The sequence below is a fragment of the Leuciscus leuciscus genome (assembly GCF_965113295.1).
Source record: "Leuciscus leuciscus genome assembly, chromosome: 7".
In the NCBI taxonomy this organism is placed as follows: domain Eukaryota; kingdom Metazoa; phylum Chordata; class Actinopteri; order Cypriniformes; family Leuciscidae; genus Leuciscus; species Leuciscus leuciscus.
The window spans coordinates 20,661,306-20,733,394 of NC_138731.1; the positions used below are offsets into that span (position 1 = coordinate 20,661,306).

General features: G+C 38.2%; 1 protein-coding gene across 1 annotated transcript; it reads left to right on the top strand.

Moving 5' to 3' along the window:
- The first annotated feature begins 21,558 nt into the window (after nt 1-21,558).
- Nucleotides 21,559-53,076, top strand: fn1a (fibronectin 1a). The gene is made up of 46 exons (XM_082176460.1): nt 21,559-21,884; nt 22,088-22,213; nt 22,367-22,504; nt 22,605-22,736; nt 23,242-23,379; nt 23,650-23,808; nt 23,954-24,151; nt 24,262-24,444; nt 25,019-25,195; nt 27,036-27,191; nt 27,285-27,413; nt 27,620-27,763; nt 30,146-30,267; nt 30,402-30,570; nt 30,738-30,923; nt 31,040-31,168; nt 31,829-31,918; nt 32,018-32,218; nt 33,603-33,881; nt 35,030-35,293; nt 35,391-35,485; nt 35,652-35,820; nt 35,914-36,000; nt 36,387-36,578; nt 37,053-37,325; nt 38,691-38,882; nt 38,990-39,079; nt 40,099-40,365; nt 40,462-40,578; nt 41,232-41,396; nt 41,500-41,655; nt 41,781-41,894; nt 42,659-42,928; nt 43,916-44,103; nt 44,501-44,588; nt 44,669-44,848; nt 44,950-45,039; nt 45,284-45,472; nt 45,621-45,710; nt 48,866-49,320; nt 50,188-50,326; nt 50,412-50,579; nt 51,469-51,594; nt 51,686-51,792; nt 51,867-51,983; nt 52,255-53,076. The coding sequence occupies exons 1-46, from the start codon at nt 21,755-21,757 to the stop codon at nt 52,321-52,323; spliced, it is 7,443 nt and encodes a 2,480-aa protein (XP_082032586.1). The 5' UTR covers nt 21,559-21,754; the 3' UTR covers nt 52,324-53,076.
- The last annotated feature ends 19,013 nt before the right edge of the window (nt 53,077-72,089 follow it).

Sequence of the window (72,089 nt, forward strand, 5' to 3'; positions counted from 1 at the left end):
AGCCAAGTATTTTTTCAAAAGAATAGCTTAACTGTACCTCAAAATATGATTAGCTTGTAGCTTGACAAGCAACTTACAAAGTAGCTTCCATAGCACTACCATGCTGGGAACTGTAGCCTAGTCTTGCCTCTAGCATTATAAACATCACTGTCCAGTATATTAAGGTAAATATTGTCTCAAAAAGGCTAAAGAAAGAGGTACACATCAAAATATTCAAATTTCGGTCATATAATGGCACAGAACACAGGTCCATCCTATTTCACAAAGATTCACTCACTTTGTTTGGCCTCGTCACTGTTACTACGTTATTTTTCTAAGAAAGTTCATTTTACTGTCCATTTAATCTCATTGCTGTTTTGGAGAAACAATTATAATTTAAAATAGATCTTATTTGGTATTTTTCTTCCCCTCCACATGTTCACATTCCACAATCATAACCCACACTGTCCAGACTTTCATAGACCATTGATTCTCTCCAAACTGTTGTATCCATCTTAACTCTCACTTTATCCATTACTTAAAACGCCCGCTACACACATTACCATATAAATTCTGACCACCGTCTAGCTGAAATAGTCTTTGACTCAGGTCACAATGACATCAGGGGGAAAACACATAACTATGATCATCCTTGTAACCATAGCTACAGCCAGACCCTTCACTGACAGTCTCTGGTCGTATGAGAGACATGCTGGTCTAATGGGACCGGTGAGATAGGGAGCCTGCAGAGCTCTATGGTTATAACTCAACCACATTTGAGGAGTTTTCTCAGACTTTAGCCACAGCTAAGTTAAGTTTGATCTATAAATACCAATGGAAGTGAGACAAACATGTTGGCCCAAGATTGCCCACCAGGCAGCAGTGAGTGTGTGTGTACTGTATGTCAATGTATGTTATAAAACACACCCATGTTGCTAAGGCTTCAGTAGTTGATACAAGGGTAGTGTGTAGTCAAAAAGGGATGTGAAAAAAATGTAAAGCTAAAAGAAGATTCCTAACATTCAAAATGTGACGATGTCTGCATTTTTATTTTAAAGATTTGCTTCTGATCTGAATTTTCCTTAATGTAATTGTTCACCCTAAAACAGTTCTGTCATCGTTTACTCACGCCATTCCAAACCCATGACTTTCTTTCTTCGGAGGAACACAAAAGACTATTCTGGTCACTCTTTTCCATGCAATTATAATGAATAAAGATTGGAGCTTTCAAACTTCAAAATAACCAAAATGTAAGTTGTTTTTCTCTGAAAATCTTGTCATCCACCCAAGCTCTTCTTGAGCAATGTAATTATGTCAGGATACTTCAGTCTTTTAAGTCTTTTCATTTAATCAGTTTGTACAGTTCATAAATTTACTTCAACTCAATGATCCGTTCACAGTGGTTAACAGAAGATTATTAGTGAATAACATCATAAATTCCGGTCAAAGCTATTGTGCAAATTTTGAACACTTTAATGAAACTTTCAAGGTGCTTTGCATTTATTTTTGAAACATTTCAGGAAAAAAGTGATCCAGAAATAGTTGACCATCACAATCTTCAGTATTTTTCCTTTTGATTTCAATACATAATTTCGAAGTAAATGTGAGTAAATGATCGAATTCTGGGGTGAACAATTCCTTTAATTGTTTAAACACTCTTTAATTTCTCGCATTGCACGCGTGCGTGACATGCGACTTATGAGGTGTCTGGGATGGACATAGGCCTACATGAAGTATTAATAAATAGCTCATATAAATAATAGGCTATCAATGAAAAATGTGAAGCCAGAGAAACGAATAGGCCACTTTTACTCTACATCTGACTCAACAGGCGTTGAGCCAAAACTTTCCTCATACAGGAAGTATTACCCAGGCCCAAGCGTCTGTCTTTTGACTTTTTCTGGTACATTCTGCAAAGAATTTCCCAAAGTCTGCAGAATGTCCATGACTAAAGTCGGTAATCCCTGTATAGAGGGTTTTTCCCTCACACACACACACAGCTGCCAGATCAGGGCGAACGCCTCTTTATCTCTGATTCTGTCTCTGCCGTATCTTTCTCTCTCACTGTCCAAACTCCTAACTTTGTCTTCAAGTTGAACCCCGTCCTCTGTTTTTGCTGCGTCTCTAATTCTCCCTTTCCCTTTAGTTTCCCCGTCTCTTTTCATTTGCCCCCTTCATCTTAGTTTATGTCTCTGTTTTTCTTTTCTTCACCCCACCCCCTTACCCCTCTGTAGACATGCAGGCAGGGCCTCTACTTGCATTTCATTCATCACAGCCTGTATGTAATCGATTAAAGAGACGAGGTCGCCCTCCTCTGTGCCAGCAATCAGGCCTTCACGCTTTATATTTCATTATTTATTAAGCAAACCCACTGCTTCCCTTTCTGTGTCTATTACGCTCTCCGAAAATATTTATGTGTATGACATCAGCCTCGTCTTTTCACTCTCCAGCACGCATTCTGTGAGACGCTGTGAGGCAGAATACAGAATGTCCTGTGTAGACACAAAGCTCATAAGAGGAATAGCAGGGGTGTCTTGTGCTATGGTGTGGGAAATTATAGAAACTGCATAAACAATAACGGCAGTCAGTGACAGCTGTGTCTAAGTACATGTGTAAGTCGTTTAGTATGGCTAGGAGGTCTGCGTGATTTTACTTCACACCAGTGTACAGATCTCCTCACCATATGTATGCTGATAACTGCCATTTTCGGCCTGTTTGATGACCCTCCATGGCTCTTTGGTCTGCTCCAGAATTCAGCAGTGGACCATATAGCACTTAGGTCTGATAAGTTTGCTGTAAATGCTGTCAACAGATGGGATGTGCAACAAATTGAAGACATGGTTCTCTGTGATGGGAAGGTGTAAAAATAGTTTGTTCTACAAGGAAACCTTTTACGGAGAAATACCTCATGTTACACTCAGAGCAACAAGTCACCTTTATTTATATAGCGCTTTATACAATACAGATTGTTTCAAAGCAGCTTAACAGTGATAACAGGAAAATTATTCATTTTCAAGTTAATTTTGGCAGTACAGCAGCTCTAAAAAAAAATCATTGTTCAGCTGAAGTCAGCTCAGTGTTGATTCAGTTCCATTGTAAAGATCAGCAACTATTAAATTATAGTTAATTTAATCTAAAAAGCAGTTCTGCAGAAAAACAGTGATGTCATCATACAGCTCAGTTCAGTTCAACAGCGTCAGTACAGTCAGATCAATAATATTGTTGAATATTAAGTATCCCCAACAAAGCAAGCCAGAGGCAAGGAACCTGAACTCCATCAGTGACATAATGGAGAAAAAAAGCATTGCATTATATACATCATGAAAATAACCCGAGATGGCTTGAAGAACACAGATAAACACATTTCATCAAAAAGATCTTAATTTGTGTTCTGAAGATGAACGAAAGTCTTGGGTTTGGAACAACATGAGGGTGAGTAATTGATGAAAGAGTTTTCATTTTTGGGTGGACTATCCATTTAATGGATGTTTTTTTCAAGAATTTCATTCTTTAAATGGGACTTTTCTTCTTCTTCATCAGTTCAGGCGATAAAGATAGAAAAAACATGTTCATCATAGAAGATTCAAATCATTGTATGAATTACATTTAAAACATTTCGATTAAATTAACATACAAGACAAAATATGCCATTGACCCAGGAGACACAAAGTATAGTTCAGCATGATGAAAAAAAAAAAAAATGAAAAAGAAAGAAAAAAGAAACTAAAAAGATTTGGGGGGTGGGGGTATGTTGTATCTTATTTCCCAATAGTTTTTCACTTCCCATTCTAATTGCAATAAATAAAGGTACTTTCCAAAAATGTTATTTTGATGAAGTTGAAGGTCACCAACTCCAAAGGGACAAACCCATGACCTGCTCGCTGAAAGGCCAGCGCTTTCCATGGTGGAGGTCCTTAGCAAAGGAAAAGTGCATGGAGACTGAGGGGGTGTTGAAGATGGACATCAGGCACTGTTAGTTTCCTGTATGTACACCATGGACTGAGTCACGCAGAGCTTGTTATCACATTTTGCAGCTTACTCTCTTGCTACCTCTGAAAGAAAACTAATAGCATCAGCTAATGTTACCCATATCAGTCTTGCAAATTGCCAGTAAATTTTCAAGTGGGCTTCCTACTGTATATGATTCATCTGTTTTTTAGCTGGTCACTAAGTCTCACACAAGTGCTTAAGTTTTGCCAAATGTGGAAAAGCCACAGAGGTTACCACATATGTCTGGTGGACTTCCTGTCCTAATCTCCCATGGAAAATCTTGTTGTTTCAGACCAAATGTTCACTGCGTCAGACATGATTTTTCTTTATTTATGTGCTTATTTTGGATGTAATGTAACTCCCAGACATTGCTTATTGCCCCAATAATATACAAAATATAGTACCACGGCCCATATCAAAAAAGTATTGGAGGGCCCTCAAACAGTCTCTCAGCGGGACAAAGAAAGTAAATTACATATTGTTCATCAGCAATTCATATGCTTCAATCAATGATACTGAATAGCTTTTATTATCCATTTTGAATCCCAAGTACAAACCACCAAATTCAAAACTCTCCATATTTGTTTTTAGAGGAGAAGAGCCATGCTATCCAGTATAAATCACAGTCTCCCTCATCTCTATAGTCCATTGCACACAAATCGCATACATTACTCCAGAAGTTTCCCTGGGGTCACATGATGAAGTTCTATTGGATGTCACATCAATAACTAGCTCTAACAATGGCTCTATTGACTGGTGTGGATTCCATGTGGGACTCTAAATGCTAAAGCGCTAACAGGTTGGCTTTAAAGGAGTGTCCAGATGCTAATTTATCACACAAGTGTGTTGACCTTTATTCTTTGCTCAGCTTCGCATTGGGGGTGGAAACAACATGGCTTTGTCAGGCAAGTCAAGGTCAGAGGACATACTGAGAAAAGAAAGAACCTGAGAGAAAGAGAGAGAGAGAGATTCCTGCTTCTTAGTAGGTCACTTTGTGCCTTAACAAGTAGCGACTCATCCCTTGTTGAATGGACTTTAAACATCTGTAATTACAGCGTTCTCTGGGAAGGATATAAAGTGTTGTGTGTTTCCGCTCTTTATGTCCCCTGAGAACCATCTCATAGCTCATCTTACACAATAAAATCTCTCTTTCAGCCTGTAGATCTGTTCTTTCTTGTTTGTTTTTTTAATTCTTCACCCTTTGCACTACTTTCTGCATTTGTAATCCAGTCGCTCATTTTAGCAGTTTACAGTAAAGACCTTTTGATTAATCTCAATTTTCCCAAAAAGAGGTTTAGCATTCACCTAAATCAGACATGGGGAACTCCACAGCCTGAGGAGAGCATGCTCAATTGACTTCCTTCACACAGAGATCAAACATTTAGTAATGCAAAGGTATGGTTAAAAATAGAAAAGATTAATCAATTTGACCCTCTTCATTAAGGGCAGAGAGCAGGAAATGTTGTCCTGGGCCCTCCGACTAGGGTGAACCCACTAAATGCGTCATTACATTGCCTAGTGTATTGGGGGAGGGGAAGGGGGGTAGGTGCCCACCCTCATAATTTGTCCCGGGGACTATGTATTACGGCCCTGCATTGGACTGATGTGAGAAAGTGCTTTTTTACTTTAATAAGATTAATGAGGCCCATTTTCCTCTGCATGGGAAATGCACAAAGCAAACAAATACAATCCAAATTAAGCGAAATTTCCCATTCACTAAAGCAAGTTATTAACACTGAATAGCTTTCTTTTAAAGAGTATAAGCCACTAAACTGTGGTAGTTCACGATTTTACACGACAAAAAATACTTTACTCACACTTATGTAGTTCCAAACTTGAATGATTTTCTTGCTTCTGTGGATCACCCAAAAAAAGATATTTTGAAAATGAAAATTTTTTGCTCACACAATGAAAGTCAATGGGGTCCAAAAGAACACTGGTGCTCATTGACTTTCATTGTATTGACAAAATCAGTTCTTCAAAATGTTTTCTTTTATGTTCCACAGATAAAAGAGAGTCATATAGATTTAGAATGACACGAGGGTGCGGAAATTATGACAGAATTGTGATTTTTGGGTGAACTATCCCTTTAAAGCATTTTAGGGGGTCTCGAACTATCCCTTTAAAGCATTTTAGGGGGTCTCTCAATCAGTCCTGCATTAAAGGGATATTTCACCCAAAATTTTTTATTCTGTCATAATTTTCTCACCTTCAAGTAGTTCTGAACCTGTTTTGCTGAACACAAAGAAAAATATTTCGAAGAATGTTGGTAACTAAACAAGAATGGAGAACCATTTACTTCCATAGTATGGAGGAAAAATACTATGGAAGTTTATGGGGCCCATCAACTTTCTGGTTACCAACATTCTTCAAAATATCTTCTTTTGTGTTCAGCAGAACAGAGAAACTCATACAGGTTTGGAACAACTTGAGGGTGAGTAAATGATGACAGAATTTTCATTTTTGGGTGAACCATCTCTTTAAGATTAGCTTTCTATACAAATGTAAAGTCAAATTTGCACTAAAAAATGACTAAGTTTGTTTATGCTTCACCGGAAATGCCCCTGCAGCAGGAACTTGATAAGGTGGAGTCCCTGTTGAGCTTGCCTTGCATTTTCATCCCCTGAGGAGCAGCAATTGCAAAGCGCTTATCTAGATGCGCCCGAACTGGCCCTTGAAGTTTGCGGTAATGCTGATGTGCCAGAAAAGGTTTTTTATTCCTCAGGGGAGCCGAGCGGGACTCATATAACCCACCCCGGCTTTATCTGCAGCGGTCTATCAGGTTTGCATGTCAGAACGTGACAGACAGTGTCAGAATGCTCCCTCCCCTTCCTTTGGTGTTTATAACAAACTAAAAGAACAAATATTCACAGCGGATGCTCTCCTCTCTGCTGGGATCCACTTGGGGCTGTGAGTAAATAGACTCAGTGGGTTGTTTCCCGGGAATAAAAAAGGAAAAATCAGCAAATGGGTGAAAATGTAAGCAGATGACAAAAAAAAAGAGTCATTTTAGAAAACACGTATGTCCTCACTCATTTCACATTATTTAGGGTGAAGTTATAAACAAATAAGTCAAGCTATGCATGATATCTAATGATATTTTTTATAAATTAGCATGGGTCTGTTAAATCTTTTTTAAATGTGAAAAAGTATAATTGTTTTAAATTATGAGAGTTAGAGTATCAGCAGACTCTTGAGCCACGGCACAACATTCAGGTAAAATGGGCCAGTATAAAAAGAGAACAACATGGGTCATTTCTGCTGAAATCATTTTATTTTTAACAGTAAATTGACACTATTGTCTTTAGTGTGTCATAGCAACACCATGAATGTACTTAATTAAATAGAAAGTTGAACAAATATTTCATTAAAAAATGCAATTATAAATGAACTGATCGTGTTATATAGGTGTGTGCTTCTGTGCATTAGTGTCTTTTGTGTGCATGTATGTGTGTATGCTTGTCAAATATTTGTCAAACATTTAAAGATTAGAACATCTTTGACAAAAAAAAAAACACTTTAACATTTCCTGTAGCACCCCCCATTCTTTCATTTCTCCACTGGTTGTACTGACATCTTCCTTTCTTTCCTTTTCTCTTCTTGTCTCTATTTCCTTTCTTTGATTGTCCTTCTGCCATACTGTCTGCAATGCCATATATTTTTTAAAGATGTCCAGGCATATAAACCTTTTTATAAAAATGTATTTATTAAAAAATGTTCACCCTCAATTTCTGTGTAACTTCTGTGTAAACGTGTGTGTGTGTGTGTGTGTGTGTGTGTGTGTGTGTGTGTGTGTGTGTGTGTGTGTGTGTGTGTGTGTGGATGCAGCCCATTTTAGCTGGAAATCGAAATGTATTTTTTAAGTTTTTGAAAGAGCATGTCAAAACATTGTTCATAAACCTTTGCTTTGTTGGGAAGCTTACTTTTAATTGCTTAAGTACCCTTATTAGTGATGAATTAAATTTCAGGCTCACTAACCTTTCAATTTCTGACAAGCTTCATGTAACACTCTGCCCTGCACCCATTAAAAAACTCAGACCAATCAAAACTATTGTTACATGTCAACAAGTGTTGAAGAAACAATGCAAGATCAGTTATTGTGATTGGCTGTAAAAATGTAAAGAGATTTGACGCTACAACCTTATTTAGCCTATTTTACCTGATAGCCCATTTTAGCTGACTTCACCCCGGAATATCGCGATGCTGAGCATTTCTGACCAATTTCTGTACTTTATCCCAGCTAGTAAAAACATGTTCTAATAATGTTTTACTAACGTTACCGTTAAGTTATGCAAACATCATTTCAGAATGTTCTCCGAATGTTCAAAACATATATATTTTTTTATGTTTTAAAAACATTTTCCTGGTTTTAAGAATGTTAAAGGAACATTCCATTTTAGCATTTTAGCATACTACTGAAAAACAGTAGCCTAACATTTAAAAAATGTTTGACAAACATCCAGCTAGTATAAATAATGTTTTTATGTCGGTGTTTTAAGAACATTATTAAAGACCAGATAACTTTAAACGAATGTTGTATTAATGTTAATGGAAAAATGTTTGTTCATAACTTTGAGAGAACCTTGCCAGAATGTTAGCCACAGTTCTGAGAATGTTCTCTGCTAGTTGCGTTCCCTACCTCAACTAAATGATGGTGAAGCCTTCAGGTAATGTTTCATGAAAATAATGTTTAATTCTTTGATAATACCTGAAACATAATTTGAAAGTAAAATAATAATAAAAAACATCTATTAAAAGCAATGCTTACAGTTAGCATCATAGCTAGCACTTCATTAGCCCATACACTCAAACATAAGCAAATGCACAGCAATGGAGCAATGGTGCTCTGTGGTCATTCAGATGTGTGTTCTTTGGCTTTTACCAGGGGTTTCTAGTTACAAATCCCAGATTTGTTTTTAAACCTTCTATCTAAGCTTCTTTATTTGCATTGTTATTTAGTCCAGTTTTAAACCCTCACAAGAGAGTGTTGAAGTTCCTGACCATAGAATTGTTTATCTAAACTGCATATTTGCTTGTATGATTTTGAAAAGAGACACCACAAAAGCTGAAAGCATTTACTGAGAATTTGCAGGACAGTTAGTCTTAATCACTCTAAGTAAGTCTAAGCCTGCTAATGAACTCTTATCACAAGAACAGCACCCCTGGAGCAAGTGTGTGCACAAGGGACACTGCTAATAGGTCATCTGTGTTCTTTTAGTGCCTGATTTACTAAAGGAATTAGAAAAAATCATGTAATGCAAACACACCCACAACATCTGTTGTTTCAATTCATTTTACATAACTGATTTCACTGTAACCACGACAGCAATAAATAATGATACATGTTAAAATTGTGTAAGTAAATTTCACTTCCCTTTTTTTTTTTTTTTTACAGTTGGATAAAAATGCCACTATAGACAGGCCAGTCTTCATCATTTTGGAAGATTATAATGGTTTTATGTCATTTAGACGACACTTCAGATTCTCACTGTCATAAGTTCACTACCTATGAACTTATGTAAACAAGTCACTACCAATAAACAAGCTACAGTTAGCCTATAAAGCCCTAAACGGCTTAGCTCCAGTCTATTTAACGGATCTTTTATCACCCTATAATCCATCGCGCTCTTTAAGATCACTAAATTCAAGGCTTTTGGTCATACCTAGGATATCCAGAACCACCAAAGGAGGGAGAGCATTCTCACATTTGGCTCCAAAACTCTGGAATAGTCTTCCTGATACTGTTCGTTGCTCAGACTCGCTCTCCCAGTTTAAAACTAGATTAAAGTCGCATCTCTTCAGCCAGGCATTCATATAATCCTACAGTTCAAACTACAATCCGGCCTCTAGCTCATAAATGCCAGAGGAGAACTGGCCCCCGACTGAGCCTGGGTTCTCCCATGGTTTTTTTTTCTCCATTAGGTCACCTGATGGAGTTTTAGGACACCATTAGGTCACTTGATGAAGTTTTTCGGTTCCTTGCCACTGTTGCCTTTGGCTTGCTCAGTTGGGGATATTTTGGGGATATTTAATTTAATTTTATCAATCAATAAATTCCTCTTGAAACAAACTTTGTTGTATTATTTTAATTTAATACTGTGAAGCTGCTTTGATACAATCTGTATTGTGAAAAGCGCTATACAAATAAACTTGACTTGACTTGACTTGACTTTGGAAGTAACGTGTCTCGCAAGCATAGTTCACCCAAATATTCATTTTTGTGCCATTTTGTTCCAAACCTGTATGACATACACTCTCCTGTGCAACATAATAGAGGATAATTTGATAACCTCCCATACAATGGAAGTATTAAAAGAACCATTATATTATAGTATTAATTATTTTAAAGAACCATTTATGCCAAAAAGGAGAACTGTCTACTGATTTTTTTTCTCTAGTGATAAAGTATTACGTGCTGCTTAACTCATTAAATTGAATTGAAATAAAAAAATGAATTAAAACTAAATTAATAAAATTATCCCATGGGAACTCCTTAAAGCGGTAGTATAATGCCCTTTTCACAAGATGTAAAATAAGTATTTTATGTCCCCAGAGTGTGTAGGTGAAGCTTTAGCTCAAAATACCCCGTATTTTTATATAGCATGTTAAAGTTGTCATTTTTTTAGGGTGAGCAAAAACGCACAGTTTTTGTGTCTGTCCCTTTAAAGGCAAATGAGCTGCTGCTCCCAGCACAGAGGGCGGAGCTTCAACAGCTTGTGTAATTTTTCCTCACACAGACATGCACTGAAAATGTCAAAAACCTTTAGCCTTTTATGTTCAAACCGAAGTCAGAAAGATGGAGAGACTCAAGAAGTGACAACATGTAGACAACATTTCTGAATGGTTAGTTGGTGAATTTATGTAGCTTATGTGTATAGTTATCTTCTAGTCATTAATTAGCATATTCTGTCTGGATAATCTATAAATCGTGTTCAGGGGGCGGGGTTTATGTAAATTTTAGGGTTAGTGATGTCACTAACCCGGGAGGAATGCCGTGTAGTCCCTACCAGTTGTTTGTTGTAGTCCTTAAAAAGTAATTTCTTTAAAAGAAAATATCTCCCTTTGCTTTGAACTTTGAGCGTTGTAACTTTGCAGATGTTATTTGCTCAATCAGCAACATTACACACTAACTAAAGTTAGAAAAGTGAAATCATATTCAACCACCCCTTTAGGGCCAATTCACACCACACCGACAGGCGGCAACAGACACTTCGCCGGGTTTTGTCGGATCAGTGTGTAACTCTGTTGGCATTTGCCAGAGCTTGTTTTCAACAATTGAACATGATGAATCGGAATTAGAATGTCTGAGAAAGTGACATGTTGTATTCTGGTGACTGTCAGCGTTGGTCTGTGTCTGTCGGTGAAGCATGAATTGGCCTTAAAAGTTTCTATAAATCAAGCACCTGCCAGAACCCTTGAAGGTTCTATAGAACTTTTCTTTTCAAGAATGTGGAATGAAATGAGTGTGAATAAACAACTTTTAATTTTTGGGTGAATTATCCCTTTAAGACTATGATGGTGATTGTTACTGGTTGCCACTGAAGGATTGCAGCCTAAAAACAGACCTTATTCCACTACACCACACTACCACAGTACCACCCCTGAATTTAATACTGAATAATGCTTTGCAGAAAGCACCCACACATCAGTACACTGTCTGTTTTCAACATCTCTCAGTGTTAAACACACACACATCAAACAGATGGTGATAAAACATAACGGAGCCTTTCATCTGCAGGCATCTTACGAAACATGTAATAAATTAAACAGGAAGAAGGTTTAAGTAAGGCCTTACAGACAGGTGGGTGAGGCTGCTTTGTAGACATGGTGGGCCCGTTAGCCCAGGACCCTTAGGCCTTCCCCTGTGTACACCTAACATCCGCCTTGGGTGATCCGAATGTCATGTGAGACAGATCGCCGTTTACACCCATGATGACTGGATATCTGATGTGGTGTTTAAAACACAAAAAAACAGTAAACTTTATATTATAAATATATATAACTTATATATATATATATATATATATATATATATAAGTTAATCACATATAACAGCATTTTACACAAAATTGGTCCATGGAATTTGTAATCAAATGTGTTTAGGGGTGTCTATGCACAGAATTCAATGACATGTAATTTATACGAATAACAGTCATTTTGACCTCAGTTTGTGCAAACAAATGGGAAACAGTCTTCAATAAGGCGAAACCCTAAAACTGTCCTTTGGTGCAACAGATCATTTATACTATAAAATACTTATTTAAATACTTATTTGATAGACCTGTGAAAAAATGGGTGGTACACATTTATTATAAAGTCTGACATGTAAAATATTTTCTCTGTATGATTTATTGGCATGCCATAGACCTTATGACATACCCACTACCACATGGCACCAGTGTAACAGGACCCAAAATGGCCTAGAACCTTAAACCTAAAACATATTCATACTCTCACAGTGGGATGTGGATAGTTTTAGTTTGGTTCTATCCATCAGTTGTTGATTGGATGGAGGCAGATCCAAATGCAAGCTTGCTGATGATTTTAAGAAAAGTGCGGGGTTTGAGCAGACAAAATGATTGGAGAACAGCAGCATATGTCATTCGTTTCAACGGACAATCAAGTTTTTCACATTTTTATTAAAAATACAAGGTAATTTACTTAATGCATAAATTAATCATTCACAATATTAAATGCATTTAGAACATTGAGAGGGTGAATTTTCATTTCATGCTTACTTTAGAAGTCAACGTTTACTATCCTGGGAAACCACTGATAATATGTTTATATTAGGATAACTTGACAATGATTAATCAGTCTGAGCATAACAAAAAGTTAAATTTAAATTCTGAAAGACATTATCACACATATTCTGGGATTTGCCCAGGGAAGGAGAAGAGTTTTCCATCAATAACATTACTGATATTGATTCATAGCCTTTTTCTTTTCTTTTTCCCCCCAGAAAAACAGAAGGATTGATATTGGTTTTATGTAACAATTCTGTAAAAAAGAAGACAATTTATTTTATGTTCCAAGAAATTTAAATTTAACTAGTTCAAATTCAAAAGCCGAAACGTTTGCTCCCTGAAAAATATCACAATGCACTGCAAAAATCCCATTTCTGTAGCGCGAAACATAAAATGCATAAGTCAACTCAATAAATATAATGACATCCAATAGAAGATTTTAAAAGACAAACTGTTTTTTTATTATGTCAGCATTAACACACATTGCTAGACAGGTAGTGAACACATCTAGTTAACATTTATAATTAATATTTGGCTTAAATGTTGTAAGGATATATAACAGAACAATGTGTTTACACAACATAACAAATAATATAAAAAAAGATATAGTCCTATGTCCTGACTGTTGTTGATTAATACCAGCGTTCAACAACGTTGTACAGTAAATTGACATTTATGTAGACAGTCACAGAAAATTGAGTAATCACTTCCCCAATCCAAACCCAATGGTCCTTACCAGTGCCTGGATGTACACAATATAGCTATAGGGATCTGATTGAGACACACCCTTAGACAAGTGAAGTGATACAACAACAAAAATCCCAATACTGGTATAAACATGAACACTTTTGGAGTGCCGTTCGAACCAACTGCTTAATAATGTCTTTTTGGCATCATGTGATGTCCTTATATCCCAGTCTGGGATTTATGATTTATCTCACACCACAACAGTTGACAACATGATGTCATTCCCTAATTGTACAATGACACAGAGAGATTCATTGACAAGATAAACCATGTTTTTGTCATTTTGAATTAAATTCCTCCTGGGAGCTTCATCCAACTTTCCAACCCTAGTGGGTGGTGTACGAATCCTTTTGAAGATGGAAATGTAATGATTCAGAGTGCTATAGCAATAAAGAACTCCACAAATTTTCCTCTTGATGCCTGTCACTCTACACTATTGGCTTTCCAGTGCAAGGAAATTCTCTCATTAGCGCTGCAGATCCGCAGCACCATCTGGAATGACGTGCAGGTGTTTATCCATGTCTCAGGATTTCCACTCAAATTGCCCACAGACGCTGTTCTATGACATAACATTGGTTGAATTATGGCACTGAGTAATAGTTCCACTCATGCACATCCTTCATTTCAATGGTTTGTGTAGTTTATGGGGTTTAGTCTGCCTGAGTCTGTACTGAATTATTGTTACCGGTTTCAAAATCTCATTGTTTTTCTTTTACAATATTTGCCAGTTTTCCTGAAATGCATCTTTCTCACTATCCTTTAAAATAAACCCCCAGGAATATCTAGCAGTACTCTTCTGGGAAACGTCTGAGAAACAAAAACATATTAAGGAACTCTCCATACCACATGCCAGGAACTAACAAGATTAGATTTTCCTTAAAGGTCCAAAAACTCATAAATCTCAAGCAAACAAGTACTTACGCACCTATTAGGGCTTTAAACACAGCTTTAATATATAGTTGCCATTGATCAGTTTGCACCAGTGACTCACAAAACGCAGAGCGCAAGCTGTCTTTGTCAGCATGAGTTAAATTATAAATATAACAGTTTGAAAGAGTCGTTATGTATTGTTGTATGTAATATCAACTTCTATGTTCAATGTGCCTTACTCAAATACTTCTCCTAAAATGTTTTTCTCTAAACCATGTGTCAGTTTACATTTAGCACATTACTATATAAGGTTAAGATGTTCTTGTATATGTGATAGGTATTAAAGTTAATCCAGGATAAAAAATGAAAAAAGTCTTAGTCAGTGTTATTGTGTGATTTATGCCTTAGATAGACAAACATTACTTTCTCGGTCTAGAGTAATGCACACTAAGAACTGCCTCCCATGCTTTTATCTGCAGATGATGTAGGCTCATTAAACAGGATAGGAGAGAACACAGCCAAATTCTGTTTCCCTCCCTCTCAAACTTCAATTTTTGCTGTGCTTGCAGCTCTGGTGGAAGGGTGGACTAAAGTGTAGCTGAAAGCAGGTGTAGGTGTAGTGCTGGGTAAAAGTGACCTGTCTATATCAGATCATCTGCCAGGACAAAAATAACCAGCCATTGTTTTGTGAAAGAGGGCTGTCTGGGATGAGATTGGGATCAGTGGTGAAGGCGCCTCTCATCGGGGATAAAGGGTCACCTTATCATCTCAGCAGGGGCTCTTTTGGATTCACCCTGGCCTCATTTGAGCAGTTTTCCCCTCCGCCCATTCCTCTTTCCACAAAACATTTCCATTGTTGCAAAACACTGAATTTGTGGTTTGTTCACTCCACCCCATGTGTTGGGCAACTTTTCTTTTGTAAGAAATGAATAATATATCATAAGCCTCTCTTTATTAATCCCCATGTTCAAAGTCAACATTTCTGATGCTTTTGGTCTTTTCCTAATCATATGAACTCTGATTATCAACAACATTTCACGCTGTTACTGCTCTAATATACTTCTGTTTAGGTCTTAATGTTCCCAGAAAAAAAATATACTATTACAAATCATTTTAGTACTAATAATATGTAATTATTATTCATATTTTGTACTAATTTGTATTCATTTGTATTAATCAATCTGCGTACAGCATTGCAATCCTCATTTATTTTTTAAGTTTGAATTTTATTGCTATCTTAAGTGCTACAGTTGTAATCGAAATTATTCAGTCCCCATTGCAAATCAGGTTTATTGCCAAAATTGACAGACTTTCAGCTGTTTGCAATGAACAAATCAAACAAAAGTAATTGAAATAGCTCAACACAACAAATGTTTCAAGTGGTTTCCCCAAATTCAAATGAAAATGCAAATTTTAATGACTTCTGCAGTCTCTAAATTATTCAACCCCTTCATGGCAAGCATCTTTGGTACTTAGTAGAACCCCCTTTTGCTGTTATGACCTTATGCAAACAAGATGCAAATCCCATCAGAGATTTTCTACGGGGTTCAAGTCAGGTGACTGTGATGGCCACTGTATCTTCCAGAACTTCTTCTGCAACCAAGCCTTGGTGGAATTTGAGGTATGCTTGGGTTCATTGTCCTGTTGTAAGGTCCAATGACGACCAAGCTTCAGTTTCCTCACTGACGGCATGACGTTTTCTCCTAGGATTTCCTGATACTTCAATTAATCCATCTTGCCTTCCACATGCTGCAGGTTTCCAGTGCCAGAGGATGCAAAGCAACCGCAGAGCATCACCTTGCCACCATCATGCTGAACTGTAGGCAGAGTGTTCTTTTCAGCATGCTTTATTCTTCTTCCTCCAGACATACTGCTGATCCATAGGGGCGAAAAGTTCCAGTTTTGTTTCATCGTTCCACAGAACAGAATCCTAAAGCCTCTGTGGCTTATTTATATGATTTTGAGCAAAATGGAGCCAAATTTTCTTGTGCTTTTGGGTCAGTAGTGGTATAGGCTACATCTTAGAGTTCTGGCATGCGTTTAGTATGCACCTTACTGTGCAAGCTGAGACTTCAGTGCCTGTTGCCACCAAGTCTTGTTGCAGGTCTTTTGCAGTCACTCGAGGGTTTTTCTGAACCTGCCTTCTCAGAAATCTGGTTGAAGCCATTGATAGCTTCCTTTTCTGCCCTTTCCAGGTAGTGCAACCACTGTTCCTTTAACTTTGAACTTGCAAACTATGCTTCCAACTGTGTCTCTAGGAACATTCAGTGCCTTCGCTATCTTTTTGTATCCTGTTCCTTATTTGTGAAGGGTGATGATATCTTCTCTTAACTTTTTAGACCATTCTTTTGACTTTGCCATATTTCTAACATGCAGTCAAACGTGACACTCAACAAACCTAGCCAGTTCAGATATTTCAAGTGTTCTAGCTCAAGCACACATGGCCTGGTGCAACTAATGAAGCCCTTGATTAATTGCATGAGGTGTGCTTGAGACAACACCTGTTTTGCAGATTTGTGCTGTTGTGAGGGATTCTGTTCAGGGGTCTGAATAATTCTGAATAATAAAACAATCTGTTGTGTTGAGCTATTTCAATAACTTTTGTTTGATTTGTTCATTGCAAACAGCTGAAAGTCTGTACATTTTGCCAATAAACCCGATTTGCAATGGGGGTTGAATAATTTTGATTACAACTGTATTGTATTTTGCCACAATGTGGTAAAATTGAACCCAAACAGACATTCATAGCATACCCTTTCAGGCATGGGGCAGTGAGAGTTCCCCCTCGTTCGCGATCGCCCTCTGGGGGGAATGGGAGTGGTGTGCCCCCCTCTGTCCTTTCGCGAAGAAGGAGGCAATTATTGGCAATTGCATTAGGTATATAACAGATGTTTAAAGCTTAAAAATGTCTGGTTAAATGCATTATAAGCTATATTGCAAATTATTTATTGGGGTCTCTGGGACACAAACATAAGACAGAGAAGGTAGTCCAAACAGAACATGAGGGTTAATGTACGAAAGGGCAGACCATAGCCCATTCACAAACCACGAGCAGATTCTGTTGTGACTCACAAACCTCAGGGGTGTAGGACCGTGTGTGAACTTCCGCTCACAAACATCAGTCACTTTCTTTTCTGTAGGAGTTTTCCTCATTTTTTTCCTTTTGCAAAAAAATAAAAAAATAAAAAATGACTCAACAACTTAGTAAGCATTCCTGTCACAGAAGTTCTATGCGTGTTTTGCTGTAACTAGGGATAACCCGTCCTCTGTGCAGACTTTCAGACTATGGAAAGGAAATTCTGAGACATCACTGACTAAATGCACATGTGGGTTGTCATGGTGATGAAAAGTAAGTAAAGATGGTATATGTGTCTTTTAGATCCCTGAGACATGACCAGATCTCTCATGAGCATAATTCCCCTTTACCCTCTGACCTCTCTGGAGCTCTATAATAAAAAAAACCACAAAAACCAGGCGCACAAATGCACAAACATGCAGAGAGACATACAGACAATAATGACATCAGAACAGAAGCCGATTTGGCGTGATGGAGGGTTTGTTGAAATAAACAAACGCCCCTCTAACCAACTAGTAACTTCCTCTGGAAAGTAATTTGATAAATTTGTGTCTTCCTCTGCCCCTTGTCATTGAGAGCACTTCTTGCAGATCCATTCACTGTAAAACATTTTTTTTTTTTTTTATACAAATTAAGTATTCGTGCTGCCTTAAAATTTAAAGTTTAGTCAACTTGAAATGTGAAATTGTACAAAGTGACTTGGATATTTGAGTTGACTAAACTTAAAATTGGCATAACAAACACTTACTTTTAAAAAAAGTTTTAGCAGTGTAATGACTATTCCACACAAGTGTTGTGCTATGATTAGTATTTTTTTTAAGAGGAAAACTGCACAACTTTCAGGATCAAACAGAAACTTTTTATATTAGTTCCCATACTACACACACATCCCTCTTAAGTCCACAACAGAGCCAAAACTATTAGATGGCAAAATAAATTCAGTTTGGAGGCAGAAAGCAGCAGTTCGATTTTGTGGATTCTGTGGGGGTTGCAGGAGTTTAGTGATGTCTGGGTAAAACTGATGGGGGTTGCAGCTGTACCCCGCCCCTGTCCTCTGGGAGAATTATGTCATACACTGCAGCAGAGATGTAGAGATTACAAAGAGCTTAGACTAGCCGTTACCAAAGTCCTGTCCCTTTAAGCCACATCAGTTCGCTGGGTGGCCATCTTGAAAATATTCCCTGGCAGAGGTTGAGCAGTAAGTGCGAAAGTACAGTTTCTTTTTACATGAGGAATAATTGGGCAAAGACTGAAATTTCTTTAACTGTTTGTCAACGTGGCAAAACAGAAGGCCACATAATGACAGATAAAAAAAATTTAATAAAAAGTTTTATCTAATCTAATCAAATGTGATGCATTATATGGGGACTTCTGGGAACGTTGTTTATTAGTGTGGCGCCATAAAAAAATTTTTTACAGGCTTATTCAGCAAGGATGCATTAAATTGATCAAAAAGTGAAGACATTTTATATTGTTACAAAGTATTTATTTCAAATAAATGCTGTTCTTTTCTAACTTTCTATTCATTAAAGAATCCTGAAAAAAAGTATCACTGTTTCCACAAAAATATTAAGCAGCACAACTGTTTTTAAAATTGATAATGATAAGAAATGTTTCTTGAGCAGCAAATCAACATATAGAGTTGATGACTAAAAACCTTTATACAAAAACCCAATAGGATTTTTCCATTGGCTTTTGGATTATTGTAAAAAATAAGATCTGTGACTAGCAAAAGCTTATGATTCTCACATGTTTTGTTTATCATGATAATCCTCACAAATTAACATAACTTTTATGAATTTTGGAGCATAAATACAATCGGCAGAAGTCAAACAAACTTCAACATCACCATCACCAAAAATCACAAGAGGGTATTACTGATGACAGTTATGTATTTCATATCGTAGAATAAAACGTGAAAATATATTGAGCTTGCGTTAACCACAGACCTTATTTCAAGCACTTAACCAAAAACCTATTAAAAAAACTCATTGACTTCAGGACAACAAAACCGGAAGTGCTAAAATGCTAACTTGTTTTATTTGAGAACTTAATGTCTTTCCTGAACACATCTGTCAACTGCCAACATTTTCATGACCTATGGATGTTTCTGGAATATTGTTGTGCAGCTATGCACAAAAACACTGGCTTTGAGTCATTCAATGAGTCACAGCAAATGCAGCCAGATGTGCTCACATGTTGTTTAGAGGAGTCAGATCTCATAGGTTCACTCTTTGTGCGTTGACCTCCATGACGCAGCAGCTTTAGGTTCAATCTCTGTAACTTCTCTCTTTTCCACAAAAATCCCCCAAACAAGAACATATTTGCCACTCACTACCACCAGTGGTTTCAGGTACAGAGAAACCAAAGTGCAGGAAGACCAACCTCAACATGTGCTCTTAAAAAGACAAATTTTGAGAAAATGAAAACTGATTCATACAGACCATGTGCCTCATCGATGACAAGGTGGTCTGTATTGAGAAACCACAAGAGAATGTAGAGAGAGTCATCCAAATTCAAAGGAGAAAACTGGATTAACTGAGATGTTTAAAGAGCAGCAAAATGTCGTTAAAACTTTGTGGACAGAAGTCTTTATAAGCCCATTAAGAGAGAGAGAGAGAGAAAGATATCATGCATATCAGCTCATACGCATAGATTACACTTATCCTGGGGCAGGATAAAGAAAGACTGAGGGAGCAGCGGGGAGACAGACATGTAGAATAAAGCATGAGTCAAACCAACCATCTGGCCTGGAAATCACTGAATCATCTGTTAAACAGCAATCTGTCTCATCTCATCATATGGGGGATTGAACTACATGGTGGTATGATTATTGCAAACACAGAAAGCTCAGAAAGCAGTTTAAAGTCTAATGATGGGAACTCTGTCAGCATAGTGATCTCCATTCATAGAGAGAGAGGGGTACAGTTTTAAAATGAGAGGGTGTTGACATAAGTCCTTCATTTCCATGAATGACCTGTAAGATGCCTTAAAGATAAGACATATAGACAGAGATCCATCAAGCTGTGATTAGCAGAAAAGTTCAAAAGAAAAACATTGTTACTGTATTTACCCTCACTCCAGCAAAACTGTATATAGCCTATATATTAGATCACAGCAAGGTCACTGCTTACTGACACCATTGCTATCATGTTTGGAACATATTTAGTGATATAATCTGTAATACATTCTTTCTTAATTCCCAATGTGTTTCCCCACTGAAATGATTACATCACCCCCAATTATCAGCCTATGAACACTTGAGACACATCGTCTAAGTGTAGCAAAAAATAAAATATTGCGGGTCCAGTGTTTTTTTATTTTTATTATTGACAACATACTGGAGTTTCAGCCTTATACTTGGGAAGAATTTGATAAATGTCAAAGCAGATGCACTGTAGGCTTATATGCATTTTCAGGTGTTTTACAAGGGGTCCATGAGTGTAGAATATGCAAGGTTAAATGAAATTCAAAATTCAGCCTCCTAGCATATATTTATATAAATGACAACATATGTTTTTACATTTTTACAGGAAAATAAAATAAAACATCATTATTATCAACGATAGAGTCTATGAGGGATTCAATACTTTTAGTATGTTGGTAACTAATAGCCATGTCAACTCAGAACTGAAATTATTTGTCTTTTATTTACCAGTTACATCTGTGGTACAAGTCCTCTTTCAATCTTTATGCATTTTTAAGGGTGACAGTAAACTGAGAATGACTTTATTTTACCACCAGGGAAGTATTATTAAAGTTAAGAGTTTGTCTAATTGGTTTCAGATGGGTGCAGCCCTGAACCATCTGTGAACGGGACATTGGACATTCATGCACTCCAACTGTAGCATGATCTCTATTAGATTAGTAGTCAAAGGCTTCCTTAAACGGACAGATTTGGGTCATTATTGAACACTGGCGTGTTGGATTAACAATATTTATAAAACAAAAGCCAAGTACACTGCACTGAGAATGTTTGTTTGCAAGCGCCAGCTTTGGATTCAGTATCATCTTAAACTTTTTACGCAAAAAGCGAGCTTCAGATTGGGTGTCTGTGTGCATGGCTAGTCGACGTTCTCATACGCGTGTGCACGGGTAGTTCCTCCTCCAGGGCGGAATGTTGAGGTCAAATAAAAGCGCTCCGCACATCTGAGCTCTCCGCAGAGGTGTGCGCAAGAGCTGGAGGGGCAGGACAGGCACAGGGAGGGAAACACACAGAGGGAACTTGGAGACTGAAAGCGGCTGTAGTGACCCTGAATCCCGCAGCCAGTGTATTACTGCGTCTCCTTGAACCTCCATTGGAAAGGAAGGCTTGACTACTTACTGTTTCATCTCACCTGTGAAAATGACCGGTGGCCCGTTGGGCACGGCGTTGGCAGTGGCTTTGCTCGCCTGCACTGTGCAGTGTATGCCGAAAGGAACGGGGAAACATAGGAGACAAGCTCAGGAACACTCGGTGTCATCCGTGTCACAAGGTATGCGGTCCTCCATTTGTTTGTTTTTGTTTTGATTGTTTTGAAATGGGCAATTAAGTGGTTTTACGCACGCAAATTGTTACGTAAAAGCTGGAAAATTTACTCTAGGGATTCGGGTTTTATTCTTTGTGTGATCGTTGTTTTTTTGTTGAGAAAGTTCAATTATTTTAGAGCTCAGAAGGGTTTTGTTGTGTCCTCTGCAGATGGCTGTGTTGAAAATAGTCAGTTTTATGGAGTTGGAGAGCAATGGGAGCGCAGTTATCTGGGCAGCACACTGATCTGCACTTGTCATGGAGTTTCTGGTATAAAGTGTAAATCGAAGCCTGATGGTGAGTGCCTTTATATTGGTTTTATTCTTTGGGACTCAGCACTGGAATTAATGTTTCCTGACTTGGTTTAATTAATAACCATATAGATATATAACAAGTCAAGTTTGAAGTACTGAATAGTATGAAGAACAAAGAGTCCATGTCTTTTCCCAGCTGAAGAGACCTGCTATGATAAAGTAAACACTCGCTCCTATCGGGTTGGAGAGACTTATGAGAGGCCCAAGGATGGGATGATCTGGGACTGCACTTGCATTGGCTCTGGCAAAGGGAAAATCAGTTGCACCATTGCAAGTGGGTAGACTGGAACTTTCCTTCACTGTACTTAACCGCACTTTGGGAATTATACTTTTGGGAGTTGTGCTGCTGTTTACCTTCTTGGACTCTGTTGTAGACCGCTGTCATGAGGGAGGGCACTCCTACAAGATTGGAGACACATGGAAGAGACCCCATGACACTGGAGACTACATGCTGGAGTGCGTCTGTTTGGGAAATGGGAAAGGAGAGTGGACCTGCAAACCTGTTGGTGAGTTTGGCCATTTAAAGACACTATCAAGCTGAGGCTTTTTTCTGTGTCTGCTTTGATATATATGATGGTATACTTTTAAACATTATTAGCATATTATATTTAGCAGATATATGCGTTTAAAATTTATTTTCACTTCCAGGAAAATGGACCTAAATAATTGATGACTCATCTTGCACTACACAGATTTTTGTCCAATCAAATACTCTCTAGAATGAGAATCTCTCTTGCCTTAATACCATCTGTAATCGACTAGCAAGTAGCAAATCATGGTTCATAACAAACTTTTTTTTTGATCTGCCCTTCAATATGTCCCGCCCAAAGTTCCAGTTTCAATATGAAATATGTTGACACAAGAAAGAATCTGCAATTATCAAGTTATTTAATGGGCTCTTTAAATTAATTACAGTGGTTTTGTTCATGATGGAAAGGAAATTAGATGTGTCATATTAGTAGTAGTACTAACATCATGTTATTAAACCCTTTTTATACTTTTGCTTGATAGCGGAGCGCTGTTTCGACAATACAGCTGGCATGTCCTACATGGTTGGTGAGACCTGGGAGAAACCCTACCAAGGCTGGATGATGGTGGACTGCACCTGCCTTGGAGAAGGAAGTGGACGTATTACATGCACATCCAGAAGTAAGAACGCCACCCCTTTTAGAGTAGTGGAACAGTCCAAACCACACAAAACTCCCTTCCATCTGTCCAACTGGATTTCACTTTAATTATCCACTCAAAGTGCATTTAAACCTCTGGCATCAGCGCAATAACTTTTTTTAACTGGGCAGGAGAGGGAAAAACTTTAACTTTACTGTGTTTTATTAACCAGTTATTTTGTTTGTGATGAAGAACCACAACATGGTTTCTGATGAGAAACGTCTGCATTGTATGATTGTTTGTGCATCACAGACCGCTGTAACGACCAGGACACACGCACTTCTTACCGGATCGGAGACACGTGGAGCAAGACAGATTCTCGTGGAAATGTGCTACAGTGTTTGTGTACTGGAAATGGACGTGGAGAGTGGAAGTGTGAGAGACATGCATCACTGCACACCACTAGCCTGGGTAAGAACCTCACATTTTTGTTACATTAATTAAAAAATGTGAAATCTTGAAATAAATACCCCCTACTAGTTTGCAGTGGCCTTGAGAATCAGTGTATGGATGTAGAGACAAAATGTGTATCCTAATGTGTTATTTTGTGCTCTAGGGACTGGGTCTCGTGTGGTGACCAATGTCCAGCCTGTGGTGTACCAGCCACAGGGGGTGCCTGAACACCCCGCGGAGGGATCTTGTGTCACAGACGCAGGCATTTCCTACGCCCTGGGAATGCGGTGGATCAAGACCCAAGGCAGCAAACAGATGTTGTGTACATGCTTAGGGAATGGTGTCAGCTGTGAAGAGTCAGGTTAGTGTCTTTATTCATCAGGTTTGTCTGCGGTTTTATGTGATTGAATCTGCTGCTGTTCATTTAGAAAAGAAAAAAAAATCATTGTCTCTTTTCTCATGTGTGCATAGAGAGCCAGTCCCAGGTGTATGGTGGGACCTCAGGTGGGCAGCCGTGTGTGTTCCCTTTTGTGTTCATGGGGAAAACATTCTACTCCTGCACGTCCGAGGGACGCAGTGATGGGCAGCTCTGGTGCAGCACCTCATCTGACTTTGAAAAGGACTACAAGTACTCCTTCTGTACCAACAACCATGGTAAGTGTATATATACTACCATTCAAAAGATTGGGCTCGGTAAGGTTTTTATTTGTGTCTTATGACCACCAAGGATTTTATTTGATCAAAAATACAGTAAAAACACTATTGCAAAATATTATTCAATTTAAAGTTTTCTATTTTTAATATGTTGTAAAGAACAGGCATTTATTTGAAATAGATTTTTGTTGCATTATAAATGCCTTCACTGTCACTTTGGATCAATTCAATGCATCTTTGCTGAATAAAAGCATTAATTTCTTTAAAACTGCTAGTGCAATTCTTAAAAAAAGGATATCTACTTTGATTTTCATTAGATTTTTTCATATCTACATCTTTTTTGTCTTTCTTTTTTTTTTTTACTATTTGTGTCATGTATAGTGGTGTGGTTAAAGCACAGGACAGTTGGTTCTAGGTTGTTGGTTCAAGCCCTGAATGAGCCATGTACCCATAAGCAGGCTCTTTTTTTAACCCCAGGTTTTTTTTGAGGGATTATCCCTGTCATTTTTTAGAAAGTCAAAACCTCTTCTTGGAACTGCTACAGTTTTTCACTGGTAAATATCTTTATTTTTAGTTATGGTCACAACCAGAGGAGGAAACTCCAATGGTGCACTCTGTCAGTTCCCGTTCCTCTTCAACGGCCGTAACTACACCGACTGCACCGCTGACGGCAGGAGAGATGGCATGAAGTGGTGCGGCACAACTTATAACTATGACCAAGAGCAGCGGTTTGGCTTCTGTCCCATGGCAGGTAAGTGCCAGTTTTACACTAGCAATAAATGTTGGAGCCAGAGAGAGAGAGAGAGAGAGAGAGAGAGAGAGAGAGAGAGAGAGATAGTAACAGGTTAGGACTTGACTGGAGTTTGGCACATAAGAAGATGGAGAACTATAATGTTATAAAGGCACTTTATTCCTTTAAGTATCCACTGCTATCCAGGTCTGCGTTTCCCAAAAGTATCGTTACCTAAGTTGATCGTAGAGGCCATTGGTGGGAACTTTTGGGAAACACAGCCCTGGTTCTTAATAGCGTGCATTGAGGAAATCATTTTATCTACTAAGATATTGAGGAACGTTGCAGTCCATGTCCCATGCTTTTCCTTACTTGAGGAATATCAGCAAAAAGACTGAATATATAAAATAAGTGACTTTTCATGTGTCTCACTGCTTTTTCAATTACTTTGTGGTCTGTGCTGGAGAAGATCTGGTAACAGTTAAGATGAGGACGTTAACTACGTGGAATAAAGATCACTCCGCACCTATTCAGCCATATTTACATAAACACCTCATTCTGCCTGAGCTTTGATGGGTGTCTCTGTCACCAGGGTGCCAGTTAGAGCCAGGCAAACCCTGGGGAGTTTATGAGATTTAGTGATCTGACATAGATTGAAACCAGAGCTGCTCTTTGTGTTTCTTTGACGTGTTTGTTTTGTAGGGGGTAGGGATTTCTGTCTCAACACAGGAACCATTGTCATGCATCAACAGTTTTTTTTAGTTTTTTTTTTAGTATAATAAGTAATATATTACTTGCCCTATTGAATGTGAACAATGTGGAAAAGAACTTTAAAAACGTGTACTTTGGAAGCTGCAGCTATTGTTTAAGCACGGATTTCTGCCCGTATGTGATAGCCGTGGCCCCTCAGCTGTGCGGGGCTGCAGACGGAGAGAGGTTGGCTTTGGACCAGAGTCTGGCTGGCAGTGAAGCATATATACTGTATCTGGCTGCTCTCCAGGGCAGCTGTGTAGCCTTCTCCACTCTTAACCTTGGAGATATTTCCTCACTCTCATCCTCTTTTATTAACCAGATACACCAATCAATGATATCCCAGTTGAAACAATGAGGCCGTTTGTGAGGAACTGCCTTGAGCTTAATGGATCTATGGTCATTATAATTGAGTTTTAGCTGTTTGACCCTAATTGACCCCCTAATTACTCTTTTGGCCATTAAAAACTCAATTAACTGGATTTGGTCTCTTCCTCAAGCTAAATTATTAAATTTGGTGTTCACTTAAAAGCTACATATGTCACTCCTAGTCCTGTCAGGATTCTGCATTTTGTGCTGACGTTTAATTGTCATACAAATAAATGTGATTAATGATTTAAAGAAAATTCCGTCATTAATCACTCACCCTCATGTCGTTTCCTAACCCGTAAGACTTTCGCTCGCTTTCGGAACACAAATGAAGAGCGCTTTCTATCCCTCCATTCAAAACTTCATTCCATATGAAGAAAGGTCCTTGATTGTAATAATAATTGCAATTAGATCAAATAACCGGGATCAAACGATTAATCGATAATCGTGACAGGCCTAGGTACTCCTTCAAGTTCTCATCGGCCCATTCACACCAAAGATAATAACTAAAACTACAACAATAAAGACAACTGTTATTATTTTTTATGTGAACGGGCCTTTAATGTTGTTCTTTGAAGGAGTTAGAGGGTGGTTTTTGGGAAAGGTCCTCAAGTGCTTCCAAAACAAATAGAGATATGTTCTTGTCTCATTGGCTAAACCGCCTTAAATTTTTAGGGACAGTTGAGGAGAATTTAAATGTGAAGGTTTGTGAATAATGTTGATGTTGATGGGTTTCCACCAGCTCATGAGGAGGTGTGTACCACTGGCGAGGGTGTGATGTATCGTCTGGGAGATCAGTGGGACAGACGCCATGATGTTCTGGGTCACATGATGCGCTGTACGTGTGTGGGCAATGGCCGTGGGGAATGGAGCTGCATTGCCTACTCTCAAATCAAAGGTGAGCGTTGTCATTTCCCATTTGTAAGTGATGAGTTTATAGGAAATATGTATCTATTATTTATATGTTCATGAATGTCTTTTCTTCTTTCAGACCAGTGCATTGTGGATAATTTGACCTATGAAGTAAATCAGACTTTCACTAAACAGCATGAGGAGGGCTACATGATGAACTGCAGCTGTTTTGGTCAAGGCCGTGGACGCTGGAAGTGTGATGCTATTGGTGAGCCAACCACATCTATAGTTTCATCAATTAGAACTGAAATGGATAATTTGTCTTCATTTGCTTAAATGAACTTTTCTTGAAACAATTAGAGTGCCTCTTCCTCTAAATTGTAGCCTTAGGATTAGCAGTTTTAGCCTTTTTCCCTATAAATGACCGAGCTAATGATTGGAAAATGACCGTGTTACTCCGATTTCCATTTCCAGATCAGTGCCAAGAGCCCGAGACTAGAGTGTTCTATCAGATTGGAGAGTCCTGGGACAAACTCATTCAGGGAATCCACTACAGATGTCACTGCTATGGAAATGGCATTGGAGAGATGAGCTGCGAGCCTCAGCAGTCTTTCTCTGGTGAGTAAACTGCATCTTTTTGAGAGATTTCTTTTTTTATGAGGCACATGTTCCCTCTCTCTCTCGCGCGCGCGCACACACACAGTATGTGGGTCACACCGTGCACTGCTATAAGTAGTCTTGTGGGCATGGGTGGGGAGAGGTTTGGAAGTCAAAGGCTTCCAGATGTTTACTGAGAGCAAGTGTGCTGTTTGCCATTTCTCCCAGGTGTTTTGTTGGAGTGGTGATTTAGGATTTGCTCTTCCTTGTGATCTTTTCTTTTACAACGGACAAATGCTCGTCCTCTGGCAGCGTTTGAAATCAAGGATGTTGGTTTTAAGATGCCCTCATCCACACCTTGATTTGGGTGGGCCCATGCCTTGTGTTTGCCGTCTGTTCTTTTGAAGTTCCCTGGATGGAGAAAGGCACACACCCAATCAACACAGCTGTCTAAATCACCCCCTGCAGCCCTTTTGGCACTGTTTGTTTGTCTTTGAGTTTATTTCGTCCTGTGTTGAGAATTAGTTTGAATTTCAACCAAACCTGTTACTTTTTCTGCTTGCACAGCATCTGTAAAGTAATTCAGAGATTATGTACTTTCCATTGTTAATGGTTGCCTCCGAACTTTTGTAGAGGAAAATCAACAACTAGGGCTGGATGGAATGACGGTAGAAACTTAACTTTATTTATCCTTGAAGGCAATTCTTTATGTAGACATCAGTATACAGATACTCATACACTGCTAAACAGAAACATGTTAACTGGTCATGTAAAAAAAAAAAATGCATCCAAGATTAAGAAGAAAACTATAGCATACTCTTCCAGCTTTGTTGATTTGGGTGTGGTTTTAATTTGACGTGTTGCACAATGCCATGCCAGGCCTGTTGTGCATATTTTGCCTATTTAATGATGACTTCAAATAATGGCTCATCCAGTTATATTTGTAATTCACTATTGTTTTGAGTCCTATTTTGATCATATAAAGCTGGTTCTGTGCTGTCTTATCATTTGTTGGTTTGTTATGTGATCTATACACTACGTTTAAAAAGTTTGGGGTCGGATTTAAAAAAAAAATGTTTGTCTCTTATGCTCTCCAAAGCTGCATTTATTTGATAAAAACCACTGCAAAAAACAATAATGTTGTGAAAATATAATTACAATAATAATTTTTTTAAAAATCTAATTTGTGATGGCAAAGCTGAAATTGCAGTAATCATTACTCCAGTCTTCAGTGTCACGTGATCCTTCAGAAATCTTTGGTGAATCGAAAGTTCAAAAGAACAGCATTTATTTGAAATATAAATCTTTTATAATATTGTAAATGTCTTTACTGTCACTTTTGATCAATGTAATGCATCCTTTGCTGAGTAAAAGTTTCAATTTCTTCCAAAAGAAGACCCCAAACTTCTGAACGGTATAGTGAATATCATATAATATGATATAAAACTACGTTTTTGTACCATTACCGTGATTTTGGTCATATTGCCCATCACTAATGACCAGTACAGAATGTTGTTTATATTAATCCATTCCTTTTTATCACAAAATAAATGTGTTGTTAATAATATGTATTTATACACAACCACTAAATTCCCCCACAAGATCTGACAAGGTCTGCATTAATAAAGTTTTTCCTCTTTGTGAGAGCTTGTTGGGGTCAGAAGTGCTCCCTTTGCTCATTGAGTGAAAGCAACCCCAAAGCAATATCCCTCAGTAATGGCGTCCAGCTGTGAGAAGGCTGGGAACAGTGGGAGTGAGGCTGGTGGAGGCTGGCGGAACGTAATGCAGACTAAGTGAACTTTAAGTGTTGTACACAGACTACCCCCATGGCAGTAATTGGGAGAAATGGGGACCAGATTGAAATCAGAAGCAATTTGAGGATATTGCTATATGAGGCTACAAGACACTTGAAGAAAAATGAGTTTTAAAAACAGTGTTGAGAAACTTTGTTGGTAAATAATAGAGATTTATCACTTCAGAAAAGTTGCTGAGGGTTTCTGGATTTAAAGGTTTGAAAGCCTGAGACGGTGGTGGTGGTCCTCTCATCCTCATGTCTTAGTGCTGAAACTGTGGTAAGAATCTAACAAGCTAGTGCTACGTTTCCCATTTCAGCGTTTCCCAAAAGGAACAGAACACACTAACGCTACAAACTATTTTTTTTCCCCTCTTTCCTAGAACACCTTAATGTATTTTTTAGGCCAGAAAACATCTCGGTTTGTTCTCAATATGCGAGTTGTGAAAACACTGTTCAAATACTCTGTGTTTGTTGTTTTATAGTATTAGCATGATGAGCTACTGGCATGGTATTCTCTTAAGACATTTTACGTATTGTAATTTGCAAGTACAGGTGCTCTTGGCTGTAAATCTTATTTAAATTCGGAATATTTTATATACCTCTATCAGGTGGTCATCGTCCAGTCCAGGTGATTATATCAGAATCTGGCAACCAGCCCAACTCCCACCCCATCCAATGGAACGCCCCGGCTTCTGCACACATCACACAGTACATACTCAAATGGAGACCGGTGAGTCTCTTTTGAGACGCTATAAACTTTAGTGGCCCTTTGCTCTTTTAATCAAATTGAAGTCTGTAGTCATTCAATAGTGTAACATTCAATAGTGTGTGATAGTTGAGCTGCAACTTACTTATTTTAAACAGAAAAACACCCATATCCAATGGATGGAGGTCACTATTCCAGGCCATCTGAACTCATACACCATCGCAGGACTGAAGCCAGGAGTCACTTACGAGGGCCAACTCATCAGCATCCTGCGTTTCGGACGTAGAGAATCCACTCGCTTTGATTTCTCCACAGTGCATGGCTCATGTAGGCTATTCATTCATTAAACGTGCATGTGCATGCATTTGTGAAACCACAGTTTTCAAGCATAAATAATTATTCATCAGCAAGTTTTTAAATGAAACTTAGTGTATCCAAAAACAGCATGTTTAAGAGCATGTTTGCTAATGTACCCCTTTCCATAACCTCCCTAGTGGCTACCTCTGAGGGATTTACCACCCAGCCCCCTCCGATGGTGGACACCTCTGAGTCTGTGACTGAGATCACTTCCAGCAGTTTCGTCATCTCTTGGGTGTCTGCGTCTGACACAGTGTCTGGATTCAGGGTGGAATATGAGCTGAGTGAGGAGGGAGGCCAGAGAGGACAGCCCATGGTCTTGGGTCAGTATGTGCATCTCAAGTGTAGTGTCATTGGTTTAGTCAAATTAGTCCACAATTCATTTGTGGAAGTTAAAGATGTCAATGTTTGTAATGTTAACTTGATTATCCGTTTCCAGACCTTCCTCATTCGGCTACATCCGTGAACATCAGTGAACTTCTCCCAGGAAGAAAGTATACTGTAAATGTGTATGAAGTGACCGGAGAAGGAGAACCCAACCTGATCCTTACCACTTCCCAGACTACAGGTGAACCCTTTCTCTCTGTCTTTCTTGGTTTTTCTTGTTCCCTCTTCCTCTTTCATCCTCTTTATAATATTATAAAACTTGAACCTACTGGGAAAGCCATATATGACTTGACATATTTTAGAAAAACACACCAAGCGCAATGTTCTCTCACCATTCCTGATTTCTAACACGTGTTCGGCGTGTTCTTTAAAACACCAGGTGTAAACTGGTATGTATGTCCCTTGTGTACTTGTGATCTGATCAACCAAAAATGCATCTTAATGCCAGGTGTAAACAGGGCCCTAAAAAGCATAAAGGGGGTAAAAAATACCAATATTAAATTCTACAATTTATATTTGTGTCTTTATTTTCATCTTAAGTAAAGATATAAGAATATGGCAAATGTTTCATTTCATTTGTTCACTTCTGATAAAAGACTGTATAATATAATATAATATAATATAATATAATATAATATAATATAATATAATATAATATAATATATAAAACAATTAAATGATGTCTAACAACTTAAATCTCAAGCATGTTTATGTCAGAAATTTCACTGCTGTAAAAAGTCAACTCCACAACATCTTCCACTTACAAATACTCTTACTTGCAGTTTTTGATTGTATGATGATGTGATAATTTTAGCTTATGTTTTGGCTAATGCTTCCACAGCTCCTGATGCTCCTTCTGATCATGAAGTGGAGGATGTGGGGGAGACCTCTTTGGTTATCAGTTGGTCTAAACCTGTGGCTCCTATCACGGGTAAACACAGGCTGTCTTTAGTAAAAACAAACCATTATGTGACCTATATATAAATTGTACACAAAATACAGATGATAAGTGTATATCTTGTATATTTAGGTTACCGTGTGGTGTACACCCCATCTGAAGAGGGCAGTTCTGGCAGCACTGAGCTGAACCTGCCTAACACTGCCACCTCAGTGACCCTGGGTGACCTCCGCCCTGGTCTGCTCTATAACATCAGCATCTACTCCGTGGAAGAGAGTCAGGAGAGTGAACCTATTTTTGTTCAGGTCACTACTGCTGGAGAACCACTGGCAGGTATGAAATCACTTCATGGGTGAATCTTGAAAAACATGGATAAAAAAAAGGAAATTACACTTTACATAAAGAATGAAGCCTATTTTTCTGACCATTAAGAGTTTTAATATTGTGACATTTAAATACATTGTCCCCTAAAACTGTCTTCATCATTTACTGTCTTCATTTATGTGTATGCATATATATATATATATATGTGTGTGTGTGTGTGTATATATATATATATATATATATATATATATATATATATATATATATATATATATATATATATACACATATATATATATATATATATATATATATATATATATATATAAATATAAATTACATACAGTATTTTATATATATATATAAAATACTTTATATAATTTATAATGGTGTGACATTGCAAAAATCTGTGATGTTCCTAAAATAGGCTTCTATTTTATTTAGTTACAATTATTTCATATTTATTTTTGATTTGGGGTGAATTATGACATTGACCTGTTCTTGACAGGTTTTATGAGATTCACCCACATCTTTAAAGAAGAGATGTGTTACATGACCTCAGATGTGTGTCAGGATACATCTGAAGATAATAACTTCTGTTTAACAAATGGTTTGATCTTTGGGGTGCAGTGGAAACATAGCATGATGTCATCAAGCCATAAATGTCTTTTTATTGTTTTCTTTTGAGTAGATTTAGGTGTTTTGTCTGGCAGCCCAAAGATAAGATCACATTTGAGTTGAGTCAGCGAGTCGGCGTCCAAACGCCTGTGAATCCTTATAGGGTAATATGTCGAAAGTGTGTGGATTTTGATTTTGTGGGGACTGGCTTGGAGAAAATGACAGAGTTCTGACTGTTTCATACTGATCTGGAAAATCAGCAAACATTGCAACTTTACAAACACTGTCTGAGTCTCAATGAGAACGTTTTATCTAATACATATTCCCATTGACTTTTATAGTATGCTCTGATTCTTCGAAGGTGCAAATGCGTCAAAAAGGGTTCAACAGTTCGGCTTTACATGTAATGAGGTTTTTGATGTCTGCTGTAATATTATGGCTGATTCTAAAACAAACAGTCCTGAAAGCCTATTATTCTTTTCCCTGTCAGGCCGTCTGGTCTGTCGGTTGGGTGTCTGAATTCCTTTGCTCAGATGAGCAACTTTTACAGAATGGTAAACACATGTCTGAATGAGAGGCTACAATAAAGTTAAGCCCTTCAAAGGAAGGTCACTCAGAATCAGGTTTGTGACTCAAAAAGGTAGAAAGGGTCATGGTTATGTTTTGTTTAGGAGCAACCTTTTATTTCTTGAAAGCATTAGAATAGCATGACACTTTTTCCATAGTATTCCAAGGTCTGACTGAAGAATTTTTTTTTTTTTTTTTCTACCCACAGAGGAAGTTCCCTCTCCAACCGATCTGCAGTTCTATGAGGTGTCTGACTCTAAGATCGCAATCACCTGGGGCCGTCCATCCACTGAGGTGTCTGGGTACCGTGTTTCTGTGGGTGAGGTGGGTGCAGATGGATTGACCGAGAGAGAATTCCCGCTCCCAGTGACACAGAACACCTACGCTGAGATCACACCCCTCCACCCTGGAACCCTCTACCGTTTCTTCATCTTTTCTCTCAAATCGGGTGAAGAGAGCGAGCCACTGGTTGGAGAGCAAGCTACAAGTGAGAAAAGCTACATTTCTACAAAAATAAATAAATGAATATAAAAAAATATATATTTGAGAAACAACATTATAATATAATATAATATAATAAAATATAATAAAAGCAATTTGATAATTTTACAATACAAAAAATCTTGGCTCAGTGTTGCTATTATTTTTGGGGTAACACTTTATTTTGATACAAAAAGCCTATTTCAAAGAACTAGTTATGTCGAAAACCGGCGTTGTCGCCTCGCGTCGGCTGCGTCTGGACCAAAAAGCTGCGCTTGATCACACAGCACAGACTAAAGCCGACTGTAAACTAGCACATGCGTTCTGCGCCTGCGTGTAAGGAATTAACTGTTTATATCAGCAGGTATCAATAGTATATATTCATCATTCAAAAGGAGAAACCGAAACAAGGATATATATGAGATATATGGAGATATACAAAACGTAAACAAATCAGTGCTTGCTTGCCATTTTGAATATCAGTTCTGTTGATAACTTTCTTCAATTTATTCGGCTCATGTTGTTATGAAAATATTCACGTTTTGGAATGCACGGGTAGGATAACATAACATTAGATCAGCCTTCTGTCTGTGCCGTCTTGACTTACTTGCTCTTTCATCACTTTCGCTTTAATTCCCATGCTCTGACTTGTTCACTAAACTGAACATCCAATCAGGGTTCCCACTCTCACCAACGGCCCCAACGCCAAATTTCAACATGCTAAATTGGGCAAACTGCCGCTAACGCAAAAACTAGACGTTGTGAGATGGCCAACCATCGGCTTTGTGCCTTTAGACATTCTGTTGACTATAAGTAATGTTTCACCTACATGTCAACTAACTCTCATTAGAGTATGTGTAGACTGTGCTTAAAATCTACTAACTCTTTATCGGGATGGTCCCCCAACAGACATTCTACTTACTATAATTAACTTTGCAAGTGCATGCCACATTATTCTAACCCTAACCCCTTATTCTATTAACCTTACCATACACCTAACAGTCTACTCAACTTATACTCTATTGAGAGTTAGTTGACAAGTAGGTGCAACGTTACTTATTGTCAATAGAATATCTAAAGAGGACCATCAAAATAAAGTGTAACCATTTTTGGCACTATGATGCGTGCTAACCTTGTACATCTTTCTCTTCACAGAGCCTGACCAACCCACCGATATTCATTTCACTAACATTACCGAGGACAGTACTGTAATCATCTGGTCACCTCCCAGGGCTCAAATCACAGGTTACAGACTTTTCCTGACTGTTGAGGGCTCAAACCCCAAACAGCTGCGTATTCCCGCCCGCTTGTCGCAGTACACCATCCTCAACTTGCAGCCTGATACGGTGTACACTGCCACTCTGCATGCAGAAAAAGGCAACGTGCTTAGTGAGGGGTCCCTCGCCACATTCGCCACACGTGAGTTTCTGTTTGCCTGTCAAAACGCTTCCAAATACATTCACGAATCATTAACCACAAGTTCTAAAGCAATTGTTCTGTATTTTCTGGCTTTTAGTTGAGCCAATGGGAAATGCTCCTTACTTCAGCACTGATGTCACAGACACTTCCATCATTGTCTCCTGGATCCCTGTGCCCAAAATTGGATACAAGGTAGGTTACCGTTGAAACACACCAGAGGCACTGAAGCAGCTATAGGCCATTACTTTTTGCTTTAACGGCTACTGTGAGAAAGTACTCTTGAGAAACAGGGTTTTGACATTTCTCACATTCTGACGCCCTCAATGCACAATGTTTATGCTTTCATTTTGCTCTGCAGTTAACCGTGAGGCCCAGCCAAGGCGGAGAAGCCCCTAGGGATGAGATCTCCGAGTCTGGTAGTGTCCTCATCTCAGGTCTAACCCCTGGAGTTGAGTACACCTACAGCGTCCAGCCGGTCATCAGCGGTCATGAGATCGGCAACCCCATCACTCGACGGGTGGTCACTCGTAAGCGCATTTTTCTGTTCTTATTATGTTGAGCTTATTAAAGATGTGGGAGTGTGAGAGAGAAATTTCTCATACTGTTTTATTTGTCTATAGCTCTTTCTCCACCCACGGATCTGAACCTGGAGTCCAACCCGAACACCGGAGAGCTGACTGTTCAGTGGAACGATGCTAAAATCCCAGGTTAGTATCAAGGGGGGGGCGCCATCACGTTTTTCAAGTGCGTAAGTTATTGTATATCATGTGATTTTTTTTCACACATGCACAAGATATTCATAACATACTCCTCATTCGGAACCACTTTGCCTCTAAGACCACTGCTGTCAATCAAATCGTGAATACTATGTATTTGGACATGCTACTCTTTTGGCGTACTCTTTTTGCATAGTATATAGTAGGGAGGTATTCGATTTCGGCGCAGCGACAGTGTTCCAGTAATTACAAACAGCTTGAAAAGTCATGGAAATAAAATAAAAAAAATGCAGGATTACTGTGTAATAAAAGAATGTGAAGCACTCTCTCAAATAAGCTCATGTGTTCCCTTGGCAACGCCTGTTCTGTTCCCGTAGACATCACGGGATACAGAGTGACCTGCACCCCTACCAAAGGACAGCAAGGGAACTCTGTGGAGGAGTTTGTGAAGGCGGGACATAACTCGTGTACCTTAGAGAACCTGAGTCCAGGAGTGGAGTATAATGTCAGCGTGTTTACTGTGAAGGATGACATGGAGAGCATTCCTGTCTCCAGCACTGTGACTCCGGGTAGGCATAAGAGCTTTTTGAGAGACAAATCACCCCGTAACTCAATAATTTTGCATCAGTAACTTTGCTTAAAGCATGTGTATTGTAATCAGTGCAGTACTTGCTTTTAATGCCTATTGAGGCATTAAATACAGAGAACATGCTGATTGCCAAATACACATTGCTTTCTCAATAATGACCAAAAAATGTGAAGCAACAATAAAATCAGCATATGGTTCTGTTGGCAGCCGATTTTGGCAAACAGAACATAAGAGCTCAGTTTCTTTCACAATTTTGGTCTGTATTTTAATTTTTTTTTTTTTATATTGACTCTGATATTATATACTCATATCACAAATTCCTAATGCTCTCTCCATGGTTCAGCATTCACAAAATGAACCATGAGCCATGTCTTTTGGGCCGATGACTAACCTCCGCCACTCTGTGTTGTGTCTCTGTCTGTGTTGGGCCACTGGCACCTTCTCTCCTCCCCAGATGTGCCCAAAATAACTGATTTCAAATTCATCAACATCACTGACTCCACTATTGGCCTCAGCTGGAGTCCTCTTAACTCCACCGCCATTACGGGCTACCGCATCACGGTGTTGGCTGCAGGGGACAGTGTCCCAATCTTTGTTGAATTTGTGGAGCCCACGACAGGGTTTTACACCGTGCACGGCCTGGAACCCGGTATTGATTATGACATCACCGTCACCGCAGTCACGGAAAACGGAGAGAGTGAACCCATCACCATCACCCAGCAAACAGGTAAAGAGTGTGGGGAACTTGTAGGGAAAACATTGCTGAACAAAATGTCTCCAAGACTTTACATACATGTATGATGAAAAATAAGGCTTTAAAAAAGCCTTAAGGCTCCAAACAGGGCTTTTTTTATAATAATAATAATTTTGTTTACACCAAACTATTTCTTTATTTCTTTCTATACTATACCATTCAAAGGTGTTGGATCAGTAAGACTTTTTTTTTATCTTTTTGAAAGAAGTCTCTTATGCTCACCAAGGCTGCATTTATTTGTTAAAAAATATAGTATTTTTTTTTAAATTATTATTATAAATTATTTATACAATTTAACTGTTTTCTATTTTAATATATTTTAAAATGTAACTTATTCCTGTAACGCAAAGCTGAATTTTCAGCATCATTACTCCAGTCATCAGTGTCACATGATCCTTCAGAAATCATTCTAATATGATGATTTGATGCTTAATGATGATAATATATTATTTATATTGTTGTTGCTTAATATATTTTAGTGGAAACCGTGATTTTATTTCAGGATTCTTTGTTAAATTAAAAGTTCAAAAGCATTTATTTGAATATAAATATACAGGTATTGTAACATTATAAATGTATTTACTCTTACTTATGATCAATTTAATGCATCATTAGTGAATAAGCATCAACTCCTTCCAAAAAAGTCTTACTGACACAAAATGTCTGACCGGCAATGCATGTTAAAAAAAAAAAAACGGGTTAGAGTTGGAGGTTTTTTGAGAGTAAAAATGGATATAGTACAAAAAAGACATATATTTTGTGCACCTTTAAGTGAAGGAAAACCTGTGAATTTAATGACCTGTTGGCCCAAATGAATGTGCAGTAAATCTGTGTCTTCAAACTTGTTGAACATTCCTGCTCTTTGTTGTTACAGTGTTTCTTTATGTACATATGGCAGCCATATCCCTGTTTGAAAGTGGATTGAGGAAAAACTAGCAGCTGTTTCTTGTTGCAGCACTTTATCCTTCTTTCCTTCTTACTCTTTTATTTTTTTTCCTCTCTCTACCACACTATTTTATGTCTCTTTTTCTTCCTCACTCTCTTTTTGTCTGGAGAAAACTGATGTGTAGACCCAAATGGCATCAATATGTGTGACTTCTGCTTTTCACATAGACATTTTCAAATTCTGTCCTCCACCGGTTGCTTTAAAAAAACTGAAATAAAAATACTATAATAGTATATAAACAATACTAAAATAACACAGTTTGAGAGCCTTCCACAAATGGGACACTGAAAATATTTCATTATATTCTTGTAGATGTTTTATCAATGTTTGATGCTTCCAATACACAGCTGCTTTTAAATGGAAATAAAAAATATTGCACTTGCCTCTTTTAGCTGTCCCTGCCCCATCTGGCCTGTCCTTCAGTGGAGTGACTCCAGACAGTATGCTGGTGTCCTGGAATGCCCCTCAGGTCCCCAAATCCTCTGATATCAGTCGCTACATCATCCACTATCATCCGATCGATGATGACGATGACACCACTGAGCGCACTGTGGAAGGAAGCGAAAATTTTGTCGTTCTTCACCGTACGTGACTTTCACAGCAGAATTGATTTATGTTTGTTTGTGCAGTCCTGTCTTTAGTGCCACTATTGAAAAGGTGTTAGTAATGAGTCTCTCTGTGTGATTTTTAGATCTTGTTCCCAACACTGAGTACCTGGTGAGTGTGATTTGTGTCTATGAGGAGAGAGAGAGCTCACCTGCGATTGGCACTCAGAGAACAGGTAATAATGATGATTTTTTGCTTTGACGCAGGCAATATGTTCTATTCTGGGAGATATGGTTTTAGCGTAGACCGAACAAATTTCTGTTACTGTAATTACCCTTTTATTTCTGTGCGTGAAATGAAATGAAATATCCCTTAAAGTTTTAGAAAACATAAAAAAATGCCAGCTAAAAAAAAGAAACTAACAAGTGGAGATTTCCATTTCCAAGAATGTTATTTGTTAATCTATACATTTATTATGAACTTTTGAATATTTTAAGGATTGTTTTTTACTGTGGCATGTAAATTGGTATTGGTATATCATGAAATATCATCTATATATATCATCTATAAATATCAGCTCTTCTATCTAGTGTCCTAAAACAATGTTAAATGAATCTTTTAGTTAAATCAGGGTTCTCTAAATCAATAATTTTTAGGACCATCAACTGTATTTGCCTGGAACAATATTTGTGAAAAATTCGATACAAGAAATTTTAATTAAAGTTTCTCGTGTCCTTTATATATGTTACATGATGTACTTACCATAGTAATAACAGTAAATTGTGCATAATTACATGCAACTAATCCTAAACCAAACCCTAACCTTAACCCTATGGTAAGTACAAGTGGTTAATTAATATTACTCAGCACTTAAATATATAATTACACCATAACATGACACTTTAAAATAGGTGAAGTCATTACAGTGTAATTACACAAATAGGTACTAAATAATATGAATTTACTACATGTCCTTTCTATAGGGTTTGGTTTAGGGTTAGTTGCTTGTAATTATGGTTAATTTACTGTTATTACTATAGTAAAGTGTTACCTTTTATTTCAATATTTTTTCAATGCTTTAATTATTTTAATTTTATGTCCTTATTTTATTACATTTTATTTATTGTCTCAAACAGCATATATGGGTTTTAATATGAAAATATATAGCTTTAGGAAGGGTTTCCTTAACAAACGGGACCATCCTATTTCAAGCCTGTTTCATTGGTTGACTAAGTCATGCATTTTACTTCACAGTCTTTGACGCTCCTGTCGGCCTGCAGTTCTCTGATGTCGGCACCAACTCCTTCACCGTGCGCTGGCAGGCTCCTCAGGCCATTATCACTGGATACCGTATCCACTACCAAATGACCAGTGGGGGGCGTGCTAAGGAGGAGAGACTGCCCCCATCAAGAAGCCATTTCACCCTCACAGGCCTGACCCCGGAGACGGAGTACAGCATCAACGTCTATGCCGTCAGCGGATCCCGCGAGAGTCTGCCTTTAACTGGAACCCAGTCTACCAGTATGCTGCTACATCTCTTCCTCTCTTTTGACTTCTCATTGAGGCTCACTTTAGATCTTATTAGTACTAACTGTCTCTCATCACTATTTCTCTTAGTCTCTGATGCCCCCACTGACCTGGAAGTCATTTCCTCAACACCAACCAGCATCACAGTTCGTTGGGACGCCCCCTCGGTCACTGTGAGGTACTACAGGATCACACACGGAGAGTCAGGTAGGTCATTGGATCCTGTTGTTGATCAAATAATGTTGTTGAGTTCACACCAACACGAATATTCGGGCAACATTTTTGTCCGATTTTCGCATGTGATTGTCTGTTCAGACCAGTTTGTAAAAAAGCAGTAGACGGACTGAATTCAAATACTAATTCACTCTCTGTGCATAAATACCCTGGTTACTTTGGGACACAAAGCGCTACGCAAGTTTACATTTCAGTATTTGCATGTTTTCCTGCCATTGTTGCCTGCTTTAGTTTGCTTACGTACTAGCATAGCATACAGATACCCAATTAGCCTGATAGCTTAGCTTACACACCACACATTTGCACTTACCTTACATGTATTTGCAATAATCTTTTTGGAGTTACGTGTAAATTAAGTGTTAAAACATTTTAGATCTAAAAATAACAATGTAACGTTCATTTATTCGTTTAGTGGGCCAGCTGTATTCACAGTGCGATAGAAAAGTGATTACAACCTCTCTCTGCAAAAAAAAACTGTTGCATTGACAGTGTGCAAATACTCGTGATGGTCTGATGTGAACAGATGCATTAACGGTCATTCATCCAATTTTTGCACTGAATATCTGTGTTGGTGTGAAGAGTTTGTGTCTGCCGTTGGCTAAATCATTCAAATTTTTCCCATGCAGGAGGGTTTGACGCTCCTCTGGAATTTACTGTCCCCGGCTCCCAGTCTACTGCCACTATTGAAGGCCTACGTCCAGGCACCGATTACACCGTCACCGTTTACGCTGTGACCGGCAGAGGGGACAGCCCTGCATCCAGCACCCCCATCCATGTTATACATAGAACAGGTAAACCAACGCATCTGAGAATCTTTGTTCACTAGTTTGTCAGACTTTTTTTAAGGATTTAGGAAGTCAAAAATGTATAAATGGACTTCTTTTCTTTAAACAGATATTGAGTCTCCACCAGGGATGGAGGTGACTGACGTGAAGGACAACACTATTACTGTACGCTGGAGTCCGGCAGTTGGTCCCATCACAGGATATCGTGTCACAGGAACTCCACTAAATGGACAGGGACCCGTTTTCTCTGAAGTGGTGGCTCCAGGTAATATCACTCTCAATACAACTATTGTGTTGTGCCTTCTCTTATGTACATTTGAAATGAAGGAAGTAATGTTGTCAAAGTGAGAGTTAAGTTTGTGTGTGTGGTTTTTTTATGTGTAAATCCAGACCAGACTGAAATGACGTTCTCTGGCCTGATGCCGACAGCAGAGTACACCGTCAGCGTCTACGCCCTGGGCCAGGACGGAGAGAGCCCCCCTCTGGTCGAAAATGTACTCACAAGTAGGTGTACAAGCTGAGAAAAATAGTAGAAGGATGAAAGTGATCGGATCCCTTATGAAACAGAAGTACACTTTAGTATACTTTTAAAAAGAGAGAGTACTAGAAATAATATACTTTAAAATAATGTTATCATAAACTTAATTGCATGTTAATCGTAATTAAATTAAAATCTATTATAGGTTACATGTATATTAAATGCATTTAGCTGAACCTTAAAGTGCTTTTTTGACTCGTTCAAAATTAAGTTTAAATGCAATACAGAATAACACACTACAGTTTAAATTATAATCAAGTCCTTCACATGTGCTTCAGAATGTTAGTCAGCACATCAAAATAAGTGCACTTCTTTATAGCACAACTAAAGATTGTTAAAACATAATAATTTAAAATGTACTTTTAAAGTTAATGTTTAATTTGATATTATAAAATGTGCACAAAAGTGTGTTACGAAACATAGTCACGAATGTCATGAAGTACACTTAAGTAAACCTTTTTTTTACAGTTTTTTTTATATTATAATTTTTTTAATGCTTTTAGGGTTGAGGTGCACTACAAGTGAACATTCAGTATACAATTTAGCACACTTAAATTTCACAAAGGATATTAAAAAGACACGAAAGTGTCAAAAACATGGTATCAATTCACTATTAATTAATTGTTTGTAAATATTAAAAAAGTGCTTGCAATGTAAACAGTGCAGATGTAATGACATCAGGTTTAATTGAAACAAATGAATTCATAGTTTCAAATATTTCTCTCTCTAGCGGTGGACAAACCCAAAGACCTGTCCTTCAGTGACGTGGACTCAACCTCCATGCGCATCTCCTGGGAGAGTCCCGATGGCGTGGTCTCCTCGTACAGAGTGTTGTACTACAGTCCTGAGGAGGGAGAGAGAGAGCTGTTCCCTGTCCCGAATGGAGATGAGGAGTCTGCAGTGATCCGTGACCTCAGACCGGGCACAGAATACACTGTTAAAGTCATCGCACTGCATGACCGGACCCCCAGCCCTCCTCTAGTGGGCACTCAGACAACAGGTATTACATTCAGCAACTGCACTATTTAATAACATGTCCACCGACGTGCATTTATATTTCTAACTATAATAATTATTGACATGCATAATCATATTTTCAATATTTGTATTAATATAGAATTTTTATTTAATCAGTGTATTAAATATATATATATATATATATATATATATATTATTTTAATTAATTATTAGTAGTAGTAGTAATGCTTATTATTACATTTAATCAGTTTGCACTATAAATATTTGATGCATAAGTTCTCCACTGTTTTATGAACATGAATGATATCTACAGTAAAATCATTGATCCAATGATTGATACAATGATGCAAGATTTATAAACTTATCTTGAAACATGAATATGAATGAGGCTACCTATTATGTATGGTTATTATTATTATTATTATTATTATTTCAAATGTTTGGGGTCAGTAAGATTTACATTTTTGGAAGAATTTATATTTTTATTCAGCAAGGATGCATTAATTTGATCAAAAGTGACAGTAAAGACCTTTGTTATTTTAAAATTGCGAATAAATGCTGTTCTTTTAAACCTTCTGTTTGTCAAAAAAAAAATCCTGAAAAAATAAATGTATCACGATTTTTACAAAAATATCAAGCAGCACAACTGTTTTCAACATTGATAATAATAATAAGTGTTTCTAGAGCATCAAATCAGCATATTAGAATGATTCCTGAAGGATCATGTGACACTGAAGACTGGAGTAATGATGCTGAAAATTCACAGGAATAAATTACATTAACTAATTTTCATTTTAATACGTATTATACATTTTAAATTGTAATAATATTTCACAATATTTCTGTTTTTACTGTATTTTGATCAAATAAATGCAGACTTGTTGAGCATAAGAGACTCAAAAAATTTAGTTATTTATTTATTTTTGCCACCTAGCAATCAGCAATGTTCTTCAGAAAAATCTGGTAATATAATTAATGTTTCTTTTAATATTCTCTTTTCTTTCTGTAGCTATTCCCGGGCCCACCAGTCTGCACTTCTCCCAGGTGGGTCCAACATCCTTCACTGTCTCCTGGTCTTCCTCTAACGCCAGGCTGACGGGTTACCGTGTGGCCATCACCCCCAAGAGCAAGAACGGCCCCACTAAAGAGGACAACATCACCCCTGACTCCACTGAGTTCCACGCCACTGGACTCATGGTGAATAACCATCTCATACTGGAGAAGTTCCTTCTCTCAAAACAAGTAGCTAGTGTAGAACAAACTACGTCATTCCTTGGAGTCTTTGCTAGAAAGTAGCCCTTATAAACAGCACTGAGGGGTTTCATGGAAAGATCACTATTGAAACAGCTGTTCCTCAAGTTTTGAGGCATTTACTCTTGATTTTAGCTGTGGTTGTGGGTTACTGGTACTCAGAGAGCAATGCTAATCCTCATCAGGCAAACCTCACATTGTACATCTACCTTGTCATTTTGGTCAGTGGATAGATCAAAGATTAAAGCCTTCGCCAGATTGTTTCAGAAAATTATATGGTATTTTGTGGAGCACGTTTTCAAGGCTTAGCTTCATTTTTTCCCCCTTGTATGCGTGTTTATAGCCTGGCACTGATTATGAAGTGGAGGTTTACGGTGTGAAGAACTCTCTCACCAGCCGTCGTGTCAAGGGAGAAGTCACAACACCTGACAGTAAGCCACGTCTCCTAAATCAGACCCACATTCTTCATGTGTGCGCTGGGCAAAACTCAATCTAGATCTCATTTTCCCAGACATCAGTCCACCTCGACGTGTCCGTATATCCAATGTGAAGGACTCCTCCATCACTCTCACCTGGCGCTCTAAGACCGAGACTATCTCAGGCTTCCTGGTAGAAGCCACACCAACCATGGGCGGCCATAATCCTATCCAGAGAACCATTGAACCGGATTCACGCACCTACACGATTACTGGTACTGTAAAACTCCACACAGTTATAGCAACTTATATAACAGGCTGCATCATTTGCTTGGCAAATCATAATTTTATGATCATATGATTCTGTGTCCTATAGGTCTGGAGCCAGGAACCGTTTATAAGATCAATATCTATACGCTGAGTGAAAATGGACGTAGTGACCCTTTCACCCTTACAGCTACTACAGGTACATGTATAATATAAAATAATATAATATAATTACTTTTAAAGGTGCTATATGTAACTTTTTCACTCTACTAAAGCATAAAAATACCATAATTTGTTTGCATATATTGCAGAAACATGCTAAGTTCACACACTCGTTTCTCTGAAAAACCACGATCTCCGATATTTTGAATTCGACTGCAGTACCTATTTCGACCACTAGTTGTCATTCTTACAGACTGCACCTTTATTTTAATTTTTTTCAGCGAAACCAGTTATTAGCCCACCTACAAACCTCCATTTCACCTCTCTGACTTCTACTTCGATCTCCTTCACCTGGGAGGCTCCACGAAGCACTATCACTGGATACTACGTGACATATGAGGAGGCTGGAGACCGTCCTAAAGAGTTGACCCCTCGACCCCAGGCTGGCAGGACCTTCGCTTTTATCTCTGGTACTGCTTTTTCTCAGTTTATGCCTTTTCATAATGTTCTACCTTTTGTTTCTCCTTATTTAAATTTATTTAAACTTTTTTTTAGACAGCTCGCCATTGAATTCGCTGTTTTTTAGTAAACCAACATTTTTGTGGTCTGTACGTGTAGGTTTGAAACCAGGCACTGAGTACATTATCAAGATTGTTGCATTAAATAATGCTCAGAGAAGCACTCCACTGACTGGAAAGGCAAGAACTCGTAAGTACACCTTTATTAACCTTTTTATTTTATATATGAAGAGTTTCGTTGCAAAACGAGATATATCCATTTTGAGAAATGTTGGTTATTTGACATTATTATTTAAGACATCAACAGTCAAGTTCATTCACGATTTTTTGTACATTAAACTATTACTTGAGCTCAGTGAAGGCCAGGGACACAATATTCTTCAAATCCAGGATATTTTTTATTTAATTTTATGTCCATAAATAGTTCATAAATAAATCAAAAACCATGCCAAAATGCAACATATTTATCTTAACATTGTCAAACATCTTAAATTGGTTAAAAAAACAATACATCATAAATATATGGAATAGTATATACAAAGATTGATTAATAATAATAAGATTTTAAGAGTTAGTTTTGGCCAGAACATACACAACATAACAACAATTTTTTTTTTTTTTTTTTTTTTTTGCAAAACGCTATATATACACCTTAGGCTATATTCTACTACTGTAATACCATTAAGAAAAGCTAGTGAATCAATGTTTTGTTTGTGTGTGTGTGTGTGTGTGTGTGTGTGTGTGTGTGTGTGTGTGTGTGTGTGTGTGTGTGTGTGTGTGTGTGTGTGTGTGTGTGTGTGTGTGTGTGTGTGTGTGTGTGTGTGTGTGTGTGTGTGTGTGTGTGTGTGTGTGTGTGAGTGTGTGAGACGTAGCCTACGTGACTGACAGCTCGCCGACAGTATAAACAATTAAATGGTAAACGTTTTTTAGTTAGCCTATTGAATCCTCTTTTTAAAAATATATGTTTTTTGTTTTGATATTATCGTTAAATCACTGAGCAAACTCGGAGCACTTCACCGGCGGTGACTCTCTCCTCGCGTGTCATCCTGAGCTCGCGCAGCATCCTGAACGTTCTATAGCCTAAAGGGGGTCGCACACCGGACGCGCAGCTCGGCGGCGCGCCGCGCAGTTAAATTCGAACACATTATTCTCTATGAGAGTACACACACCGGCGGCGCCTTTCGGCGTCTGTCCGCGGCGGCTCAGGACCGTGTTCAAAATCCTGCCGCGCCACAGAGCGCCATTTACATAGTTTTATATTAAATATACATGTGTGTGTCTCAAATCGTAGTTAATGTATATACGGACTTCACCCTGTGCTGCAATATACATTTAGTTTTATATTTATTTACAGAAATCAGAAAATTGCTGATGTTCAGGTGACAGTTGTCCTAGACGTGGCGCGACGCGGCGCTGAGCTGCGCGTCCGGTGTGCGGCCGCGTTATATCGCACTTTGTAAAGAAACTGGGCTGGCGGATATCGTGTTTTGTGAAAAAATACATTTTGTAGTAGGCTTAAAATGTACATTTTTAAATCTTATTAATGGCAGCAATTCACACATAGATTAAGGTACATCTGAACAGTGATTTCCAATAATAAAATCCAAATGTCAAAAAATGGCGTTTATCGCGTTTTGCAACCGAACTCTTCATATATATATATTTTCTTTTATGCTCACCAATGCTGCATTTATTCTATCGAAAATACAGTATAAATTGTCATTTTAAAATGTAATTTATTCCTGTGATAGCAAAGCTGAATTTCTTGCAGCCATGACATAAATCATTCTAATATGACGATTTGCTGCTTAAGAAATATTTTTAATTATATTATATATGTTGAAAAAAGTTGTGCAGCTTAATTTTTTTGTGGAAGCTGCAATCAATTATTTTATTTTCAGGATCCTATAGAAAATTCAAAAGAACAGCATTTATTTGAAATGGAAATCTTTTTAACATTATAAATGTCTTTACTGTCACTTTATCAATTGGATGCTTTATTGCTGTATAAAAATATTAATAATATGTTTATATTAATTACAATTTTTATATATTTTTTATAATTTATTAACAAAAGAACTCTTACTGACTCCAAACTTTGGAACTGTAGTGCACTTCCACATCTACATGTTGAAATTAATATTTTAAGTATTTTGGAGGTGTTATTGGCAGTCAAACTGTTTATATTAGAATACATTTTAAAATTAATTTCAACTAAGCTATTAAAGGGATAGTTCACTTTGAAATTAATTTTTGGTATGTTTTAGCTTACCTCAAGGACATCCAAGATGTAGGTGTCTTTTTTTCCGCAGTAGTTTCAATTTTTATATTTTTAGGTCAAACCGTTCTTGTCTGTCAGTCATATAATGCAGGTCTATGGTCACGGTCTCAAAACACATGCACAGAGTCCAAATTAAAACAATTCCCCGTCGTCCAAATTAAACAATTCCCCATCGTAAGTACACATTGATGGCCTAAGACACGAAACGAGCGGTTTGTGTGAGAAAACGAACAGTATTTATATCGTTTTTACCACTTATACGCAGCCATGTCGAAGTGATCTGATCTGACGTGTACGCAGACTGGTGCATAGATATACACACTAGATGTCGCCTTGTCTACGGCAGTTCATTGAACGAATGTCTTTAAGGCGACATCTAGTGTATATATCTATGCACCAGTCTGCGTACACGTCAGATCAGATCACTTCGACATGGCTGCGTATAAGTGGTAAAAACGATATAAATACTGTTCGTTTTCTCACACAAACCGCTCGTTTCGTGTCTTAGGCCATCAATGTGTACTTACGATGGGGAATTGTTTAATTTGGACGACGGGGAATTGTTTTAATTTGGACTCTGTGCATGTGTTTTGAGACCGTGACCATAGACCTGCATTATATGACTGACAGACAAGAACGGTTTGACCTAAAAATATAAAAATTGAAACTACTGCGGAAAAAAAGACACCTACATCTTGGATGCCCTTGAGGTAAGCTAAAACATACCAAAAATTAATTTCAAAGTGAACTATCCCTTTAATACACATTACATAGCAAAGCCGGAGCTTTTATTTTGAAAGAAAGACTTTAAAGCTACTAATTTTTGAATTGCTTTAAAACTACACTTTGTAACTTTTGCTGTTCTAGCGGTTAATGATGTACTCGCTCATTATATACATTTTGAACAAAGAAAAGTTGCATAGTGTACCTAATTCAAAAGAAAGAAATGCAAGGCTGATCTAAGCAGAGCACAATAAATTAAATGTGCTTTACATTGCCCTCTGCTGGCAAAAATGTGCTATTGCATTACTCATTTGCTTGCCCCAACACAATTTTTCTGCTAGAACTGGAAAGTCACCAGCTGCCCCCTCAGCTCCCCAACCCCAGCCGCCCCCGCCATGACATACTAGATGTCCCAGAGGACAATGACCACTTCAACAACCACGTGCAAATGCTGGGGCCAAACAGACACAACACACTGGGGCAGCAGGGCCAACACATCTACACTGAATATCAGAGCTTCAACCTGGGAAACAACGGCCAGCAGCCTCATCCCCCAAACCACCGTGAGCCCCTGGTCTACATCCCTCTGCCAGGAGCAGATGGCCAGAGAGTGCCAGTGGTGAAGGTGAACGAGGGCCCTGAACCGGGCTTCCCCTTTGGTGGCCTTTACAATGAGACAAACCTGCCCCAGGAATCTCAGACCCAGACCACAATCATATGGCAGCCTGTCCCGCACACCTCAGAGTATGTGGTGTCATGCAGTCCCATCACAGAGATCAATGAGAAGAGCTTCCAGGTGAGTAAACTAGCTGAAAATATAGTGGTAATATATACAATATATAATACAAAATAATTTAATTAAAAAATCACAATTAATCACAAATATCAACACTTGCTAATAAAGCCCCAAATCAAGATAATTTAAAACATTACATCATTAAAACAATGGTCAGTAAAAAAGTTGATTTGAGCCACGTGTAGAAGGACATTTCAAATGAAATTACTATTAATTCTTTATTTAATAATAAGTATTTATATAATTAATTAAGTCGTTTTTATATATGCACATACATTACTGTTCAAAAGTTTGGGGATAAGAGTTTTTGAATGCATTCATTTGATAAAAAATACACCAAAAATAATAATAATGTGAAATATTTTTACAATTTAAAATAACTGTTGTAACTATGTCTATATAAATATATTTTATAATATTAATACTCCAGTCTTCAGTCACATGATCTCATGTGATCTAATTCAGAAATCATTCTGATATGCTGATTTGCTGCTTAAGAAACATTACTTATTATTATCAAAACCGTTATTATACTGTACATTATTGTGGCAGACAAGTAAATGACTTGTATGCAGATGGACATTTTCAGGGGGCATAATTCAATTCTTTAACTATTCATATTTTGAAAAATATTTGTATGTAATTAATTGTATTAAATTTACATTTAAATTGCCAGCGCTAATTAATACATTGGTATACTGAAACAATAACACAGTTTAAAAACTAAAAATCAAAGTGCAAATTTACCTGTTTGGAAACTTACATTAGGTCCTAATTTATGCAACTTCTAGCTGTTGATGTTTACACATTTCTTTCATGGTATGATATTTTCAGTGATTATTAATTCGAATGCTCTCTCCCCTTCAGATGCGTCTGCCTGGTACGTCCACTAGCGCTACACTGATCGGTCTCACCTCTGGTGCCTCCTATAATGTCCTTGTGGAGTCTGTCAACGGAGACCAAAAACAGAAAGTGCTCGATGATGTTGTGACTGTTGGAAACAGTGGTAAATCATCCAAAAGCCAAACAAATTTCACATAACCACATTTCAGAAGTTTACATGCTTGACCTTGACCCCTGATATGCTTTAGTTCCAGGTGCTGGAGTGACTCCCTCAAGCAAGGATGTGTGCTACGACACATTCACTGCCACCCACCATGAAGTGGGCGCTGAGTGGGAGCGCATGTCTGAGACAGGCTTTAAACTCTGGTGCAAGTGCCTTGGCCTCGGCAGTGGTCATTTCAGATGTGATTCATCCAGTGAGTGAATGAGCAGTGCCGCTAAATGCTAAACACCACTCCTCTCTCTAGCATGGGCAACCGTTTACCATTTTAATAATGTGTTATGTTTATTTAAAGTGCCCCTCTTATGCTTTTTCTTTGGATATAACCTTTCATGTAGTGTGTAATATAGCTGTGAATGTACAGTAAAAGGTCTGCAAAGTTTTAAAGATTAAAGTGCACGATAAATGGAGTTATTAGGGGCTTTCGCACCGAAGGAACCTTTTCATTGTTCCTAGAACTAATGGCGGAAATACTCGCTTTTTGGCGTGTCCGCATCGCAGGAACTGGGAACGAGTTTAGTTCTAGGAACGGCCCTTTGAGGGAACTAAATTGTCTCCTACTTCAGTGTAACCCAGCACAATAGGAACTACCTATTGTGACGTAATTCTACACTGATTGGCCGAATGCACGCGAAACACCATTTAAAACGCCATTTAAAAAAAAAAGCTGTGTACACATGCAGATTAGAGCCTATATAGTATTTACTCCAAGAACTAATGGGCGTTTCGTTTCCGACACGCGCTGTAAGCGGTACTCGCTAAGAAAATAACTTTAATTAGTACACTTGAGATCTTTTGTGAAATAAAACCCAAATGTTGCCCCCATACTTTTGCCCATGTTAGTTTTCTCCTGACATGTTTGTAGAGGTTTTCAAACATGACAGTCAGAGGTGAGGTGGCTCATGTCTCAGATTTGTATTGTCAGCCTTTAACCAGATGATATTAAACTCTGAGACCAGCTTATTAAGTGCAATAACCACTGTATGAATGTTCGTGAAGGATGAATACACTGGAAACTCAAATGTCTTTCTCCACACACTTCTGAGAGTTTATATGCCAACCAACACGCATCTCTTAATCTACAGAGTGGTGCCATGACAGTGGCCACAACTACCGAGTTGGCGAGAAGTGGGACCGTCACGCTGAGAACGGTCACATGATGAGCTGCACCTGTCTGGGAAATGGGAAAGGAGAGTTTAAATGTGAACCCCGTAAGTGTAGTTTTTTTTTTACAGTTGTGTCCAAGCAACTTTGAATATTTAACTGTAGTTGTAAATGATTGACAATCATTGTCTGCTGTAGATGAATCCACCTGTTATGATGAGGGGAAGTTGTACCAGGTGGGCAACCAGTGGCAGAAGGAGTATCTCGGAGCCATTTGCACCTGTACCTGCCACGGGGGACAACAGGTAACACTAGGTCCTATGTCCTAGTTTCCACACTATATACATTATACATGTTTAAAACCACGCTGTCTATCCAGGGCTGGCGCTGTGAGAACTGTCGTCGTCCTGGAGCTGAAGTTGACGCGGACCTCATTCATCCTCCAGTGCGCACTGATGCTTTCGACCGCTACAGAGAGAACGCCCTACGCAAACTAGTGAGTCTTTTATAGATGTGATACCCAATTTGTTGAGAAATAAAAAATAGATTTTTTTTTTTTCTCTTTGATGAAAGTCAGAATTGAGGGTAATTATAGCTGATAATGTATATTGTTATGCACTATGCATTACCACTCAAAAGTTTGGGGTTGGGAAGAGGTCTCATCTACTCATTTATTTAATCATCACATACATTTTAATATCTGGAGATTTTGTAAATGTTTTGGATTTTGCCATAAAACAAGTGCACTTTTTACTTTTGCCCTACAGAACATCCAATGTCCCATTGAGTGCCTGAGACCGGACCTGTTAGCAGATGCCCAGAACCCTCTAGAATAAATGCGCGTATCAGTTTTGCCCAGTACTGGAGAGGACACGACCCCCAGAGACTGTATCTAGCACCCTCGGTGCCTCTCTGTCCTTATTTTCACTCACACTGCAAACTCTGTCCTGCTGCTTCCACCTGTGACATCACGCCCAGAGACAAAACTTCTCACTCTTCTGATTGGTTGAGTCTGCAGCCAGTCTCCCTCTGCACGGTGGATGGAAGGACACCATCCGTCTACACCGAGATTCCACTGGTTTGAAATTTGGCTGTTGACATCGTGTACGCTGGAAACTCAAATCAGTGGAACATCAGCAGAGAATCAACACATCTTGCCTTTTGTGTTTTTCAGTATTATTGCCTAATTGTTTGATTGTGTTTTTAAAAAAATGATTTTGTGACTTTTTTTTGTGTATTTTTGTCAGTGATAAACTTTTATTGGTGTTCTTTTCTAAAACAAGCACTGTCTTACAATGAGAACCTTTGTGCCTTGTAGGCATCCTTTTTGTATGATGTAATATTCGCCCCTCCCTAATCTGATTGGTTGGTTGAAATCTGTGGCCTTTGTGTCTGCCAGGAGACAAAGGAAAGCACTGTGTTAATGAAGAAGTGAACTTTTTTTCTTTTATTTATCCCTTTTATGTATGCGTTTTGATGGAATGCAGATTATGGGTGTATACTGTTTTTTTTGTTTGTGTTTTAGGTGCCAAAGTCTTAACTACTGTGGACAAAAATACTTTTTAATAAAAACATTTTTTTTTACAATGTTTGAGATTCAAAGCCTATCTGTAAGAAGCTTTCAGGGCACTAAAGCAGCGTTCAGCTGGTGTCTTCTTTTTTTTATTGTGGTCTAATAGGTACATGAGGCTAAGAGATATCAGCATGCAAGGGTGTTCAGGAAACTTGTTTGAAAAGTAATTATATTTGTAATTCCATATGGGGATAGCGGTGAAATGTGTAATATTCTGTTATGTATAGAGGGAAAAAAAGATAAAAGAAATTGTGGCCCAATTCGTTCCCACAATTTATTAATTCGTTCCCTTGTTTTAGGTCAGTTGTGGCCACATTGTACACATTTTTTTTTTTAAATGGCAACAATTTAGGTAAATTAAAACATGGGAGTGATTTTATTGATTGCAGAATTTAATATCAGATTTTTTTTAATAGTACATAGGCCTATATGTACAGTATAACATGCTCTTCACATATTTTCACTTAAATGTTTGCATTGCAAAAATCAAATCTGAATTATTGGAAGAGCAATCATTTTCCTAGCTGTGAAGTATTTTTAATGGAAGTATGTTTGAATGGAACTCTTCAGATATTTATCCTTCAGTGATTTCAATTGCACGAACAGATGGAGGTTGGCTTGGATCGCTGAAGCCATGCATGGAAATATGAGAATAAGGCAGGAATTTATCTTTGAGTGAAATCCTTCACTTAGTTTGTTTCTTTTTGAAGATAATACTAATTTGTGTTCCCATGTTAATGAAAATTGTTGGCTACCATTGATTTGGCCATGAATTTCTTTTCAAACAGATCCATTCTCTGGCTCCTCTCGAGACTGGGCACATTTTATTGGAATCTCGTTTTCATTTACATTTGAGCTTCGGGACAAAGGGGAGTTTGCTTTTGAGCTTCCAGAACAGCAGATCCAGCCTGCATGTAAAAAAATAAATAAATCACATAATCAAATATCTTCACTGAAAACCATTTCATAGTAACACAGATTCAGCAGCAGATTCATATACACTGCCTGGCCAAAAAAACAACAACAAAAAAGTCGCTGTTTGGATTTAAATAGAACACTGCTTAAGTGTTTATGATTGTATCATTATTGCAGTGATTATTATGTTTCTAGCATGTTATATGTTTGGCAATAGTTCTTCTAACCCTAATTGATGGAGCGTGTAGCTTTTCATTTCTTAGACAACCATATAGGAAGACGCATCATGGTCATTTTCCAGGTCAGGATGACAATGTCAAGATTCATCATCAGGCTCAAATTGTGAAAGAATGGTTCGGAGGGAGCATGAAGAATCATTTTCACACATGAATTGGCACCTCTGAGTCCAGACCTTAAATTCATTGAAAATCTTTGGGATGTGCTAGAGTAGCCTACAGAGTGCTGGACTTTAGCATTTTCTAAATTGAAGATCTTGAACAAAAATGTATGACCTCTTGATGGGAATAACATCACAACATTTATTTCCATCTAGAGGTATAAAATCCTATATCCAGGGGGGTTTCTCTGTTACATTATACCCTTTTAAATCTTCAGCATATGCTCGAAATCACGACTTGCAAGAAGCTACATAATTTCCTTGGAGGGAAAGCAAATCCAAGAACAAAGTATTAGGCTGGATGATGGATGCGAAATCACATACTCTCTTGAGTACTTATTTTAAATAAGTAATTACTTCACGACCGCTAAAAAAGTACGTTCTATGAGTGTGTCCATTATGAATGTAATCTGAACGTACTACATCCCCCATGCTTTCATTATCATAGGGTCAGTTACATCGCATTCACTGCTATTCTCAAATCCTCTCTTGTGGCCTCATGGGATAGTAAAGTGTCCATCGCATGCACGCTTCAGAATTTAACCTGATAGTTGGTCATCTAGGTACTTTTTGCCAACTCTTTTATGTTTCTTATGCCACACGTGAAATTTGAGGCTTGAGCTTAACCAGTGTGTGTTCTGATAGACAGACATTTTTTCCCTCAGATAAGACATTTTAACATTTTGTTTTTCAACAAACCTGGTCAGTCCAAAATCCCCCAAACATGAATGACCCTGTTGCTAAACTGACGCAAAATAAGGCACAAATAGTCAGTTTTCCACAGCAGAGGGCAGTATTGCTCTTTACTCAGTTTAGGAGGACTCACCCTACATCCTGCCATGTTTCTCAGATGTGTTTGTATTGGACATATTCAATGAACCAACTGTTGCATTCACTTAATACTGTTTTCCTTTGACATATTTCATAATCACTTCATTCAGTCCATGGATTGCAGAAGAAAACTTTTTTGGATCATTGTTATTAGGCTACGCCAGTTCATTGAGATGCTGCTCCACTCTACATTGTTGCCCAAGGTAAGGTTAGTTTGTTTTTTTATCTCTGTTACTGAAGTCAGTTTTGGCCAGAGGTTGACAAAGTACACAACTTCCTTATTTGAGTGAAAGTACAGATACTACTGGTCAAATATTACTCTGTTACAAGTAAAAGTTGTAAAGACCTATTTTTACTTAAGTAAAAGTATTAAGTTATCGTTTTTAAAAGTACCTAAGTATCAAAAGTAAAAAGTAAATGTCAATGCATTGTTATATTATTGTTGCATTGTTGTATGTTATACTTACAGTACCTTATGCAGTACAGTATGAATCTATGCCTGCCTATAACCTCATATCAATATCAAATTTATTTCTAGAACACAGTTCCAGTAGTGGGATTGAATGTGAGATTGAATAAGTGCACTCAATAACGTCCACAATGGTTTCGGACACCCAAATGGCTGTTCCCTCAAATAGTGCCCTATTTAAAGTTTTTGGGCTTTTAGTATGAATATGTTACCCTTACTGTTATCTATAAGCTAGTGTGCTCCAAAACAATGACAATTCGCATTTAGAAGACCAAACCCAACGTTGAAAATGAAAATCAGGTTGATGTCAGAATCCAACGTCAGTCGGGTTCTGACGTAAACACGACTTTCATTTCCAACCAAAATCCAACGTCTGTCCGACGTCATGACGTCATGAAATGAAAGTCGTGTTCTGATGTCAACCCGACATCGGTTTCTGACATCAACCCGACTTTCATTTCCAACCAGAATGCAACCCCTGCAACCAAAATCCTCCCCTTACTGACATTACTCCTTTCTACTCAAGGACCTTGACAGAAATTTAGTGGAGTAAAAAGTACGATATTTGTCGTTCAAAAGTTAAAGTAAAAAGTTTCCAGAAAAAGTAATACTCAAGTAAAGTCCAGATACTCAAAAAGTGTACTTAAAGGGATAGTTCGGCCAAAAATGATATTAAACCCATGATTTACTCACCCTCAAGCCATTCGAGATGCATATGTCAATCATTTTTCAGAACACATTTTCAGTTATTTTAGAAAATGTCTTAGATCTTTCAGTGGTTATAATGTCAAGTTATGGGGTCCACCTCCTTCAAGTCCCAAAAATGTGCATGCATCCTTCACAAAAGTAATCCATCCGGCTCCGGGGGATAAACGAAGGCCTTCGTAGGATCCTTCGTGACGTAGAACGAACGCTACGCTACGTCCTACGTCCTACGCGGGCATCCATCTCCCGTGAACGCGCGTCGACCGTTGCCGGAAGCCAGTTATTTTCATTTATAAAGTTTTAAATATGTATATTCTTACGACAAAACCACACGGATTACCCTCAGAAGGCCTTCGTTTATCCCCCTGGAGCCGGATGGATTACTTTTGTGGAGGATGCATGCAAATTTTTGGGACTTGAAGGAGGTGGACCCCATAACTTGACATTAAAACCACTGAAAGATCTAAGACATTTTCTAAAATAACTGAAAATGTGTTCGTCTGAAAAATTATTGACATATGCATCTCGAACGGCTTGAGGGTGAGTAAATCATGGGTTTAATATCATTTTTGGCCGAACTATCCCTTTAAGTACAGTACTCAAGTAAATGTACTTTGTTTCTGTCCACCTCTGGGGCCTTGCCCTGTCTTATTGGATCCAACCCAGTTCATCTGAAAATCAAAACAGACCATGCTCAGGTTTGCAGAGGTGCAGCCAAGGAAAATAACAATCTCAACCACATCTCCTTGTCTTTAATGGAAACGTGCAATTTCATTAGCCACCATTAAGATGTGCATTGATAATCACAGATTTCTTGGGAGGACTAACAGGGTTTCAGTGAGTGATTAAACACCACATTCAGGCTCACTATTTTCAGTCTTTTGAAATAATGTTGACCATTCGTTCTGAATTCATTTGACTTGAAAGTAGTCTATAATCTAAAAAGGCTTTAATGAGGGATCCACCGGCTCACTTTGAATTATAAGAGTGTTATTTGAAGCCCCAGAGCGTGTGAAGCTCGAAAGCTTGTGAAAGAAGTAAAATGGTAATTTCCATTGTGTTGTTCAAGATTACATCTCTCCATTGCCAATACTCTCATCCATCTTTAGGAATGTGATTGATTAGTCTGCATTTCCCAGCTTGTCCATCAATTAATTTATATGCCATTTGTGTGTATGACCAACACATCTCTATTAATCTTTCCTAGCACTCTCACTGTTTTCCTGGAGTCTTGCTTTCAAGTATGGAAGTGATCAATGGCCTATGGTTTTGTGTAAAAACTGTTAAGATTTATGAGTCTGCAGTGGTCTGAGTGATGAATGCTCTGACTCTATGCGTACGCTATGTGGGTCCTCATTACATGTGATTGCTACATAAATGATTCTAATCAATATTAGCTCTGAAAAGAACCCCTTTTTTAATTAGCAGAAGCTGGTGTTTTGTGTGTGTGTGTCTCTTTTAGTCAGCGTGACTCGCATACAGTGTACAGAAAGCGATTTTGATCCATTCAAGGTGTGACAGGTTTGACCTTTGACCCTTTCTTATAATTCTATATCACTTTCTTCTTTATATGTCATTCTGCTTTTACTTTATGACAAATGCAAAATGGTTTACAGAAGTGTTGATGCACCAAGTACTTCTACAATATTTACCATTATCCTCTAATGCAGTGGACAGATGTGACAATAAAATGCCAATATTTCGAACCATTTTTCAAGGACAATAGAAGTAATAATGAAATTACACATACAAATGTTCTACTTAAGTAAGTCAAAAAAGCACTAATTGCAATTAAAATAAATTTAAACTATAATACATTTTATTTAATCGCAATTAACATGCAATTAAGTGACCTAAAAATATTTCATTCGTTCACACTTAAAGTACAGCATTTTTTAAAAGTATATTATGTCATAAGTACTCTTTTTAAAAGTAAAGTATACGTTTTTTTTTTTTTACAAGGGGTTACATGACGTTTCTGTGCATATTATCTGATCATGCAATGTTCACTTTGTTCAGTTGTGATTCACTTATGTTTATTTCCTGGAATTGTGCTACAATGGCTGAGGATCATCAGTGTCCGGAGCCTCCGGAACTCCTGTCTATGCACTAATTAAATTCTCTCATTTATTCCATGCTGCCTGCTCTTTCAGATCTTAATTAAGGAACATGTTTATGAGAGCTGTTAGGTCAATTTAATTGGAGCTATGGCTTCTTAAGCTACCAAGTGATTACCTTTTTACACACGTTTTGGAGCTGGTAAATTTGACTTTAATCCCTAGTTTAGTTTGACAATTTAACTCCTAGCCAAAGATATCTGTCTCTGCCTTGTTCTTGTTTCTGAAAGATTCAAAGCAAAACAGGTGAAAGTTTAGAATTCCACTTAAAGTTCATTCTCTCAAAGATAAAAGGAATGACACGGTTTGTGATGGGAGCTGGTCTCTCTACAACAATGTGACAACAACACTGGTGTCTGAGACACAAGTGAGGTTGTAGACCCCCTGTACCCGCTTGCGTCTGACTGTAACAGGTCTTGATAGATTACTCACACAGCGATTTGGCTGCTGGCCTGTTATTGGAGCCCCGTTAGGCGCTCTCGCCCTATGGCTGGTGATTTACTGCCTTATGTCTCTATAAATCAATCTGTGGCAAGTCCGTGGGCCTTCCTCTCTACCCTGCCGTGACGCACTGAGCTACTTAATGTCAGATGCTCTATGATGTATGGAGGGCCAAATATTTGATTTGGCAAAGAAGAAGGAAATTCCTCGGCCGTCTTTGGTAGGAGTTGAACAAATTGGTTATTATTCTGTGTAGTTGAATAAAAAAAGGATACTAGAGAGAGATAAAGGTGTGTGTGTGTGTGTGTGTGTGTGTGTGTGTGTGTGTGTGTGTGTGTGTGTGTGTGTGTGTGTGTGTGTGTGTGTGTGTGTGTGTGTGTGTGTGTGTGTGTGTGTGTGTGTGTGTGTGTGTGTGTGTGTGTGTGTGTTTGACAATTGGCGATTAAGGTGGTTAACATTTTAGTTGACTGGTCTTTCGTTAAATGGCAGTCATAGCAAATTAGCTCAAGAGAAAAATGAATAATTAATTATAAGTCGTTATAAATTATTTACAAAATTTGGATCAGTTAATAACTAAAAAATAAACAATGTATCAGAATTAATAATACAACCAACTAACCTATTTCGTCAAGCGAACACTCAGTATTAATTATTTATTAATTCTAAGAGATGTTAATTTCTGGGGTAAGGAAAATGACTTTTTTACTGTACTATTCAGAGCATGTAGCCAACATCTGCATGATTAGGTTCGTGTCACATGCAAACAACTTTATATGTGACACAAACAAGACTTTATTAACTAGACGAAACACTTACACACACATGCATACAGTTTAGCAATGGAAATAGAGATAAAAAGCTGGAAAGCAAGAAGTTATAGCATTGTTTGAAATTGAGCAGACCAACAGCCTTGAGCAAAACCATCAGTTTCTTAGTTTTAACACACCCTTCTTTAAAAGGGGTAGGGATACTTAATGTATCAAATAGTGAGACTAAGTTTGATACTTGTCTCGCTCATTTGAATAGAACTTCCCCGATGCAATTTGTTGAGGCTCCAGTTGATCTTTGCTGGTGTTGTCTTGATGAAAGAGAACCAGTTGGAGTCTTTGGTGAGTGGAAAGACAAGGCCGCAGCCTGGCACAAACTTAGGAGTCCTTAGAAGACTAGCTCAGCATCATCTTCACGTCAGAATTTCTCCGAATCGGCCGTGATCTTGTGATCAGTGATCTTTAAAGTGTGAAGATGTGACACCCTCTGGAGATGAGTGAGCCAATAAGAAGTTGTTCATTTGAAAGGAAACTTTGCGACTCTTCGTCTTCGAGCATGGATTGGGTGTTGATGCAAAAATTATTAAAGATTCTTGTAGTACTAATAGGTTGCATTGGTATCAACATTATTTAGATCATCATAATACAAGTTTGTAGATACCAAACATGGTATAGGTGATGTTACTTTAACTGGTGGTTCTATCATAAAGTATGCATAAAATGGTATACAATACAAAAGATACTATACAAGACAGCAATAATCTTACACACAATGTCCTGGAGATATGCATGTTCCTTCATCGAAGGTTTTCTATGAATGAATGTGGAGGAGAGCTTTTTTATGGGCATTATATGTTTCAATCGGGGAATGGAGTGAGAGTTGACTTTTTATGTTCTTTTTGATCGTAAAACCATGGTAAACAGAGGCCTGGTTCGATCATTTTGGGGGGGTTGTCACAGGCACCTTGTTTTGTGGTTGGGTGAGTGGGTTTAAAGATTATTCGTTAAATATAACAAATAATTGTGTCTGATTTGTCTCAGTCACTACACAGTATAGCATTCACTGTCAATATGGCTCTACTGCAAAATTCTTACATTCAGTCTCTTCCATCTTATGTGGGCAGACTAAGAGCCAAAGCCTGGGTGCTTTTCCCTTTTTTTCCCCTTTCCTTTTTACCCCAGCAGGCCCATATTCTGAGATTTATGCAGCAGAATATGGACAGATAACCCTTCATCTGTTCACCATGTGAATTATTCTCTGCTCTCACTATCTGTCTCACCCTACACAGCCAGGATTCATATGGCTGCATGGCAGAGGGAAGAATCTGTGTCCTTCACAGCAACATGGCCTGTGTGTGTGTGTGTGTGTGTGTGTGTGTGTGTGTGTGTGTGTGTGTGTGTGTGTGTGTGTGTGTGTGTGTGTGTGTGTGTGTGTGTGTGTGTGTGTGTGTGTGTGTGTGTGTGTGTGTGTGTGTGTGTGTGTGTGTGTGTGTGTGTGTGTGTGTGTGTGTGTGTGTGTGTGTGTGTGTGTGTGTGTGTGTGTCCGGCCTGCCTGCTGAAATGTGTCAGTTGGTCTTTCTCGACTTTCCATTCTCTCCAGATTGCAGCACAGACTGCAAGACGTTAACGTATTCACGCCACATTTCCATTCTTCCTTTCAGAAGTGTCGTGAAACAGGGTATTAAGACGTTATCTAAAGGAGCTTCATCTCTGCAAATGAAACACCAAATCAAGAAAATGTATCTTTTGGCTTGTAAAGGATTACTTTGTGCATTTTTGTTCTTTAAATGACCTGTCATGAAAAAGGAAAATGTCTTCTCTCTGTCTGTTTCTCACTGGGTTTTGGTTACAGATGTGCTGATTTGCTGGATTAACCTGCTGACTCGATCTTTCCTTAGCAGACAGACAGGAAATTAAAACAGAATCATTTCTTTTATAAAGTCTAAACTTCACCTGACCCCAGATCAGTAGCTCTGCCTTCAGAATGTTAACTGTAGAGTTCAACAGAATCAGAAACCTTTACTCTTCCCTGGTGTCCACCCAAAGCCTTAATCTGAAACCTAACATCAAAGACACACACTTGTCCTCCCTCAATAACACAGCAAACACAAAAGAAAACCCCCGTTTCAGACTTCCATATGCTTCAACGACTCCAGCTGTTGGAGTCTGGAACATTCATGTATATTTTAACAGTGGGCCTACTTTTTTTCCTCGATGTGACATAATAGTTTTTGCCACATCATTTATTTAGTCATTGTTATGTTTTCAGTCACCGTTTCGGTTCCACGTGAGTCAAGCTGTATTTGTTTAATTTGGGGTGACAAATGCCAAGTTACTTTTTAATTACACGTATGAATCGCTGTGTTATTAAAAAACAAATTCGTTCCCAGATTAAGGGTATAATGAGCATTATTAGCCGGTTTCATTACTGAAATCCAATCTCGCTTTGGCCAGTGGGGGAAAATAACCTTCCAGCAGAGCATAACGCTCGGTCTGAAAGCAGTTTGATGTCTCTGCTGCAGTCTGTCTGAGTCTACACATAATGCCTTTGGAATGTTGAGCGCTTTTTGAACATAAATTAGCATTTAGACAAACCATCAGGCCTGAAAAGAGCAGTTTCACTTGTTAACTTGCATCTAAATGGATGCTTGGCTCCATTGTGGACTCTGGTATAAGGCAGGCTGCTTAGTTGATGAATTTGGGTTTAATTCTGTTCGGAGACGGTGCACAGGCTTGCGGGCGCCGTTTGTTTTGCCATGGCTGACATTCATCTCCCTCCTACCTCTGCTATTCTCCACCTCCTCGCCGCATACTGACATCCGTCTCCTTTATGTTCGAGGCATTTGACATTTCTAATGTCATGCATAATCTTGACAAACAATCTTTTTCGATGCATGGGAAAAAAAACTTGCTATTTCTTCAACTGTGGTGTATTAGTTCAAACCGAGACGGCTATGATGATAATAATGTCACTAAATGGTTCAACGTTACAGGGATAAATTATTATTTATGCCCGTGTTTTCCGCCCCCGCTCGCACCCATCTCAAGGAAACGTGGCGTACTGTCTGCCGTTTGGGTTTCATTTCATTAAGCATTTTTAATTTTGCTCGGCTCGTTCATTAAAGGGAAGAACAAAGACAAGTAATTAAAGCTAACAAGGCGGATCTAGTCACTATTCAGCTCAACTTTAATACACCTGAAGAGTAAATAATTAGAGCATGATATTAAAAATGGAAAGATAAAAGTGTCTGTCGTGCTCAGGGTTGTGTGGAAAGACAGAAAGGAGGGAGGAGGGGTACAGGTAAGCTCGTCAATGAATAGTGAAACTGTTAGCCGATAATATTTAATTGTTTTCTTGGCTTCCTATCTATGGCTAAATATAGCTTGTACTTGTAAGAGTGGTTCATTTTCTCTGAATATTACCCTATGCTTCACAAGGAAACATACTGCACAATTCTGTTTTTAGGAGAAAAAAACACATTTTAACATCTGTTTTTTATTTGCAGAAAATGTCCACCAAAATAGTCATGTGATGCAGTAAAAAAACATAAAACAGGAAACAATGTCATAGAGTGGCCCACTGTCTCTTAAAATATCAGATAAATTAACCTTTTTATGACAAGGCAAGGTTAGTTCAGGTTGTGAAATGTCAAAACATCATATTTATGAATAAATTAATGAATGAATCATTTGATCAATCAATGCATTTACTGACACTGAATCACATCCACAAATATATGTTGTTGTTTATAAGAAAAATGCACAAGACACAACATTACTTGACACTGAGAAAAAACAATGAAACCTACAGTACTGCAAAAAATCTAATTGTTCACCAAATCGGTTATGTGGTGCAACCAACATGCCGGAAGAAAAAAAACATAAAACAAGAAATGATGTCATGCTTTGAAAGATCATATCATTTGACCATTTTATGACAAGGCAAGGTTAGTTAAGGTTGTAAAATGTCATGTGGTGTGACTCGAATGAATGAACTATGAATGAAAAACTATGAATGAATGAACAGACAAACCAACAAACAAATGAATTAATTAATTAATGCTGATTCACATCCATATGCTGTTTTAAAAGAAACATGCATGAGAAAACACATGATACTATAGAGTCCAGTTACCAGTTACTTGACATTAAGAAAAGCAAGGAAGAATAGTGTACATTGGGTAATTCTGTTTTGTAAGGATAGTATGTTTACTATACTGTAGCTCTACTAAACTCTCTTGCAAGGTCTAAATTCTTGCTGAAGGTGATCCATACAAATTTAATGGCGGCTCTATCCTGTAATGCTTGCATGGTCGACCATCTGTAGGATTAATTTCAGACTTTCATATTGGACTGGTGAGGTTGGGGTCTTTGAGATGACCGAAGGCTTCAGTAAACAACGATTGTTGAACCATTGCCATTGACGTTAGGCTGTCCAGACAGGGGTCAAGAGCTACAGACATACTTGAACTTTTACAGAGAACTCCCAACGTCCCATCGGAAGGTGGAAACTTTCTCTGTGAAATAACTGAAAATGAAACCGCAGTAATAGGGTTTTGTGAAAACTTCTGTAGACTTTATATTTTCATGCGTAGAAAAGAAACTCTAGAAGCTTTTATGACTGTCCATGTGGCGGTGCTGTGATCACGATCAGAAAATCTTACATATGGAAGCCATTCGATTTGTACTTTCCATACATTTCTACATGGTTCTTTGGTAAATTAGCATGTTGAAACCATGGTGTGACTGAAATATTTTAGCTACAGTTTATTAATATATCAGATGTCTCAGATCCCTGATTGCTTTTTTAATTCTGGTATCTTTTTCAAGATTGTACACCACGCTTTTGATTGAGGCTTCATCTAAAAATGAAGGGTATGGATACACAAAGCAAACATGAGCCCATGTTTATGCATGCTGCGTTTTAAGAATTGACATTCATATTGAAGAGTCATTGACACAATGCTCATTTTCATCCATATTAATTACATTAAAAATGCAATTCATACTACTTGAATAGATTTTTTTCTCTGATTAACCAGTTTTTAGTTTCTGAATGAATTAATAATCATAATAATAATAATCATTTTGATATGGGTGTATAATTTCAAAAATGTTAGTGTAATACAACTGTCCTGCTATCATAACAATGGGGGGAAAATATTAGTAGTTTTCCATAATCAATTATTAATATTTGTTAAAGTCCACCAAATTAAAGTAATATGCTGTGGCCAACAAAATCACATGCAGAAAACAGGAAATGGTGTCATAGAGAGGTCCCTTGCAGACTCTTGTAATTGTGTGTCAAGATCAATAAAAGGTAAGGTTAGTTCAGGTTATAAAATGTCATGTTGTGTGACTTCCCATTCCCAGATTTTTGACATTCATTTACATGACAACAGCGTTTTGGGGGCCTGAAAACACAAACTTTTGAGAATATATTTCAAAGTGCAAGTTTTTGAAAACAATACCATTATCATCTCCATGTAAACTACAAAAACGGCAATTTGTGAAAACAGTAATGTCATGCTCATGTGTATTACGTGTTCAGTCTAGGCGTGTAGTGTTTCTTTACAAAGCGACATCACCAACTACTGGCCTGGTATGAATAATACAGCATTTTCGCAGATCCCTGTGAACGGGTATCGTTTTGACAGCGTTGTCGTCTGTACACAAAAAAACATAAAGGAAGAACGTTTTTCCGTTACGTTTTTAGGACCTCGTTGTCGTTTAAACGTATACCCTAAACCAGTTGTAGAGTTTAGCACTTAATCTGCTCCATGGATTTCATCAAGGCAAGTCTGAGTTCGTATAGTGATGAACCTTTACTCAGAAGTTTGGCTGTCACTCATTCTTATCTAGAGAGCAGCATTTCACCTCTTGTGCCACAGTTACTCACCCCTGCACCCCGATCTCCCCATACCCTTCTTCACAGAGGAGAGAGCAATATTTAAGTGGTTTTAAGGGAGTAACAAAATGAATAAGCTCTTCTCCTTGAATGGGTGTCAGAGGGGTTAGGCACAGTCTAAGGCTTGACATGCCCGTGGAGACCGGGCTCTGTGGCAGTGCAGTGGTTGACACAGTCAGCCTTGGAGCCTCTAGCTCAGCTTGTCACTCACCTTGATGCTCCGCACAGGCCAATAATTACTTTTCCAATCATAGCAGCCCAGCATCCAGAGGGACCCTCAGTCAGAAACACGGTACTCAACACATCTCTTTTACTCTTTACTGTCTCTCTCTCTTTATTCTTATAGAGCATTTCAGTGTATCTCACTCTTGCACTCTTGCTGAAAACCAACTTGGGCAAGCATCTTTTTGTGCTGGTTACGGCTGGTTTTGTGCACAGGTATGTTGTTCGGCATCAAAGTAGGGGTCAGGTCGGACCTGTCGGTGTTTCTATTGTGATTTTAGGTCCTGGCAGTCCAACATCATTGAGATTTTTCACTGTTTGTTCCGCAACAGGGATAAGCTATACAAATACTTTGTTGCTTGCTATGCTTAAGAACAGTTTTTGGGCATTCGGGCCAAAATTCTTGGACAGCATGCCAAATACGCATACTCTTTTACTCTATTTGATTATTTGTAAGTGTGATTACAGTGTGTGTTTCCAAAAATAAGACTCACCCAACCTGCACTCTTTACACTTCACATTATACACATTGTCATATACATCAAAGGGCCAAAAAGTATGGTATTGACATGGTGTTTAGGACGTGAATCAGAGAACCATGTATGATACATGAATTCCATGACCATGCTATTTATACCATAGTATTACCATCTGATACCATCACTGTACATGGTGCTTAATCTCCTGTCACTATAGCCTGTATTTATATTAGTATATATTTCTTTGTTTTGTGCATTTGTGTGCTGTCGGAGATATGTACTGATACTTCTATAGCTTTCCTGTAGCTCAAACAGTAGAGCATTGGTGCTTGCAACACCAAGGTCATGGGTTTGATTCCCAGGGAAAGCAAGAACTGATAAGAATGTAAAATGTGTACCTTGAAATGCAATGTAAGTTACTTTGGATAAAAGCATCTGCCGAATGCATAAATGTAAATGTAGAGACATTGAAGTAAATAATAATTAATATGGTCATGAATTAATTTATGTCATAATCTATAGGATGTTAATGAAAGGTTTAGCTGGGTATTGAGTTATAAAAATCTATTTTAAGTAAATAAAAGACACAAGTACATTTCAACATTAATGAATAATGTAAGAATTGCTGAATTCTTGAAGACACTGTCACGCACTGCTCTAGAAGGTTGAGGATCCAAATGCAGTTTATTTAAAGGGTTGTCCACAATCATAATCCAAATCCTGGCAAGGGTCATACACAAGCAAACAATCCAAACAATAGCAGTTAAGGGCTGAAGCACAGAGAGAAATCCGAGGGAACAGGCAGAGAATCAAGAAAACCATGAACACAGGAAAAACAGACAGAACGCTCAGAATTGCAGTAGAGACACTAAACAAGACTTCGCAGGGAATGAATGTGAAAAGCAGACTTATATGGGGTGAGCTAAACAAGGTAAAGACATACAGGTGAATGTTAGCCTAGAAATCTAGACGCACCCTAGCAGCAGCAAAATTTATTTTGCAGCCAGGGTAGTCTAGCAACTCTCCGTTGACTTTCGTGCTGGAAAAACCTAAATTGGGTCAGGCCAATCACGTCGCGTATAGAGTAGGCGGGGCGGGCTTAACATAATGACGACAGAGTTGCGACGGTTCCCTGCTACTTGAAAACAAAGAATGGCTGCTGCTGCTGGAGAACAGTCTTTCGAATCGGCTTTGGCCGCGACTCTGGAGGACTTGGAGTTAAGTTTTTCTTTGAGAAAAGAGCAAAGTCATTCTTAAAAAAGGAAGATTATGTTCGTAGTTTTGCCGGCCAGATTCAAAAGTTCCGCTGTTGGGAAAACGCTCTGGTTGGTTGAAGCGCTGTCCTATTGCGTGCAGAGGGAATTTGAAAGACAGCCGTTTATCCCGCCCCTCGGATTGAGCCGTGTCTATGGTGAGTTGCCAGACCTAACATCTTGATGTACAGTAGGTCTGCTTGCCAGGCTAGGTGAATGTAATCATGGCTGATTAGTCTGGGTAAAGGATTATGGGAAATGTAGTTTGTGGATGTGTGGTGATTGTCCAGATTGTCCTCTGATGGTCCCCTGGCACTCTCACTGGTGATCGTCACAGACACATTAAAGGCCAATTTATACTTCTGCGTCGGGTGCGCGTAGAAGGTACGGCGTAGCATACGCATTGACGTGTACCATACGTCGTACCCTTCGCCGTACCCTGACGCGCACCTCCTCAAAAATGTAACTACGCATCGCGGCGACGCGGACCGCAAGATCTGTGATTGGTCGGCTGGATAGCATCGCGTTTCCTCCTACCCATTTCCGGAATGATCTTCTGCACTCTGCACCGCCCGCCCGCCATTTTTAAATTCCGAAGATCAGTGAAGAGCCATGGAAATAGAACAAGTGACCGAGAGATTGCTTGAAGAAGTGCGGAAATACAGCCATCTGTATGACTCCTTCAGTCGCCATTGCTCGTAGAAACCTAAACTCAAAACAGCCGCGAGGAATGTAAACACAGTGGAACTGGAACATTAAAACCCACCCGCGCCAACTAGCGTTTCGGCGGTGTAACTGCAGAGCAACACAGACATTCGCAGAAGTATAAATGCTCACGACGGCGTCGCCTACGTGCGTAGCCTACGTCGTACACTACGGCGTACACTCGACGCAGAAGTATAAATTGGCCTTAAGGCTGTCTTTATTAATGAGTCATCATTCACTCCACCAATTCGTTCAAAACACTGATGCTGCATCCCAATTTGCATACTATCTGTCCTAAATAATATTCGAAATTAGAATTAGTGTGTCCCTAATCGTAGTGTGTTGAAATGAGAATTTCAAAGGTATACTGATGGTCTACTTTTTCCGATTAGAATCCAAAGTGCAGGTCCGTGCACACTCTAATGGCTAATATTGACCACAACCCATTGCGCGTTGGATAGGGTTGCCAACCGTTCCATATAATATGGAATCGTCCCGTATTTGCCACATAAAAGTCTTGTTCCGTATTGAACTGATACGGAACGCACTTTGTTCCGTATTTTTGAGAATCAGTTCAGTGCAAATCCATGACAGACACATAGCTTCTAATATATGTCAGACTATGAACGAAGACATTTGTAGGCTATGATAAGAAAAAAACAAACAGACGGTGCGGTAGATACTAATTTCTCCCTCTGTTTGTCTATGATCAGCGTAGCGTTTTTAACATCTTGGAACATCATCAGATAATGCCCTTTTACTTGGTCGTTTCAGTCATTGTGAGTCACGTATCGTAGCAACGATGACGAAAAGTGACAACAGCGGGAAATGTAAAAATGACTACCTCGCTCCGAGCAGCCGGCGAAAAAGAAAAGAGCACAATAATATAGAATTGAATGGGAAAAGGACTACCCGTGGCTGGAATGCATGAGGGACAATGAATACTGTTGTTTATTTTCCTTCAAATGCAGTCTAAGCCGATGAGTTTTGAATGTTATATGTTGTATTTGTTTAAGTTAAAAATAAAACGTATTATAAACTAAACAAATCCATGGTTTATTTTTGGCAAAATGATCATAATAGCCTTTATATTTCACATCTATGTGGTTCAGTCTTGTATATTGATTAGGCCTACTTTGCTATTCTATAAATATATAGGCCTAATAAGTTGTATAAGTTGTATTATAATATGCTATAATGTATGAAATATATTTATCTAAATGTATCACTTAGTTTCCACAATATTCACCAGAAGTCATAATTTCAGGGGTTATTTTTCAAAATTTTCCTCCGTGGGGGCATGTCACCCCCCCGTTCCTTATTTCCATTTCAGAAAGTTGGCAACCCTAGCGTTGGAAGAGGATTCGATTAGAACTACAAACACGATTAAAAAATGTAAAAAAAAAAAAACTACAAAAATGTGGATGTGCGAGTCTGATTGGTTAAGTAGAGAGGTTTAGATAAAGGGGTTTGAGCGATTTTCAGAATACCTTAGGAAAAAATATTTATCCAATGTTATCCACATTATATTTCATCTGCAACAGCATTGTGAACTTTTGTAATGATATGTTTGGTCATTAAGTTTTAAATGCATCATTATTCAAATTGCAAACACATGATGAGAGTTCTCAGCATTAAAGAATCACTAAGCGACAGAGCTGTCCTTTTAAGACGCAATTATGAAGAAGTAGTATGTCCCAAAGCTTGCCTAGGCTGCATTCATGTCCAATTTTAGACATGCACTTCTGCTCTGGGGAATCCTCAAAGCCATTTTGAAGTGCGTTCAACTTTGTCAAGTGGACGAGGGAAGTTTATTTGGACAAACCCTCGACCCTTTGATTTTGACCTATGGAGCGAGTCTACTCAATTCACAGGCTGCATCCTTCAAAGGCCGATTGCGTCACCGTGGAGTGATGAAGGCTGTCCCAATTTGAAGCCTCCTCCAAATGCATGTTTCGTTTCCCGTGAAATGAAGGATACAACAGATGGATCCTTCGCGGCCTTGCCTACCCCAGAATGCATTGCACGCCAGTGACGACAGGATTTTTTTGAGAGAAATTGGTGAATTACACTTTTAACACTATAAAGCGGTTCATATGTTGACATATCTTACTGAGGTGCTATTATATATAGTTTATACTCTTTATTATATACAGATATGGTCTGTGGTGAACATATTTAGATTTTGTTTTCAGACAGTTTAATATAACTTTCTAAAAAGCTTAGTACAAATGTTACTGTCAGTCATCAACGGCAGCTGTCACAGTTGCTAGTCGACAAGAACAATCCTCTGTTCAAGTCCGAGTCCTTCGAAGGATGCAGCCTTTGAATTGGGACACAGCCAACATGTACACTTCAGGCAGATCCATAGACCACAATGCACCATGATTGTGACGTCACAGCAGATCGCGCGCCATCTGGTACTGTTCACGTGTGGGTCAAAAATGTATTTCAATGAAATTATGGTACTATATTTTAGTTCGATAATGTTTTTCATTCAATATTTTGTATTTTTAGGAGATTTTATGTTACTAAATTAAATTTTTTTAGTAGTTATAATTCATTTATTCACATTTTTTAGCATGGACCTGAAAAGAGAATTTCCAACATAAACTGTCATAAATCTTGAATGCTTTGGAGCACTGACTTAAGTTGCATGCATATACACATTTACTTATATTTATATATTTACTTCACCAGGTGAAACAGCCAACCAGTGTGAGAGACCTTCATACAGCATGGTGGTACTGGGTTCACAATCACAGAGACTTATTCCGTGGGGAGTTGACAGAGCCTGCTTTTCTTCAGATGAACAGTGATGATCAACAAAATGCCATCAGGAATGTCCTGGGGAGGGAATTAATCTGAAGCAAAGGATGACTTTTTGTTTATATTTCAGTGTCAGGATGACATGGACATTTTTTTTGTCATACTGTGCTGATGAACAAGGCTGGAAGGTCAATCCCATATTCCTCAATCAGCAATTGCAGTAGACAAGTGAGGGAGGGAAAGAATGAAGGATGGCAAGAATGAATGAATAAATGAATGAAGGAATGAAGGAATGAATGAAGGATGGAAGGAATTCATTCATTTATGAATAAATAAATTGAATTAATAAATACTATATCCTCCGTGTTTCTTAAATTCAGCCATTTGTTAAAACTCAATGGGCTCAGGGGAGGCAAGAGAGATGCCCACTTTACCTGCAGTTGTCGCAGTTGGACAGTGTTACTTTAGAAAAACAAAACAAGTGATTCATACACTTTTAATGTCATATTTTGTAATATTTGCATTGTTTTATTAATTTTTACTGTGGATTGCTTTTTTATTATCCAATTGGTTTGAGGAGACACTGCCTCCCTTGCCGCCTCAGAGGAGTATGTAGGTATATGTTCTCTCAAATGAGACAGAAATTAGAAATGGATACATGACACATTGGCTTGCTTTCTCAGTAAAGCATATCTGTATCAGTATATCAGTAAGGAGTTGCTGACTATGTGTGTGTGTGTGTGTGTGTGTTTACCACCATGCTACACATATATCATGTGTGCCATTTTAGCTCACACATATTGATTTGTTGCTGCTGATGTGCTGGCTTGTAGAAGTGAAAACAGAATTGTGTTAAAAACTAAAAGGAAGACACCAGATGTGTGAATTTGTCTCTAAATTTAGCTATTGTGCCAGCAAAAAAGGACTGGGAGTGTGTATGTGTGTCTAAAGATTACATTTTTGCTGATGTGCTGCCTTTCAAAAGCGAGGCCTGTGTATGACATTAATTTCGGCTTACTGTGGCATAGAGGAGATTAGAGGAGCAAACTGT

Coding starts and splice junctions, on each gene's coding strand:
- fn1a (XM_082176460.1), top strand. CDS start 21,755: ATGACCGGTGGCCCGTTGGGCACGGCGTTGGCAGTGGCTTTGCTCGCC. Junction 39,080..40,098: donor GATTGGCACTCAGAGAACAG/GTAATAATGATG, acceptor TTTACTTCACAG/TCTTTGACGCTCCTGTCGGC. Junction 42,929..43,915: donor AGTGGGCACTCAGACAACAG/GTATTACATTCA, acceptor TTCTTTCTGTAG/CTATTCCCGGGCCCACCAGT.